This window comes from Nicotiana tabacum, chromosome 7 (assembly GCF_000715075.1).
Source record: "Nicotiana tabacum cultivar K326 chromosome 7, ASM71507v2, whole genome shotgun sequence".
Lineage (NCBI taxonomy): Eukaryota > Viridiplantae > Streptophyta > Magnoliopsida > Solanales > Solanaceae > Nicotiana > Nicotiana tabacum.
Window position 1 is genome coordinate 142,221,063 of NC_134086.1, and position 72,089 is coordinate 142,293,151.

Consider the following 72,089-nt stretch of genomic DNA (forward strand, 5'->3'; position numbering starts at 1 on the left):
CATAAGCATGATGCAAAATCGAGTTCCTCTGACTCAACTCTTCCGCATCAAAATTCAATCTCTTACCAACTGTTTATTTTGATGAGGTATCGTTGTATTACGAACACAATAGACTTTAGAAGTTTGAATTCTTATAATTGAGCTTTACAACACGATCTAGAGTAAGAAGAAAGATTGACAGTCCTAAATGCCATGTAGCCTCCTGCGTATAAGTGTGGTGCACAACACACCAATAAACAAGACTCTACTAAACACGACTTGTAGACTCCCTAGGATAGAACTGCTCTGATACCACTTCTGTCATGACCCAAACTGAAGAGCCGTGATGGGTACCCGATGCCTTACTCAATCGAGTACCAACATAATATATCTTTCTTATTATACTATCTTGAGTAAATGAGCCAGAAACCCGTCATGAGATAACAAGAATAAAACATAAGGGAATACTCAATATATGACGACCCAACATGATATATAAACTTATACATATGACATAAGGGTCTATAAGGCCGACATGACCATGTGTAAACTCAACACATAGGCTAACAAGGCCATTTAAGTATCCATAAACCTGACATTTGTCTACAAGCCTCTAAGAGTACATAAAATCATAAAGGTTGGGATAGGGCCCCGCCATATCAATCAATACATATCAAAAGCATATTGACCAAATAGGCAACTACGGAGCAAATAGAGTGCACCAACACCTCCACTGAGATGATAGCCTACTAGGAGGAATGCCAACCTATCAATTGGGACCTGCGGGCATGAAATGCAGCATCCTCAGGCAAAAGGGATGTCAGTAATAATAAAGTACCGAGTATGTAAGGCAGGAAAGCATAAACAAGAACAGTAATATAAAGAGAGATAGAGGAGATACAACTTGTAACATCTGAGTGCCTCTGGGGGATACTAACATGAAATGCATAATAGATATATATACATAAACTTTTAAAAACATACACCTTTGTGGGCATCATCATAGTGACTTAAGGTCGTTGCACCTTCGATTAACATTATGGACATCATACCATCAATATGAGCTTTTGTAGGATTCAAGGATCATACATACTTGCTTAGAATAACTTTATAAGCAAAGAACAACATGGGCAACCTTAGTTTCTAGGAGTAGATCCGTTATGAAATAGCGTATTCATTTCATTTTAGATCATGCCAAAAGAAAGAGGGAAGTGCCTTAACATACCTTAACCATGGTGAGTCCTTAATACCTCCCAAGCTACTCTTCAAATAACTCAACTCAATCTACCATTGCATTAGGAGATTCAAAATCAGTGTTGAATAAAGGCTAAGTCTGCAACTTAAACTTGTAGCTCGTTTATATAAATTCGGGCAGCATCTCCCCTAAAACAAGAGCCTCCTCCAATACCATATACCAACAACAATTACCAAAGAAATCCAGCAATACATAATTATCAATAACAAGATACTATAAAACAATAACAAGTCATAACTATTTTACGACTAGCGACAAGCTCCAATTGGAATTCGTATACCCCATATTATCCCTCATAGACTTTTTACTTAAACTTAATAGTATTATTAACATGATAATGAAGTCATTCATCAATAATTCCAGCCTTATACCATATATCCATAACAAAGAAAATGATCCACAACTTCAATTATTCTTAATTAGCAACTTTATACACTAGTTCATGTCTAGTTCATCCATTTAACTTAACCAATGCCAAGATAACCTTAAGCGCCTGTAGGAACACAATATAATTACATCCTATAGTGGATGCAAGTCAAAATCCATATTATATTTAGATTACAACAACCCAACACACCCCAATCAATTCATACCAAAAACGACGACTATAGTAGTGTCCAACGCCCCGAAAATATTACAAAGAATGACTAATCCATCATTTTGTCATTAGGTGGTGTTTATCCATATAATTTATCTTCCAAAAACTCCATTAAATAGCAGAAAAATATACAGCCCAAAAGTTACACGAAACATCCCACAAAACAGTCCATTACAAATCAAATAACTCGAACTCACGGCTTCCGATCACCGTCCCGTGAGTTCTAACTATTATGAAATAAATTAATCAATCTTCCTTGATGTTTAAGAGCTTGAAACCAGAAATTAGGCATTTTTATTAACTTCAAAATACCTTCCAAAACTCAAACTACAAAGAAAAAGAGAGACTATATAGCGATACTTACGTCGTAGGGATCATTCTAGTGTTATTGCTTCGTGATTTCGTGCCTCGGACGATAATCTTGTTGGATAACCTTGTGGACAGCTTAAGGGTAAGGTTAGGGGTCTTATTTGGTCGAGCTCTCTGGAATTATGAAGAAAGAGACGACATAGGAAGATAAATATTCATTTTGGTTGAAAAGTCAAAAGGTGCTACTTGGCACCATCTCATTGGCCCTTTTTCAAATACTTATATCTTTTTATCCGGATGTCGTATGAATGAACGGTTAAGAGCATTGGAAACTAAATTCCAAGACCTTCAATTTGGTATTTAATATGTCCCAAAAAGATATCATATGGCACACGAAATTTATTACTCAAAAAGCTCCACTACAAGGTAAATCCTTAGTCGGTTTTTCCGCAACTTAAATCCGATTTTTCTCAAACTTTATACTTCATATACAAACATCATATATAGTCATATCATGGCTTTAAACTCATTTAAATCATGATTAACAAGTCTCATATTGATCTTAACTTGCTTAACACTTCGGCAAACCTTTCTTATCCTTATAGAAGGATTTCATCCTTTTCGAGCTTACATCAATTGACTCACGACGTACTTTCAGGTACAAAAACATGGGTTATAACAATTAGGGTTTGTTCTTGAACAAAGACGACGAAGTTTGGGGCTGAGCAACTTGAATTTTCTGTTAATATATTTCAATGTATCTCGCTGTATTTCCATGTATTTCATTGTATTCATTGTCTTTTTTCCATTGTATTTCAATGAATCTCGTTGTATTCCATGTATTTCATTGTATTCACTGTCTCGTTGTATTCCATGAATGTATTCATATATTTTTTTAATTAATATAATTTATGTATTCAGATGTATTATATAATTTCTCAAAAGATTGTTATGTTTTGGGGTATTTTTCGGTTGAGAAATTTTTTTATAACTGGAAATACAAAATTTATGTGTTATAATTGAGTTTGTTGAGTTATATTAGGAGTCTATTATGTTAATTGATTCACTTTCCATTTAAAAACAGTGTAATCCCCTGTTTCACGCCGTGAATACAGTCGAATACAATAATCTGTCCAGCTGTAATTCCATGTTTCACGCCATGAATACAGTCGAATACACTCGAATACAACAACTGATTAGCTGGACTTCCCTGATTCACGCCTATTTTTTCTATTGTATTCATGAATACAGTAGCTTAAATACATCTAATACATCTTATAACAACAAAAAACGTATCTACAATCCGTAATATAGTAAATGGTATCTATAGATAGCTAATTACCACTAAAAAGATAGGGGTTTTTGACACAGTTACCCATAAAAACAAAATTATTTACTCTTGTCTACCCATTTGTTTTTCTACCCATAAACTAATTACATTTCCTATCCATAATAGTTTTTGTGGAGAATTTGTTCTTTATTCTCCAATTTTTTTTTATTTCTATGCTTCTTTTCTTCTTTTATTTCTTTTTTTTCTTTTCTCCTTTTCTTTTTTCTCATTTTCTTCTTATTTTTTTCTTTTTTCCTTTTCTAATTTCATTTAACTTTTTTTTTATATTCTTTATCTCTTCATAATCTAATTTTATTTAGCGTTTTCACTATATTTTTGTATACCATAAGAAAAAATAACTGATATAGTAAATATTTGTTCACCTTTTTAAATATAACTAGTACAATATACCTTTTGTTTTTTTTCTTTCTCATTTTTTAAATTCAATTATTAAACTGAAATAATATCAGTTGTCACTTGATCTAATTCATTGAATATCAGATTGATTGTTGCGGAGCACCATAAATTACATAATTAGATTCTAAGAATCAACACGTAATTGCCATGCAAACCTTGATCTCCTTCCCTATAAATATCAATACACACTCTACCATTAGCAGTAATACAACCAGTTATAGAGCAAGAAAATATAATCTCCGACAACCAAATCTCCATATATACTAGTTAGAATAAAAATGATAATAAAATATTAAAAAATGCAACAAAAGTATAAGTAGAAAAAAAGACTTCTAGTACCATGTGATACCAATATGGTATATATGTATATCAACACAACATATGATTTCTCTAGAATATTGCTACAACTATTTGCGACTATACTACTGTACCAAAACATTAAAGGAAGCAATAAAAGTATGAGAAAATTATATTCTCGTATTTCAAGCTAAATATTCGCAAAACAACTTGCTCATTTCGTATACTAAGAGGGTATATAGTTGTATGGGGTCGTTCCAACAATTGCCTATAACTATAAAAACTATTACATAATACACATAATTTATGTCCATCAGAACACAAAAATTCCAGCATTGCAACTCTTGTTCATATAAATAATTTCATAATAGAATTCACTTAAAATGCAGCTAAAACAACCAAAACAATGTTCAACTATCATATGATACCAATATGGCATATAACTATACCAATATGGTATACAGTTTTACTAGTTAATTCCGGCAACTATATGACTATACTACTATTACATAACACACATGCATAAAGAGAAAAATAAACAAATAGTGTACCACATATTAATATAATAAGGTATTTCAAGATATTGTACTATATTACTATTATTAAAAGAAAATCAAATATTATACCAATTAAATACAGCTAATACAACCAAAAAATGATTCAACTAGCATATGATACCAATATAGTATATAGCTATACTAATAGGATATATAGTTGGAATGAATTGAATACTAAAATGGTATATTTGTATACTATTTGGGTATACAATACAAATTCGTCTTCTTCTCTGGTTCAACTATATTTCAACCCAAATTTCTAAAATATACTACAAATTTTCCACAAAATTGACTAAAGTTTAGCTACAACCTCCAATCAACTTTCCAAACAAACCCACACAGGATCAGATCAAAACAATTAAAAACTCAAACAAATCAAGTTATGAGTTTTAAGTTTCAAGGTCCTTCAATGGTGGATTTAAATTGAGGAAAAAAAACAAGAAAGTGACAAAGAAAAACATGAGTTGGGGAAGGGGTTTCACAGCTGAATGGATGATCAGATTTCTAAGGGCTGATTCGTCTTTGTGATTAATACCCACTTCACCATTTTTTTATGTATAAACACTTATGCATCTGTTATAAGAAAAAAATTGAACTGGATAGGTACAATGAATTCAGCCTTTTATGGATGAAACGGAAATAATTTTGATATGAATTGGGGTAACATGTTTACCCTTTAATGGGTATAATGAATTCAGAAATAACATGTTTTAGGGAAAAAATGGGTAAATAGTTTGGACCCTATGGGTAGGAGTAGTAAATAGTTGGGCCCGAGCATTAAAGAGTAAATAGTTTAGGATTAATAGGTACAAAGTGAGATTTTCTCAAAAAATAGGATTTTATGAAAATTTCTCAAAAAAATATGACCGTATTCAAATCACTTGTAGGAATTGATAGAGCCCATCTCTACACTTTTTACTGGTCCAGGCCCACGGTATAGATGTCTAGGTTCTTACTAACCCAGCCCATAGACTTTTTCCGCAGACACAATTAGGTATAAATCTCAGCAATCCATCACATGCATCTTCCTTTTTCTCTTCAGCTGGTTGAGGCAGCTGAGCTCCGCAAACTAAACCCTAGCTCCTCCGCCCTCCTCCTTCTTCCACTTTCTCTTCTCTCTCCACTAACACACAACTTAACCTATTTTTAAGATCGGCATCAAAATTAGATTATCAGAAAAGGTAATATCCGTCCCTCTGTTTTTTTTTTTTTTTTTTGCTTTTGCTTTTGCTTTTTTATCATTTCTAAAGTTATGCGCTTATTTTGAACAGAGAAGAAACGATGTAATGCGATGTGCTCAATATAGCTTCTCTCGAATCTATACAACGTTATTTTTATTTTATATTTTTACCTTTTTAAAACTGCTGATTTTGGTTCCTGTTTAATAGATACTTGTAATTTCTTCTATTTGCGTCTGTGTTGGTGTTTTTCCTCCCTATTTGGTCGCCTTGTTATGAAAAGGGAATCAAATGTTTAAATGCTGATTTTTTTGGTTCTATTTTGTTAGCTTATTCCTGAAACTTATACCTGTGTCTATGTATGTTTATGTGTTATTCTCATTTTATTAATATGAAGAAAATTTTGACTAAGACTTTGGAGAAAAGGTTACTCATAGTACTGCTCGGGAAGTTTCTGAATTTCTAATTTTGTTTCCAAATGGATTGGTACATGTCCGCTTTTAGACCAAAATATCTGTTAAATTGATGTCTATGATTTTGGGGTCGAGAGTAATGTTGTATATTTTTTAAGAAAGTGGAATGGATTTATCGACACTGTTTGGACGAAGTAATTGTGTGTGTTTATATAAGGAAAGCTGATTTCATTGGTACCGAATGTACATAGTTACTTTGCATGTATCTGAGGATATGATCAAGGTCATGGATTAAGTATTATGATGAATTCTTTTGATTGTAGCTTGGCAAAATGATTTATTGATGCTCTATAGTTTCAATAGCTTTATCAGCTGCATTTTTCCATGGAGAAAGATTGACGTTTTCATATTTTCCTTGGAGTTAATTATAAGCTTCAGTTTCGATACATGCAATTATGTTCCAGACCAAATTTTTGGAACCTATTCAACTCAGGTTTTGAAACGTATTTTTTAAGGAAAGCTGTGTGATTTTGGCAGTCTTGAATCATTTGACATGTGATAAGTTTTTGATTGCCCAGATTGTTTTTTGATGGAAAGTGGTGGTCGTTATAATCATTTTATTTTCTTGCTGCTTTCAAACTGTGATAAAGTATATCAAGATATCAAAGCAACATGGTCCCCTCTACTTTCTTAAAAAAAGGCAGACCTCATGCACCCCGCAGGTTTGGGGAACGACCTTGTCCCAAAGGGTGTGATGCAGGCAGCCTACCCTGATGCAAGCATCTCCTCTATTTTCATATTCCAACTTTTTGCCTCTGAAGATGTTGTACTAATCTGACTCCACTTTGTTTTTGTGCCTTAACACTTTCATGAAATATATCAACCAACTACACCTGAATGCCATCCTGTGTCTTTTTGTTCTATTTATGGTCATTTCAATTCAATACTACTAGACAAATTAGGAGCTTTTTACAACTGGATGTTCTTTAAATATCAGACTTATGCCTACACGGACAGCCAACAACCTTTCAGTAGCTATCCACACAAGCATATAATGTTGTGTAAATAGAGGCCAGTAGTAAGTAAAAAATTGGAGGTTGACCCTTTGTAAATGTCACAACTGCGGACCCATACAAGTTTTAACCAGAAGAAAAAAAAGACTCATGCATCTAATGTATGTAACAACCCAACTAAGCCTGAATGCCAAATACCTGGTATAGCCATAAAGTATTCTTTTCTTAGTATTTTTTCAAGCTGCTGCATGCAGTAAGACATGCACTTATTTTGTGATGATCACTGACTATTATTCCCAGTCTCCACATTGTCGTTGACTTATTATTTGATGTGTCATAATTATTTTTCCTCATTATTGCAGGTTGGAGACTGTAAAAGGCTGCTCTCATCTCCTGCCCCAAGTGTAGTAGTTGGTAGATGTGTTCATATTCATCTTCTAAACTTGAGGGCTAAACTTTCTCTATGGCTTCCAGGAGTAGCATCCGTCTTATTTCATACTCAGAAGAGCTTATAAATGGTGAACCAATCTATATTTCCTCAAACTGCTTTCCTATTAAAGCTCTCAAATATGAGCCTGCTGGGCTTGCTTTTCACTCTGCTGCTCTTAGACTGAGTGGGCATGTTGAGAAAGAAGACTCCAAAGACAGTAAAGAAGATGTTCCTACTGAAAAGGAACAGTCATTTACATATTCATCAGAATCATACAGCTCTAAGGGTAAAAAGAAATCTTCAACTGGGGAAAAGGTACAAGATCATTATGCATTGTTAGGGTTGAGCCATTTAAGATATCTTGCTTCTGAGGATCAGATAAGGAAGAGCTATCGTGATGCTGCATTGAGGCATCATCCTGACAAGCTGGCTTCTCTTCTTCTAGCCGAGGAAACTGAAGCTGCTAAACAAGCTAAGAAGGAGGAAATAGAAAACCACTTCAAAGCTATTCAGGAAGCATATGAGGTTCTTATTGACCCTGTTAGAAGAAGGATTTATGATTCCACAGATGAATTTGATGATGAAATTCCAACTGAATGTGCTCCACAAGATTTTTTTAAGGTCTTTGGACCTGCATTTTTGAGGAATGGACGTTGGTCTGTCACCCAACCTGTCCCTTCATTGGGTGATGAGAATACTCCAATTAAAGAAGTGGATAGCTTTTATAATTTCTGGTACAGCTTCAAAAGCTGGAGAGAGTTCCCACATGCTGATGAGTTTGACCTTGAACAAGCTGAATCTCGTGATCATAAGAGGTGGATGGAGAGGCAGAATGCGAAACTGTCAGAGAAGGCTAGAAAAGAAGAAATAGCTAGGGTACGCACACTTGTTGACAATGCCTATAAGAGAGACCCTAGAATCCTGGGAAGAAAAGAAGCAGAGAAAGCAGAGAAGCAGAAAAAGAAGGAAGCTAAACTACTGGCAAAGAAATTACAGGAGGAAGAAGCAGCTAGGATTGCTGAAGAGGAAAAGCGTAAGAAGGAGGAGGAGGGAAAAAGAGCTGCCGAAGTTGCTTTGCAGCAGAAGAAGTTGAAGGAGAAAGAAAAGAAATTGTTGCGAAAAGAGCGGAGCCGTTTAAGAACCCTTGCAGCTCCTGTTTTGTCCCAGCATTTGCTTGGGCTAGCTGATGATGATGTAGAAGGTCTATGTATGTCACTTGACATTGAGCAACTGAGGAACTTGTGTGACAATGCTGATGGAAAGGATGAGCTTATGATAGCTGAACTTCTCAGGGAGGCACTTGGGCATGACCACAACTCAAAATATGAGAATAAGTGCGAAAAGATTAAGTCACATCAAAATGGTTCTCTGGAGGGTAAAAGACAAGTTCCTCTGATGAGCAGTGAGAAAAGGGAGAAACCTTGGAGCAAGGAAGAAATTGATCTTTTGAGAAAGGGAATGCTGAAATATCCTAAAGGAACATCTCGAAGATGGGAAGTTATTTCCGAGTATATTGGTACCGGAAGGACAGTTGAAGAGATCCTGAAGGCTACAAAAACAGTTCTGCTCCAGAAGCCTGACTCTGCTAAAGCCTTTGACTCCTTTCTCGAGAAGAGAAAGCCCGCACCGACTATTGCATCTCCTCTTTCCACAAGAGCAGAAGTAGAGGGGGTAGAAAACAGTAGCAAGCCTGAAAGTGAAAGTGCTAAGGCTGATTCTCAGGAGTCCCCCAGTCAAAACACATACAGCCAGAACACTGAGGATGAACCTGCCGCCAACGGGGTTTCCTCGAGCTCCGATTCAGACATATGGTCTGCTGTTCAAGAAAAAGCTTTAGTTCAAGCTCTGAAAACCTTCCCCAAGGAAACCAGCCAGCGGTGGGAACGAGTTGCAACTGCAGTCCCTGGGAAGACCATGAACCAGTGTAAAAAGAAGTTTGCATTACTCAAAGAGAACTTCAGGAACAAGAAAGGTGCAGTGTGAGGTTAGTGGTGGTTGAAACTTCTGAGTCTAGTTTTTCCGATTTCTATCTTTTTATTGTTCAGGAGCAGCCGCAACAAGCTCACATGTGAAATGTGACAACATACCCCAATCCACTTTCGCGGCCATTTTTGTCATTAAGCAGTAGCATTTACATATCTTACTATCAGTACGGCATTGTGAAGTTACTATACTGGAATACATTAATATTTGATGGGAAATACCGATGATACCTAAAGTTATGCATCTTTATATTTATTTTGAAAGTTGGCCTCTTAATTTAGATTCTCTTTCCTTGATAAAAAAAATTGCTTGTTTTCATCCCCCTCCCGTTTGGGTCGAGTTTCTTTGACCCTGTATTGGGGGCTTTTATGGGGGCTTTTATAAATCTGGGCGTGTTTGGTAACTGCTTTGGGGGCTTTTATAAATCTGGGCGTGTTTGGTAACTGCTTTGGGGGCTTTTATAAATCTGGGCGTGTTTGGTAACTGCTTTGGAATGACCCATTGTGGGCTCGAGCCACATCATTGTGATGAAAAATTGTGATGAAAAGGAGTAAAAATGAGTCCCATGGAACTTGTTGAGTAGATGCAGAAATGAAATATCTCTTTCTACAGAAGTGGACTCCACTTTATGATGGATTCAAGGGGGAAATGGCCTATTTTAAGGACAAAAACCTTGATGTTAAGCTTTGCGTTTTCTCTTTTTGATTGTATCAGGTTAATTTCTACTTCATTCGTGCCTGTGTCCTTAAATATTAATAGAGTTTTGGCCAAGTCATCCCGGTCCTGAACTTTAATTACCACCGTCCTAATATTTCACTTAACAGAGAAATCCCTCAAGTTTTCTGGTAAGTTTTCCATTTCTAACAGAGCCTGTTGCTCATCCTTATTCTTTTAATTTTCTCTCCAAAAGCTCTTCCTTCTTCAAAAGAAAAACACGAGACTTGGCCAATAGAGTCTTTCCTAGTCTCTGAAGCAGAGAATACTTGGCCAACTAATTTTGGATCATCACTTGATTTCAGGACAATAAGCCCCTTTTATGTGATCGATTTTCTCCATAGCTTCTATTTTCATTTTTGCTCCCAAATTATCCATTGGGATCGGTCACCCCTCTAGTCCTCTTCATTCCAAAGAACAGTGAACTTCTAGAGAAAACAAACTCGATGATCTATAAGCCCGTTTGGATTAGTTGATTTGAAATAGCTGTTAAGCATTAGGTGCTGAAAAGCACTTTTAAGTGTTGGAGCTGATTTAATAAATAAGTAGTTACGCGTTTGGGTACAAGCGCTGATTTAATATGGAATGAAGATAAAGTTAGAAAATTTATTTGAGAAATATATTTTGTGAACTAAAAAATATCATTAAGGATAAACTAGTTAAAGTCATGGTCAAACTAAAAGAGCTTATAAACTGAAAAGCCATAAGTTGGGGTTGACCAACTTTATGGCTGATTTTAGCTTATACGCACTTGACTTATAAACACTTTAGTTATTTATCAAACGCGTAGATAAGTCAAAATGTGCTTATAAACTTAGCCAAACACCTTTTATGTCTTTTCACTGCAATGAATTTTCATTACCATTGTATTTGTACTCGGCATGTATGCGATGCGTCCCAAAGGAGAGAATATGTGGGAAGTCAACTGATATGTAGGTCTAACTTGTCCAAACTCTAAAAATAAACGACAATAACAGGAATCTGCCTACGTTAGAGATTCTATATCTTCAAATGCAAGGTATGGAATTCATCGGCTCCTTATTTTATAGAAATCTGTCAATGTCCCTACTGGAATAGAGAGTAGTACTGCTGGAAATTATACATGACTCGGCTTCAACAACAACAACAAACCCAAACCCAGTGAATAGATCTGGGAGGATATGTGTACGCAAACTTTACCCCTACCCTGAAAGGCAGAGAGGTTGTTTCCGATAGACAAGATGAACTTGGCTTCATATATGAAAATTGCGTTTCTCAAGAAAAATATTTTTAGCATAATAAATAATAAATAATTTTGAATACAGTATTCTTTTTTAAAAAAATAATAAAAAATTACGCCATAATATACAAGCGAAAAGCTAATGAAAACTTTTGATTTTACAAAAGACGATATCAATACTTTTATATTACAAAACTAGAGATAATAAACCCCCTATAAGTAGCATAATAAATTATAACAGCCCAAGTCTTTATCACCGCATGGAAATGAATCTTTCCATAAAAATAAACAATTCACTTGCAACAAATTTGATACCTTGTAATGATCAGAACTACTACATCAGCTCTTGTGTTTTCTTTCGTACAGCTTAGCATTGGAATTACCAATCTACAACTTCCTTATACCAGCAATCTATTTTCCTTTTCCTTTATGGCTGACTATTTAACTAGTTGGTCTCACATTTAGACAACAAGTTTATACCGTTAAGCTCACGAGCAGAATTTTACCTTAGATCGTATTTTTTTTTTGGAGATATCAGCCCCGAATAAACCATCCACATTGCAACCATTCGCCTTATAATTTCCGTGAAAATATTTTTGAAAGAAAAGGAATTTTTTTCATGGGAAGCAAGAGAGTGGTGGTGGTCCATGATACATCAAAAGAGGTAAACTGGGCTGCCATTAGAGGGGTACTTCATAATTTATGTCTGAAGGCTGGAGATGAGCTCATATTACTTGGAGTTGTTCACCAATTTAACAACTCAACTACTTCGTCAGCTTTCTTGGTCACTGTAAAACTTCGTAAGTCTTCTATACTTTCTGTTAGAACTAATTATGTAGTACAAAATTATTATTTTTTTGGTTAAATACAAAAATATGTTATAGTATCTCATTAGTTTCAACTTGTTTATTTTGTAGTGGGTCAACGGAATAGAGTAGACCATAAACTGGTGGAAGAAGAACTAGTTAAAAGGATGGAGGAGTATAATAAGAGCTTGGAGATGCTAATGCTGTTGAAACAATGTGAAGTTCAAAAGGTTAGTCTCTTAAAACTTTCACTAGTCACTTCATATTTCTTTAATTAATCCATCCACCCAAGTACGGAATTTAGCATGGACCTCTACACGTTTATTAATATTCAAAAGAAAAAATACGAATAAGGACAACAAGATCTTACCTTACTGATGTAGGATAGGCAATTATGTACTCCATATTTTAGTCACTCTTGTAAGGGGGCATTTGCTCGAATGGCCCTTTTTAAGCCATTATCCATCCAAAGGTTGAATACATATAGAGACATTTAAAGTTGGCACAATTTGTTATTTAGATATTTAAACTTGAGGATATTCCTATTAAGCATTTATGCTATCCAGAACTTGTTCTAATTAGGCACTTCTTTGACAATTGACCATACTTATAAAGTGTTTGCAATGTACTTGCTGCTGATGGGGTACATGAAGAATAAAAGAAAGGACATATATCATTTTGCGTGTAAAATAAAAAACTATTTTAAAATCTATTTAGTAAACAAAATAAAAGTAACATTATCAAATAGAAAAAAAATCCTTAATTTACACCCAATCAGAAAAGGACAAATTATTAACAAAAAAAGAAAACATTATTCTGGAAATTAGTGTTCTTGGTGTTTTTCACTATCTTCATCTGTGTTCTTGTTCCAGCCACGATTCTAATCCAAAATTTCAAGAGAAACTCCTCCAAATTTGTTATAACTTCAGCTAAAGATTCCCCACGAAGATCCAAAGACAACCCCAATATTAATTTCTCAAATTTTCATCAAATCAAGTAACCTCTTTTGAAACCTTCAAGCTTTCTTAAAAACCCATTAATGGTGATTCGATTTCAAATGAAGAATACGGTCTCACTTCGGGTTCAATCAACTGGGATGATTGTTGGTTCAAACTTTCGAGCTAACTCGATAGTGGAGGCACAACATCATTGGAAGTGGGAGAGGCAACGGTGGAAGTTTATGGTGGAGAGAAAAAAGAAGAAGAAATTAGCCAATATTCAAGAAAAAATTTCAGATTCCTAGCAGGAATTAGTAATTAACAAACTAGCACCTAATTAATTAAAGTCCTGACCAAAACATATAATGCGGGACCAAAAATCAAGTTTCCTTGAACAGATTCTAATTAAACAAAGGACCCAAAATCAGCCCTATTAATTACCGAAAATTAGTCATATTAATACTCATCTCTACCAAAATGTTTGATAAGATTATACAACCCATTTAATTACCTTCAACACACATCTCTTTTCTAACATTAATGCCACAAACCAAAAGGCATATATGTACGAATCCTCCAAAGGAAAGTATCACTTATTTTAATTTTTTTAATTGTTATTTTCACATATAGTAATAAAAATATAATTATATGAGTGAAATATTATAAGTATTTTATGAATTTGTAAACTTTAAATTATTTCCATAGTAAATGTGTGTTTCAATATAGTATATTTATACACATATATGTTATTGTTTGTACATAATGTACATCAAATATAAATTTAAACTATATCACATATACGGAGTATATATTTCAAATGTCAAATATACTTAAACTATATATTGATCTCATCAAGTATATGTAATTATACACTAAATATACATAATACATATATTGAATATGTATATTTGTTTATACGTTGTGCATGCAAAATTATATGTTAAATAGACATAAACATGTTCGGTATAGGCAAATATACATAATATATTCATTACATATGTATATATTTAAAATTACATTGTAAAAAATTATATGTATATATACACCTTCAAACATGGAATAAAAATATGAATTTACTAAGACTGTGTTTGATACAATAATGAAAAAGGGGATTCTAAAAGTGGGAACTTTCATAAAGATAGTAAGTATAGAATAATGATGGGAGAGAAATATGGAGAGATTAATATGGTTCAAAATTAATTCCTTAAATTGTGGACTATGTTTAAAATTTTGAAGAGTACTAAACGTACATGATTTCGGGAAAATGCTGTAATTGTAAATGAATGTGCTCTTTTGGAATAAAACAAAAGTAATGATCTTTATTTAAATATTATAAAAGAAGTAACTGACAATGTAAAAAACTCATAAAATAAATATGTTTTTTGGGCTCCTCACGCGCTAATAGTGGGTTAAACTCACTCTATGTGCCAACTCAGCAAGAAGAGCCTTACTGGAACAACTTTCACGTAGTGCAAGTGCTTAATACGAACACCCTTAAATTTAGGTGTCTAAATGAAAAATTGTGTCAACTTTAAGTGTCTCTATATGTGCTCAGCCTTATCTAAATTCCGATCTCATTAGCCCAATGAGCTCAATTTGTTTGCAAAAAAAAAAAAATGGGACATGTGCATAGATAGTCATTTTAAGGGATGCTATTTAGAGATTAGACAGTATTTATTTTGTCCTAAAATTTTAAACTAAAAGTCTCAATCAGGACAATTCAAGACATTTTTGTCTTAAAAATTAAACTGAAAAATTAAAATTCAGGACGCACTGTCTAATTTTTAAATAGAAGTCCTTTAAAATGGCTATCTGGTGTCATTTCTACAAATGAAAAAAAAAAAGAATCCATCCAACTACTCTTAAGGGCGGAAGTTAGCCTATTATGGATGTATAACTTAAAGAGTCGCCTAAAAGGTCATACGGCAAATGATTACTATTGTAAGAATAGTCCATACTTTTCATTGTCCATTTTCCATTCGCTCTTTTATTACTTAGGATTTGTAAATGAAAATATGAGGTGAATGCAGACATAAAACTAACCATAATCATAGTTATGCTCTTTTATTATTGAAAATAAATAATTTTTGTCTTCTGTTAAGCTTTTGGTCCAAAATTTTTTTTGTCGTTAAGAAGAAAATTGTGACACCTTAATTAATTAAACCGTTTGTCATCTAAATATCCTTACGAAAAGTTATGATATTTTTACTTAAGGGTAACATAGTAGCCATTGAGCTACGTGATCAATAACTAACTAAATACCAATAAACTGTAAAAAAAAATTAATGGGTGAATTTGGATCAATTTGTTCGACAATATGAATGGACAAAAAAAATGTAAGAAAGAACTAAATTGAGCAATTGCGGGATAATACATTGACATATTTAAACATTTTTCCCTGTAGAGCTTCTTCACTCTTACCCAGTGAAAGAATTTCGTACACAGACTATCGAGTCGAATGGAAAGCTATACATCTTCTTGACAAAACCAATCTGTTTTAATGGTGGGAAAAGAAGAGAAAGCATTTTGTCTCTGATCAATGGAAGCCAAAATTTCTGCACAGGAAATTGTACCTACGAAGAAGTAAATTAAGAAAGTTTCACACATAGAATCTTAAGTCTTGGAATTGATAGTCTCAAAATAATTTCAAGTGTGGAAAATTGGGATCTTAATTCTTTGAATATTTTTGGTGTTGCAGGTGAAGTTTCACATAGAAGTTCAAGCTGGAAATTCACGAAAGGTGGTAGCTGTGATTGCAATCAAGAGGTTGGACGCAACTTGGATCATTCTAGATAGGTTAGTGATAACATCAGGAAGTTTACAAAATTCACCGAAACCCAAATTAGGTAGCTGAAATGCACGATTCTAATTAGTACTACCATTTAGAGTTTTACAAAATTTGATATTTATTACTCCTATATCCCGTTTTGTATAACTCTGTTTGACTACACCTGTAATTGAATTGAGCAGAACGGTGCACAAAGCATCTCGCGTTCACGCAAGGTCCGGAGTAGGGCCACATTCTTAGGTGTTATGTAGGCAGTTTACTCTAATGCAAGTGTTAGTGGGAGTAGAATGGAATATAAAGTAATAATTGAAAAGTTAGTTTGATGAGAAACAACAGCAAAGTAGAATTTGAATAGTTAAATCTTGAATGATTGAACTTACTGAAGAAGTTGTACAAACTAATAGTATCTATCAAAATGAGTCAAATATTTTAAAACGTCCGAAAATAGAAAAAAGGGTTGTGTAAATGGCGGAAGGAGTATTACTATCTGTATTGTTGGGTTACTGGTTAAGGTATCGTCAGTTTGAACCTAGTGGCGGAGCCACGCTTGCCAAAGTGGTTCAACTAAATCATCTTCATCGAAAAATTGTACTAGGCATATAGGTAGTTTTTCTAATGTTTGTATATGTATAAATTGTTGAATCCTATAGACACAAAATCCCATTTGTTTGAATCCCTTTGACGAAATTTTTGTTTCACCACTGCTTGAACCTACGTGAAGCTCATAGGATAAAACATTATTGCTTTGAGGATTTCTTTCTTTTTTAACTAACTTTAGATCTTATAACTTGGTATTTAATGTTTGTAGGGAAATGAAAAAGGAGAAGAGGTACTTTATGGAGAAGCTATCATGTGGAATATCAAAATTGAAAAGTGACAACTCCATAGAAGATGTAAGAGGGTCACTAATATTAATGGAGAACACTGATGTCTCCCTTACCATAAATAAATTTTCTTATGATGAAATGATTCCAGGCGACGATGACTCATCAGATGAACTTACTTCTCCTCAGCAAGGTAAGTAATATGTATAATTACCTCTATATAACTGAAATTTATATCAAAGTAATATATTCTCCTGTCAATACATTTTTACTTATGTTTAACGGTGCTCTAACACCATTTCTTTATTGATGAATTGTAGACTCGGAAGTTATTTCTCGTGTGACAACCTCAAGCAAAGAACAAGCAAGCAGTATTCTAGGAAAGCCCTCCTCAGAGTTTTGTGAAAACTTGGTAAAAAAATCTTCAGCAAGTGACCTAGTAAATTCAAGTTCAAGCTTGGAAAATCCTAGTAGTTCCTCAAGTTCTTCTCAACAGAAAGCAAAAATAACTGAAAAGTCACTTTCCCACATCTCCAACAACCAAACCGAAAAGCATCAAACTATTGACAAAGAAAAAATGGAGATGATTATTGATCAATATTTTTGTGGTGCAATATTCAAAACACCTGAATGTTCAATTTGTGGGAACAAAAGGCCAAAGATGGGATGGCATAAAGACTTCAGTTATATGGAGCTTGAAAAAGCAACAGAATGGTTTTCCAATGAGAACTTTCTATCGAAAGGTGGATTTGGTTCTGTTTATAGAGGAGTTTTAAAGAATGGGCAAAGAGTTGCTGTAAAGCAGCACAATGGTATGAGCCTTCAAGGAGATAAAGAATTCAAGTGTGAAGTTGAGGTTCTTAGCAAGGCTCGGCATCCAAATTTGGTAATGTTGTTAGGGTCTTGCTCTGAAGGAAACCAAAAGTTGCTTGTCTATGAGTATGTTTGCAATGGTTCACTAGACCAATTCTTGTCAGGTAAATTGATAATGCATTAGTATCAGAATAGTAAAACTCGGAGGATCGAATGACCCACTAATACACCTAATCCGTCCAAGTTGGAACATCTATATATGCTGACACATAATTGTTTTATACTTTGCAGGAGATATAAGAATGCCTCGCAATTGGGAGAGGAGGATGAAAATAGCTTTGGGTGCTGCCAGAGGATTAGAATATCTTCACAAACATAACATCATCCACAGAGATATCAGACCTAATAACATCCTCATCACACATGATCATGAATCACTGGTATGTTTTCCATGGATTAATTATATCCATAGTATATTAACAAATACTATGTTACCTCAGAATGTTAACATACGCTGCTATTCATGATTATGTAAGATGCACTAATTAGTAAGCTTAGTTATAACCTTAGTTTGGTTCAAGTAAATTAAGGTGAAACGCTCTGTGAAATGTGGAGCGATTAAAATGGACATGATCATAAAATGCATAGATAATTGACATTCATTTAGCTTAGGTGTTAACTAGACATATATTTTTATCTAACTATATAACATCGATCACGTAGCTAGGAGATTTTGGACTTGCAAAAGCTGGGTATGATGAATCACAAAATTCTTCTGGTAACGATGTGGTTGGCACTCTTGGATATATGGCACCAGAATATGCAGCAAATGGGAAGTTCTCAACTAAAACAGATGTTTATGCTTTTGGGGTTGTCCTACTGCAGCTGATCACTGGGCTGAAGACCACAAATAATCATCCTGAAGATAAAAGTCTTGTTGAATGGGTAAATTTAAAAGACCGTCTCTTACATTTTACCATATAACGCGTGCTTGTTTCGTTCTGAAAAATGATACTGTATAGCTCGTGAGAGAAGTATTTACTCTTTTCTCCTTCTGTTTCTATTAAGCAAAATTACAAGGAATATATAAAGTAGCTAGGTGTGAAATGAAAATCCCCAAAGTCATTTAGTTACGAAAATGTAAAATGTATTACATAATAGAACATCCCTTTTAAGTGCAGGCAATGCCTCTTTTGGAGCAAAGAAATTATCCTCGTCTAGTGGACAAGAGGATTGGGGATTCCCATGATTTCCATCAGCTATTTTGGATGGTTGAAATAGCAGAAAAATGTCTCAAAAAGGATCCTAATAAGAGGCATACTATGGAATGGGTAAGTTTTGCTTGTAGCGTCAGACTAAAATGAGACTTATTTTTCTCTTGAATTTTTCTGATTCTATAAGATATGATTAGTAGATCCATCATTCTTTTTTCTTAAACTATTATAATCTTCATTAATATGATCTTAAAATCCCGTCATTTAATTTGAGTATCCCGACACACTACCCTCCCCGGACCCCTTGTGGGATTACATGTGGTATGTTGTTGTTTGTAAGGTACTCCCTTCGTCTATCATATATGACACTCTTTACTTTATGGTTTTTCCCGCACTGTTGACTCATTTTTTTTGTTGGTATTGTAGTTTCTTAACTTACTGATCGATATATTTTGTTAATGCAGGTAGCTAAAACTTTGGGCCATATAATGGAAGGAAGTACTGATAATTCTATAGATTTCAACCCGATAGAATCGAGTTCATATGTTAATATAGGTGACAATAATAATAGTAACTACAGTAAACAAGAGGATGTCAAAGGTAAAGAAGATGATAAAATCCTTGGAACAGAAGCAACATCTTCATGTTCAACTTACAGAACATCTTCATCAAAAAGTTGGAGTCCTTCATCATCCAATACTCAAGAAGGATATGAAAGAAAGAAGATTCATCTCAAACATAAAGGACCATCTCCAAACAAAGGGAAACTACTTTATGAAGAGATGATTCATTAACTTTGTTTTGATGTGTTTTGTTACATGTGTAAAGTTATTTACTTACTATTATTTTCTGATTAAGTTATCTGCTTAAGTGACACCTGTTTGAGCAAAAAAGTGTTAATCTTTTTACTTAAACCAATTAATGATGAATTAAAGGGCGAGTTTTAGTTGAACTTAATAAATTCTAAATTAAATATAATATGATACTTGCGAGATAAATAGTGCGTAAGAGCATTAAATAATAGATTTAATACTCAATGATTGATAATGAATATGATAACATGAATATGTAGTAAATGTATATAATGGCAATAAGTGTAATAAGAAAGGATCTACCACCCAATTATTGTATGATTGGAATATTCCCTTCTTCTGCCAGCGATGCGGAAAGTGAGAAGTGAAGATGGATAAGGAATCTTTGGATCTTATGAATAAAGATTGAACAATGTGTGCGTGAATAATATAATCAGTGAACAAGACAACTTTTGTATATTCTCTTAAGTCAACTTTTACAATGTATTTTTTCTCAGAAAAATCTAGTTCCCCCTTGCTCTCTATCTCTTGCTACTTATAAGGGGTTGATCACGCCCAACTATGCCTTATAAAAAGACAATGCGGACGTTGCAAATATAACCTGAGTATTTATGCCCGGAGTCGAATCCACAGAGAATTAACCTATCAGTTCATTTCGTTGGACTTACTAAATTCTTTAGAATCAACTTCCCCAAACATTGTGAATAACAGTTGATGGTATATTTAATAACTAAGATTGAAAGTCAATAAACAGTTGTAAACTAAATAAGCTTAAGTTATGAACAATAATGAGAAGGTTCTAAGGTAGTGATTTCCCCTATTGATGGAATCCCTTCTGTTTATGTTTCATATAGATTTACCAACACATCTCTATCAACCATGAGTACTCTTTTTACTGTGAATCTCTCTCGAGTAATCACGATAATTTACTAGACGCGCTCTCCCGAGACAGGCTAGCTGGCTTTGTTTATTACAGTTCACTTTAGATTGCACCCAAGACTTCGTTATCCCTAATCACACCTTTAAACCCGCAGTTATAGATCCCTCTTATACTTTGGGAGTGATGTTGTTCAACAATTACCTAAATATGCACTCTCTCCCAAGTTATGCATACTAAATAGGCACAACTAATTGAGGATCCTGTCAATTAACTACAACAAACACGTAGTTGAACAAATAGAGATTAAACTGGCAAACTATATTAACATAATCAAGAAGTTCATCCTTCAATAGGTTCCATCAAAACCCTAGACAAAGGATTTAGCTACTCATGACAATGGGTAAATAAACTATGAAAATATTCATGATCAAAATTGCAAGAAAAATAAAGAGAAGAAGAAAATATGATGTTTTGGGTGATCTCTCACACTTGTTTCTCATCCAAAGTATTTTCTAAAACATTCCCTTGCCTCCCTTGGAAGAGTTCTATTGTTTAATATAGGGTTTTGGGCTAAAAATCTCGTGTTTTGCACTTCAGTCCCTCAATTTTTCGCTTCCTATCGCGGTCCTACCACAGTTACGCCAGGACCGCGGCCAACTAGCCTCTCAGAATCTGCAACAGCCTTCTGCCGTGGTCCGACCGCGGTTACGCCGGGACCGCGGCAGTCCATCTCCAGTTCTGGTTTTGCTGCCTTCGCGTGGTGCACTTAGCGGATATTGTACGATTGGCCTCTTTTTCTCCGTGATTGATCCCAAAAATACTCTATAGACTTCTTTTATTGTATATAGCCTGCAAAACATGAAAAGAACTAATTAGAGCATTTTGTTATCACTTTTTACCACAAAAACTATACAAGAAGGTGGTTCTTTAGGGCCTAATTATAGTCCAATTCACCTATTATCAATACCCCACACTTAAATCTTTGCTCGTCCTCGAGCAAGTTGAACTACACTTCTAGGCCTAATCGTTCGATGCATTACCCAGTTTATGTCACACCCGCCATTATGAAAGAATAACCTAAGCAGTGCAACAACCACACCTCAGATGAAGACTCTAATGCCATGCCATACTCGTGCTTACTCTAGTTACTCTAAACAGAGGTGAAAACTTGCTTTTTGTTCCTGAGTCACATGCCCTCACATAACATTTCTGAGAGAAGTTCCACACATAAAATCAAGCAACAAGGAACTATAGATAGAACGAATCCACTCACTCTCAGCAAAGAACATTCAAATGCCACACAGATACACCATAAGCTTGCCCTTAGTGTAATACTCTACTAATCGAGTTGTTCAGTCCAAGATCAAGAGGTCTTTATTTGGTTATAATGTAGGCTAAGGGACGGGTAGGATATATTTGGATATAGTGACTAACCTCCCTAAGCACTTTTAATACAATCGTTCCCTTTATTCCAATTTCCCTGTTCAACCCAATCATTCTTCCACACTTGTTTCATAGGCTACCCCCACTTTTCTTTAGGTGCAACTGGCCTCTTTTATTTTTTTTTAATTTTTTTTTGCACCATTCAAGTATTTTCCTGATTTTCCTTTTCCCACTCCATTACTACCCCACACTTTGACTTTTATATGCTCTTTAACGATTCAAGTGCTTCTAGGAGGTACATGTTCAAATAGTCAAACTATTCAAACACAAGGATGTAGGTTGTTGTAAGGTTATCAAAGAACAGGCTTCAGGCTCGAAGGGGTTAACTATGGCAATACGTACATGTGGATTCATAATTATACATGCTACACAAGGAAATGCCTCAATCATCTCTAAGACCAAACAACTTCTATTTCGTTTTGCAAACACACAGGGCAAGTTCTAGGTATCGCATGCAAGCACAGAATACAAGTATTATCTCACACACACTTGGCATGTAACTCATTCCGAATTAGTTTGTCAACACACTCACGTGAGCGTTCAAGAAAGACAAGGTGTGCAGAATTAAGGCATAAAATTACGAGTCTACAAACGAGCCTAGACGTCGCACCCTCAAGTTCGTTTTAGTTATTTGCAGGTGTGTACATTACGGGTTGCATTCTTGCCTTCACCCATCTTGGTCCAATAGAGTCCTAAGGGTCCTAAAATTATTAAAGAAAAATCTACCTAACCCGGTTCAAGAAAAGCCCTTGGAAAAGAACCGTGGTCAAAAGAAAAACCAAGGAGGAATTACTACACTACCTAAAAAGAAAAAAATCTGAATGGACTACTTCCCTCAAGAGTATTGTCCAAGTGGTCCGTCCTCAAGAAGAGTCTCCTACATTTATTTATTTTACAATCAATGTATATGTACACTAACAATACACCACTAAAGCAAGTCTCCCACCCCACACAAAAAGAATATGGCATGTCCCCATGTCATAACACAAATAAAGTGCAGAAGGGTAAGAAGACTTCCCTGAGCGTCACTCGGAGTCGGAGACGGTGCTGGGATCCACATGAAAAGCCCTCCCCAAAGCACGGAACCAAGCTATCATCTGGCTCTCAGACTTGGCATGCCGTTGGGACATGGCATCTATACGCACATGCAGGCCATCCACCGAGGAGCGAAGATCTGCCACCTCTTCCTCCAAAGAATGCAACATGGGTCGGCTGGACTGTGATCTAGAGAACCCTGCCCCAGTATGGGGTCGTCGAGAGGATCCGGCTCCATCATAGGATCTCCTGGATAGTGCCATGGGTGCTGGGGCATCATCCTCATCATCAAGCTCAATGGTTGTGGGTGCATCTCTGCCCACTGTGATCTTTGAAGCTCTGAATGCCGCTTTTGTGGGCAAAGCTCCATCTGTAGGATTGGTGGGGACACCATCCAGCAGACACAACCTCATCACAAGTGAGGGGAAGTAAAACTCCTTAGATAGCAGAGGTGACCGAAGGATCATTTCATCTCCAATAATTCTCTCCACATCAAAGTCTTTCATAGTGACGAAGCACCATACCAATAAAGCCCGTAAGTGGTTCACATCTGTCGTGTTGCCCGTGAGCAATAACCGGCTGCAAATAATGGTGAACCAGCACTTAGCCTCATGTGTGAATGACTTGGAGTGAAGGGTAATGTTTTCCTGTAGCCAGATTGGTCGACCCCCTACGCAGATTGTCGCAATCATGGTGTCCCAAGTGACCCCTTGGACGTCGTGGTAATGATCAATGTCACCAGTGAACTGGGGCAGCTGCAAGACCTGGCGAATCTTCAGAATTGAGGCATCCACCACCCTGCCCCGCACAATCACAGACCGGCACAAATTTTCCCGGCAGTTCGCATAGAACTCCCGGACTATCATCGGGTTTGTCGTCTCAGGTTCATCAAACAAGAACTCCATCTCCCTCCGTCTGATTTCCTCATACATGTCTGCTTTTTCCATACGGAGGGCATCCCTGTCAATAAGAATCTCAGGGATAAAGCTTTTGGTGGCCTTAGCATGAAACGCGTCCTCGGCCTCCTGCGACTGGAACCTGGTGGCATCATATGTTGGCCTTTGGGAAGTGCTTGCCGAGCTCTTTCGCCTTTTTCGGGCCATATTACCTGCAGACAATTCAGGGTAACAATCAGATGCATCCTAACATGTGCCAGTCGGATGGGTACTCAAACTTCGCCACCCGATGGTACCAAACAGTTTCCTTTTGTCAAACAATGCCAATATACCCAATTAGTAAGGTGCCCAAAGTTGACAACCTCCACTATTGCCCTCATACCACTATTAATTCTACAATTCTGCCATATAATACCCCACATAATCTCCCACAAGTGAATCATGTCAAATGCTACCACCACCACAAACTAAGAAGGGCACAAAGTGGTCCAAAATTTTACAACACCCCCCAATTTTCGGCCATTTAGACCCCTCTACCAAGCTTCACCCTAACAAATTTGCTTAGGCCTCAAAACCTTCTAAAAATCGCCCCCAAGTTCAGCACAATGAAAATCCAACCATTTAAACATCAATCATGGCCAAAAGAAGCAAATAATGGATAAAAGGAAAGGAAAGAAAGAAAGAAAAAAAAATTACACTAAAACACTACACTAAGTTATGTAAAAGAAAGAGAAAAGAATAGAGAAGCTTACCTTGAGAAGGAATGGAAGGGATAGGTTGTGGAAAGAGAGAGATGGAGAAGAAAGAAGGGGCAACAATGGGGGTTTGAAGGATGGGAGATGGTGTGAAAGAGAGAAGAGAAGAGAGAATGGGATGGGGGATGTGGGTGGTTTGAAGAAAAGAAGGGTTCGGGGGAATAGTGGGGGGTTAGGTTTATTAAAAGGGGGGAAAAAGGAAAATATATATATATATATGTAAATCTGCACTTACCTGGCCCGCGCTGGGCTGCCGCGGTCCTACCGCGGTTACGCTGGGACCGCGGTAGACCTCTTTCAGAGGGGGTATTTGAACGCGGTCCGACCGCGGTTACGCTGGGACCGTGGTAGACTTCTTTTAGAACAGGGCCTTGACCGCGGTCCGACCGCGATTACACTGGGACCGCGGTCTGGGCGTGTTCCTGCTACTTTTTTTTACTTTTTTATTTATTTATGAAGTTATGCATTACACTTACAACACATTCGTGGGTTGCCTCCCATGCAGCGCCTAATTTAACGTCGCGACACGACGCAGATGAGTGCATTTAAGTCTCGCTCGACCTCTTTGGTTCAGTCATGTGTAGCTCAGACACTTCCTTTTGTTCGTTCATGCCCACATATAGTTTCAATCTCTGCCCATTGACTCTAAATGTATGAGAGTCTTTCTCTGTGGCAATCTCGACAGCACCTGAAGGGAAAATCACAACCACTCTAAATGGTCCAGACCATCGTGACCTGAGTTTACCCGGAAATAGCCTTAATTGTGAGTTATAAAGCAACACCATATCTCCAGGATTGAAATTTTGCTCCACAATGTTCTTGTCGTGCAACCTCTTCATTCTTTCCTTGTACAACCTTGTGCTCTCAAAAGCAAGATGTCTAAACTCGTCGAGCTCATGCAATTCTGTGATCCTCGTTATGCCCGCAGCCTCGATGTCTAGATTCAGCTATTTCAATGCCCACCACGCTCTATGTTCAAGTTCCACTAGCAAATGGCAGGCCTTCCCGAACACCAACTTATATGGTGACATACCAATCGGTGTTTTAAAAGCAGTTCTATAGGCCCAAAGTGCATCATCTAACTTTTTCGCCCAATCAGTTCTTGTAGCGTTCACAGTCTTGGTTAGTACACTCTTTATCTCTCTGTTGGACACTTCAACCTGCCCACTAGTTTGCGGGTGATAAGGGGTAGCCACCTTGTGGCGTACATCATTCTTTGCAAGCAACTTCTCGAAAGCTGTATTACAGAAGTGAGTGTCTTCGTCACTTATAATTTCTCTTGGTGTCCCAAATCTGGTGAATATGTCCTTCTTCAAAAATCCCACCACCACTCTTGCATCATTAGTGGGCAATGCTGCAGCTTCTACCCATTTGGACACGTAATCCACAACAACAAGTATGTACTTGCCATAGGAGCTGACGAAGGGACCCATGAAGTTAATCCCCCAGACATCAAACGCTTCCACCTCTTGAATTGGGTTCATGGGCATCTCATGGCGACGGGAAATGTTCCCGGTCCGCTGACATTCATTGCAGCCCTTCACCCATTGGTGTGTATCTTTAAACACTGTTGGCCAAAAGAATCCGGCCTCAAGCACTTTCGCAGCTGTCCTGACCCTTCCAAAATGTCCTCCATAAGCCGATGCGTGACAAGCCTGCAAAACAAAAGATTGTTCTATCTCGGGGACACACCTCCGGATCATATTGTCAACACAAATTCTAAACAAGTAAGGCTCATCCTAATAATACATGCGACAGTCACGATAAAACTTTTTCTTTTGTACAGATGAAAGGTCATAGGGAACTATACCGCAGGCCAAGTAATTTGCAAAATCTGCATACCATGGCACTTTCTCAAGATTAGTAGCGAGCAACTGCTCGTCTGGAAAGGTTTCTAGAATATCTTCAACCTCAACTGCATTTTCAGCTCCCTCTAGTCGTGATAGATGATCAGCGACTTGGTTCTCTATGCCCTTATGGTCGTGAATTTCAAGGTCGAATTCTTGCAGCAGCAACACCCAATGAATCAGGTGCTGCTTAGACTCCTTCTTCTCAATCAAGTACCTGAGAGCTGCATGATCAGCGTATACAATTACCTTAGAACCAATCAGATATGATCTGAACTTGTCGAAAGCAAACACCACAACCAACATCTCCTTCTCAGTCACAGTATAGTTCAGCTGGGCTCCACTTAGCGTTCTACTAGCATAGTAGATTGAATGCATTAGCTTGTCCTTCCGCTGTCCTAGTACTGCCCCCACTGCGTAGTCACTGGCATCACACATGAGTTCGAATGGCTGCTCCCAATTGGGGGCAACAATGATAGGTGCTATGACCAGTCTCTTTTTCAGCTCCTCGAATGCTACCCTGCAATTATCAGAAAATAAGAAAGGGTGATCTTTTTCTAACAACTTACAGAGAGGGTTGGCAATTTTTGAGAAGTCTTTTATGAATCTCCGGTAGAAACCGGCATGCCCAAGGAAGATTCTGATTGCTTTGATTGAAGTTGGAGGAGGTAGCTTTGCTATTACATCCACTTTAGCACGATCTACCTCAATTCCTTTGCTTGACACCCGGTGCCCCAAGACTATGCCTTTTTGTATCATGAAGTGGCACTTCTCCCAGTTCAGAAACAGGTTAGTCTCGATACACCGTTTCAGCACACGCGTCAGATTTATCAGGCACTCATCAAATGAATTCCCACCACTGAGAAGTCATCCATGAACACCTCCATTATGTCCTCTACCATGTCAGTGAATATGGCTATCATGCATCGTTGGAATGTGGCGGGTGCGTTGCATAGGCCAAAGGGCATCCTCCGAAAGGCATAAGTGCCATAAGGACAAGTGAAAGAGGTCTTCTCTCTGTCCTCTGGTGCAATGGAAATCTGGTTGTATCCTGAGTACCCGTCCAGAAAATAGAAGTGTGACCTCCCTGCCAGTATGTCTAACATTTAATCAATGAAGGGAAGTGGGAAGTGGTCTTTCTGGGTGGCTAGATTTAGCTTTCTATAATCCATGCAAATTCTCCAGCTCGTGACTGTTCTTGTAGAGATCAATTAATTGTTATCATTCTTAACTACCGTCATGCCACCCTTTTTAGGTACACATTGAACTGGGCTAACCCAGCTGCTGTCAGAGATTGGGAAGATAATTCCCACGTCTAACCATTTTATTACTTCCTTCTTCACCACTTCCTTCATGTTAGGGTTCAGCCTTCTTTGGTGTTCCCTGGAAGGTTTGTGTCCCTTTTCTAGTAGAATTTTGTGCATACAGTAGGCGAGGCTGATCCCCTTTATGTCTGCCATGGTCCACCCAATGGCAGTCTTGCACTCCTTAAGTACCTACAAGAGTTGTTGCGCATGAGCATCTAACAAACTAGATGAGATAATAACAGGTAATGTGGAGTTAGGTCCAAGGAATTCATACCTGAGATGGTTGAGCAATGGCTTTAACTCCAGCTTTGGTGGTTCTTCGATAGATGGCTTGGCTGGAGGAGTCTCTCGATTTTCCAAGTGTAAGGGCTCAAATTCTAGAGTTCTATCCCAAAACCCTCTACCCTCTAATGCCAACACCCATTCCGCCAGTTCCTCTCCATTCACCTCATCCAAATTCATTAAACATGTAGCAAGGGGGTCCTCAATGGTTAGCACCTCATCATCAGTCTCTACGATTACATCCACAACATCAATAAGAGAACAATTGGCGAATTCACTTGGTCACCTCATAGATTTCTGCACATTGAATGTTATCTCCTCATCGTTCAACCTCATCTTGAGCTCCCCGGTTTCACAATCAATGAGAGCTCTCCCTGTGGCCAATAATGGTCTTCCCAAAATTATGGGAATCTCTTCATCCACTCTGCAGTCTAAGATCACAAAATCTGCAGGTAACACAAATTTCCCTACCTGAACTAGCACATCATCCAGTATACTAGAGGATCGTTTCACTGTCCTGTCAGCCAGCTGCAACAACATAGAGGTGGGTCTAGCTCTTCCAATGCCCAGCCTCTTATAAATCGCCAGGGGCATAAGATTGATGCTGGCCCCTAGATCACACAGTGCTTTAGCAAAAGCAAAATTACCAATAGTGCATGGAATTGTAAAGCTCCCTGGGTCAGACAGCTTTTCTGCAATTGGTCTAGTCACCACTGCACTACATGTCTGAGTAAGAGTAACTGTGGCCAAGTCTTGGAAATCAAACTTTCGGGACATCAAGTCCTTCATCATTTTTGCATACCCAGGCATCTCCTTCAAAGCTTCAATCAATGGTATGTTTACCTGGATTTGTTTCAGCATTTCGAAGAACTTCTTGTATTGTTCCTCCTTTTGATACTTAGCCAGACTCTAAGGGAAAGGTGCAGGAGTTCTCTTCTTCCCAATCAACTAGGATTGATCCTTATCATCTGCTACATCAACTACTGGTTCCTGGACTGTCTCAGCTTCTTTTTCGGTCGCATTCTGGATGTTATTTTCTTCCTGGGCACGCTAGACTGGTGCCTCCATCAGTTTCGTTGACTCATCCAACTCAATGGGCACTGGTATAAGTGCCTCAGCTTGTCTAGATTCTCGAGCCCTCTCTTGCTCTACATCCAGATCTCTGCCATTACGTAGACTTACCGCCATCAGCTGCTTTGGGCCTTGATCTTTTGGATTTATCTGGGTGTCTGCAGGTAGTATCCCATGAGGACGATTGTTCAGAGACATAGAAATTTGGCCCACCTGCACTTCAATATTCTTGATTGCTGCATCATGTGCATCCACTCTCTCATTAATCTTTGCATTAGACCCAATAACCTGCTACATCATTGCCTCAAGTCTAGCAAATCCATCTTCCTGCCTTCCACCATGCTGCTGCTGAGGAGGGTGATACCCCTGCTGCTGATTCTGATTATTATATCCATGTGGCCTTGGGTAAGGTGCCATATTGTTAGGGGGTCTCATACCTCCCATGTTTCCATTGTTGAACTGTGGATGGACTGGCCTGTATTGCTGATTTTGCTGGCCCCAATTCTGACCACCCTGTCTCTGGCCTCCATAATTAGATACATAATTCATGTCTTTAGGGTAGTGGTGATGATCATGTTCTACATTCCATTGGTTACCGATTAGCTGACTAATACAAGATGCGCACAAGCCCCCATTGGTAGTATCTACGATGTGTACCTGCTGCTTCTGCCCTGACTCTTCCACCTTTTGGTGAGTATACTCATTTGTGCCAATAAGGTGGCCATATTTTCAGCCATAGAGTTAGATGGATCTAAGGGCACTGAGTGAACCACTGGAGTAATAGGTGCATTCCTGGTTGTCCATCCCGAATTTTGTGCCATCTTGTCAAGCAGACTCTGGCCTTCTCTCCATGTTTTGCTCAAAAATGCTCCACCAGCTGAAGCATCAACAATGTTCTTCACGCTATCTGACAATCCTATGTAAAACCGTTGCCCCAACATCAGATTTGGAATACCATGGTGCGGGCATATAACCAGCATCCCTTTAAAGCTCTCCCATGTTTCATGCAGTGTCTCCATTGGTCTCTGCTTAAAACTCAAAATTTCATCAATTTGTTGAACAGTCTTATTGGGTGGGTGGAACTTGTTATGGAATTGTCTGACTAACTCATCCCATATTGTTATAGAATTTATGGGAAGTGAGTTGAGCTAAGTCTGGGCAGCTCCTGTCACTGAGAATGAAAAAAATAACAGCTTGATTGCTTCAGGAGTTACGTTGGTCTGCCTTTGGGTTTTGCATATAGAGAGGAAGTTCTTCAAGTGCTGCTGAGGTTCTTCGACTTGCGACCCCAAAAATAGTCCCTTATTCTGCAACAAGTGCAACATGTTATTCGTAATTTGGAATGACTCAGCCTGTATCTGCGGAACTACAATGGTTGTGGACAGATTTTCAGCTGTGGGTTATGCCCAGTCATAGAGAGCAGCCTCTGGCACTATTGGTACCGCTGGGTTTTCCTCGTGATCCCCCATGACTATTTCGAATTGTGCAGTTATTGGTTGTTGTTTTTTATTCGATTAGCCTGATTCAAGGCCTTGAAAACTTTCTCGGGATCTGATAATGCTTCAAATACTTCACCAGATCTCGATGAGTTTCTAGGCATGCACCTGTGCAACCAAGTCAACAAACGTTAAAATTTCAATGTAAAAATTGGGTATAGAGAAAATATGACTACAATGAGAATTTTTGTACTTCTTTCAATTGTAATTGATAACACCGTTAATTCCCCGGCAACGACGCCAAAATTTGATCACGCCCAACTATGCCTTATAAAAGGACAATGCGGACGTTGCAAATATAACCTGAGTATTTATGCCCGGAGTCGAATCCATAGAGAATTAACCTATCAGTTACTTTCGTTGGACTTACTAAATTCTTTAGAATCAACATCCCCAAACGTTATGAATAACAGTTGATGGTATATTTAATAACTAAGATTGAAAGTCAATAAACAGTTGTAAACTAAATAAGCTTGAGTTGTGAACAATAATGAGAAGGTTCTAAGGTAGTGATTTCCCCTATTGATGTCCCTTCTGTTTATGTTTCATATAGATTTACCAACACATCTCTATCAACCATGAGTACTCTTTTTACCGTGAATCTCTCCAGAGTAATCACGATAATTTACTAGACGCACTCTCCCGAGATACGCTAGCTGGCTTTGTTTATTACAGTTCACTTTAGATTGCACCCAAGACTTTGTTATCCCTAATCTCGCCTTTAAACCCGCAGTTATAGATCCCACTTATACTTTGGGAGTGATGTTGTTCAACAATTACCTAAATATGCACTCTCTCCCGAGTTATGCATACTAAATAGGCACAGCTAATTGAGGATCATGTCAATTAACTACAACAAACACGTAGTTGAACAAATAGAGATTAAACTGGCAAACTATATTAACATAATCAAGAAGTTCATCCTTCAATAGGTTCCATCAAAACCCTAGACAAAGGATTTAGCTACTCATGACAATGGGTAAATAAACTATGAAAATATTCATGATCAAAATTGCAAGAAACAATAAAGAGAAGAAGAAAATATGATGTTTTGGGTGATCTCTCACACTTGTTTCTCTTGCCAAAGTACTTTATAAAACATTCCCTTGCCTCCTTTGGAAGAGTTCTATTGTTTAATATAGGGTTTTGGGCTAAAAATCCCGTGTTTTGCACTTCAGTCCCTCAATTTTTCGCTTCTTATCATAGTCCTACCGCGGTTATGCCAGGACCGCGGCCAACTAGCCTCTCAGAATCCACAATAGCCTTCTGTCGCGGTCCGACCACGGTTACGCCGGGATCGCGGTAGTCCATCTCCAGTTCTGGTTTTGCTGTCTTTGCGTGGTGCACTTAGCGGATATTGTACGATTGGCCTCTTTTTCTCCATAATTGATCCCAAAAGTACTACATAGACTTCTTTTATTGTATATAGCCTGCAAAGCATGAAAAGCACTAATCAGAGCATTTTGTTATCACTTTTTACCACAAAACTATACAAGAAGGTGGTTCTTTAGGGCCTAATTATAGTCCAATTCACCTATTATCAACACCCCACACTTAAATCCCCTAAAAAGTACAATATAAGGAATATTCAAGGGAATATTCCTGGTATCCTTTTCTAAGCCAATCTTACCGTTACAATTACAACTCCGATTACTCATCCTTGGCAATGACCCTTACGAGAGTGAACGCTTCACTATAATGTCGTGGTCGACCCCGTTCTTGGCAAGACTTATCTTCAGTTACCAAGTTGCCAAATTTTGACCAATACAGTTAGTTCCTCTGCTTGTTGGGGTCGTGATCTTGCACACCCTCGAGAAGCGGACTTGATTGTTGTTTGTTTAAGAAGAAATTTGGTCGTCAAGATAAGGTTGAAGCAACCGAGGTCTAGGAGAGGAGGCGTAACCGGCAAGGCTGCAATTGGTGTGACTCGTGCGGGATGACATCACAGCCACGCGCGTCATCATTACATGTCTTCCCGAGGCAATGCCTGTGCTTCTGTCGTTTCGATTTTGGTGCCAGCGTCAGTTTGTTTCTTCAATTTTGGTGCCAGCGAGCCTTATAAATAGATGGAGGCTTAATTTTTCGGAAGTTTCCACTATTCTCTACTTTGCATGAACATTGTTCTTCGATCTTCTTCCCCGATCCCTGTACTAAAATTCTGCTACTCCGATTTCATCTTTTCCTCCTTACCCAACCATTATATTCTTCTCTGGGTTTGGTAGCGTACATCTTACTATAAAAATATGTCACAGTCCTCTCACATTTATGATGACGTTTTTGATACCACTTCGTTATCGGTGGCCGCTCCTCTCGGTGGTGAGGAATTCGTGGCTGAAGAAGATGATAGCTTTCCTACTGCGGAGGAGGTAGTTCCTAGAAATCCTTTGGCTAGGAACGATTTAATAAAGGAGCCTGCTCCTTTCCCCACTCATATGCTCTCAGAAACTGGACCATCTTATAAAGCCGAGCTTCGGTCCAAATACCGCATTCCCCACATGTTGAGATAATTCCAGCCGATGGCGACATCGTGGAGTTTCATCGACTCGGGTATTTTGCCTTTATGTCTACTCGCTCTTGATCGGTTATACTTTTCCTCTCCTTCCTATAGCGGAGGAATTTTGCTGATTTTACAGCGTCTGCCCGGCGCAACTCTCTCCTTTCTTGTATAAAGCTTTCTAGATGTTGACGAAGTATGCGGAATTAGCTGGTTGTGAGGTTAATATTCGTCACTTGCTGCAATTATTTACGCCTAGTTTTTATAGAGGCACCATGATACACCTGTGGCATCGTGGGACCAGAGGGTTGGTGGTTGGAATGGATGATAGAATGAATCAAAAGTTCTGGCACAAATACTTCTTTATCAAGATCGAGCATTTGGTGACGGACCCGACTTGGTTTCCTAAGCAGTGGAATCACAATCGTAAATATTTCTGTTATGCGCTTGTTGTCTTCTATTGTCCTTTCATTTTTAGCTCAATTGTGGTTTTTTATTTCTTCAGCTGAAAGGCGCGCGCCCTCTCCTGTCCTAGATATTGAAGATTGGGTGTCTCGTGTGCTGGCTCACATGGTAGGGATTCGTGACTGGGTGGCTTTCTAAAAGCATTTCGGGCCTAAGGTCCTATCTATTAAGTATTATTTTGCTTCATCCTTCCGTCGTTTACCATTATTCGTTGACGCGATCTCCTTTTGATGCTAGGTCGATGAGTCTCCAAGAAGAAGGCTTCAGTGCCGGCATTTCGCCAAGCTGTCGCATCGGCTGTGATGCAGTTTACTTTGGCCGAATCCATTTGTGGAGGTCGTGCTCAAACTCCATCGATAGGGGATTCCGCCCCTCAGGCTGTTATGCGGAATGAGATCTCTTCCTGGCCGGTCTACCATCTTGTATATGAGTCGTCCAATGGAGAGGAGTCACCATCGAGTAAAATGGGAAGGTTGGAACTCAGAAAGGCCATCGTCACTGATATTGAACCGGAGAAACTCACTATTCCGGAAGTGGCGTCTGCACGTACGCCAGACGTAGGGGCCATGTTCACGATGGATACTATTGTGAAGGGGAGGTCCTCTGGGGCCGAGGGGGTGCATGATGGCGAGGAGCTTGTACGGACAACAGAAGGTGGCGCATCATCAGCGGCGAAGACGGATAGGGCGGTACCTGCAGGGGATGATGGCTTTGGCTCGAACATCGACCCTGAAGAGGTAATTGTATTCTTAGAGAGGAATACTCGCGTGGAGGTGAGGAAGGAGGGTCCTAACCGGAACGTGATCATTCTCGTGGGTTATGACCTTTTGGCTAACTCTGAACGAGCGGTGCCATCTTTCGCTCCCTTGTGCACAACTTCTGAGAACACGGTGCTATAAGCGATGATCAATGCGAAGTTATCGCTTAGTATTTCTGGCATGGCTTTGCGAGTAAGTGTTTTTAATGTTAGGATTTGTTTTGCATGCGTAATATGCTTATTCTGAATTTTTTTGGCTGTCAGACTCTCATCATAGGGATCGAGCGTGACCGGCGTAAGGAGCGAAGGATGGCCATTTTAACGAAGGTGTCCTCTAAGTAAAGAGAGTACCGTACCAAGCACTGAACGGTTGCCGACATCTTTAACCAAGATAGCGAATTTTAACTTTTTCGTGACGGGCTCAAACAGAAGGAGGAGGAGTTGATGAGAAAGGTTGATGAGCTAAAGGAGTGGGACGATGAGCTAGTGAAAACCATTAGTCGGTGCAGCGAGCTTGAGGTAACTTTTAAGGACAAGGAAGATGAGCTCGAGGTAAGCAAGGGGAAGATGGTTGAGAATGCCGACCTTTAAGCATTGTGGCCTCTTTAACTACCGAGCTTGGGAGGAGAGAAGCGGATGCTATCAATCTAAGGGGCGAGTTGAGCATTAAGGTCGAGGAATTGACTCGTGCTGAGAAAAGTAGAATGGTTGCCCTGTCTAAAGTAGCGGCCTTAGATGATGTCTTCCGTGTTTGTAGGTTCGAGCGGGATAATGAGGTGGAGACGTCGGCGCTCAAGGTGGCGAGGTTAAAAGAGTGGATCTAAGATCTGGAGGCGGAGTTGTCCAGATTGAACGAGCAGGTTGTGGCTTTAAGGCTGAGGAAGTGCGACGATACTCGCACCCATCTACATCTCATAATGTTGCCAACCCCGTGGTGCCACGGGAATTGTATGAGATCTGGGTTTATGCTGAGGCTCAGCTTGATGTGTATAAGTCCCTGAAGGTCGATGGGAAAGTTTCTGAAGCGAGACTCGAGGGTGTCCGTATTAAAGCACATGCGACCCGTGAATCTTGTGGTTACCCCCTAGTACGCCTGGCGGGGATGAGGTTGATGATGATGCGAACATGTTCACCTGCGATTCTTGGTATGATGACGAGTACGTTGATGGTGATGACGCAGCATAAAGACATCATACTTAGTTGTTTATGTTTTGTTTTACTATTTTTGTGAGGGAGTTCTCGAACCCCTTTGTAAAATGTAGTTTGAACAGTTGAAATGGAATGATTGCCTTTTTGTTGTATATTTTTAAGTTGTCGTTATCTTTTTGTTTGCTATACGGTTAAGTTCCTGACTTTTTTGGCTGCTTGCGAGTAATGTTTTGGCGTAGTCGGTCGTAGATCATAAAGTAGTTTGAGCTAAGTTGAATGTAAAGTGAATCGAACGGGTCGAATGTAAAGTAATTCGAGCAAGGTCGAATGTAAAGTAATTCGAACGAGGTCAAATGTAAAGTAATTTGAACGAGTTTGAATATAAAGTAGTTCGAGCGAGGTCTAATGTAAAGTAATTCGAGCGAGGTCGAATGTAAAGTAATTCGAGCGAGGTCAGATGTAAAGTAATTTGAGCGAGGTCGATGTAAAGTAATTCGAGCGAGGTCGAATGCAAAGTAATTCGAGTGAGGTCGAGTGTACAGTAATTGGAGCGAGGTCGAATGTAGAGTAATTCGAGCGAGGTCGAATGTAGAGTAATTCGAGCGAGGTCGAATGTAAAGTAATTCGAGCGAGTTCGAATGTACAGTAATTCGAGCGAGGTCGAATGTAGAGTAATTCGAGCGAGGTCAAATGTAAAGTAATTTGGATGAGGTCGAATCTAAAGTAATTCGGAAGAGGTCGAATATAAATTAATTCGAACGAGGTCGAATGTCGAGTAATTCAAGCGAGGTCGAATGTAAAGTAATTCGAGCAAGGTCGAATGTAAAATGTAGAACGACTTTGGTGGAGATGTGCGAAGATGTTGCTTTATTTCATTCATTGGAGAGTGTTACATGTTTTTGTTTGTTCCATACACATACTAGAGAAGTTCTAGTGTACCTAGTCCCTTTATCGTTCGGCCCAGAGAAGAAATCAGTAGGCGGAGCGTTAAACCATACTTGAACTTCGATACGACCCCTTCGTTGCCTCGTTAAAAACCTCCCCGAGAAAACCCAGTTGGGACAAAACCCATGTGAGGGAAAAAGAATACGACTTGAGGGGCGTCCTTTTTCAGAAGTTGAAGTATTTGAGGTGAGCGACATTACAATTGTTTTGTAGTAGTTTTCCTTCCAATGTTTCTAGTTGGAATGATCATTTGCTTGCTGCTGTTGTGATTTTGTATGGCCCGTCCCAATTGTTTCCTAGTTTACCTTCTTTCGGGTCTTTGCTCGCTTGTGTTTTGGCCTTGAGAACATATTCTCCAACTTTGAGTGGTCGTATTTTGGCTTTTTTGTTGTAGTACCATTCTGCTTGTTGTTTTTGGGCTACCATTCTTACGTAAGTCATATCTCTTCATTCTTCTGCCTCGTCGAGGTCTTGTTTTCTGTTCTCGGCATTGTTTTGTCTGCTTTCATTGGAGTATCTTAGGCTAGGTTCCCCGACATCGACAGGTATCATGGCGTTAGTCCTGTAGACTAGTGAATATGACGTTTCACCTGTGCTCGTTTTTGGCGTAGTGCGATAGGCCCATAGTACCTCTGGTAGAAATTATGGCCATAATCCTTTGGTGTCCTCGAGCTTTTTCTTCAATATATTCAATATTATTTTGTTAGAGGATTCGGCTTGACCGTTAGAGGATTCAAAAATTAAAATTCAGGAAGCACTGTCTAATTTTTAAATAGAAGTCCTTTAGAATGGCTATCTGGTGTCATTTCTACAAATGAAAAAAAAAAGAATCCATCCAACTACTCTTAAGGGCGGAAGTTAACCTATTATGGATGTATAACTTAAAGAGTCGCCTAAAAGGTCATACGGCAAATGATTACTATTGTAAGAATAGTCCATACTTTTCATTGTCCATTTTCCATTCGCTCTTTTATTACTTAGGATTTGTAAATGGAAATATGAGGTGAATGCGGACATCAAACTAACCATAATCATAGTTATGCTCTTTTTATTATTGAAATTAAATAATTTTTGTCTTCTGTTAAGCTTTTGGTCCAAAAATTTTTTTATCATTAAGAAGAAAATTATGACACCTTAAGTAATTAAACCGTTTGTCATCTAAATATCCTTACGAAAAGTTAGGATATTTTTACTTAAGGGTAACATAGCAGCCATTGAGCTACGTGATCAATAACTAACTAAATACCAATAAACTGTAAAACAAAATTGATGGGTGAATTTGGTCAATTTGTTCAAAAATATGAATGGACAAAAAAAATGTAAGAAAGAACAAAATTGAGCAATTGCGGGATAATACATTGACATATTTAAACATTTTTCCCTGTAGAGCTTCTTCACTCTTACCCAGTGAAAGAATTTCGTACACAGACTATCGAGTCGAATGGAAAGCTATACATCTTCTTGACAAAACCAATTTGTTTTAATGGTGGGAAAAGAAGAGAAAGCATTTTGTTTCTGATCAATGGAAGCCAGAATTTCTGCACAGGAAACTGTACCTAAGAAGAAGTAAATTAAGAAAGTTTCACACATAGAATCTTAAGTCTTGGAATTGATAGTCTCAAAATAATTTCAAGTGTGGAAAATTGGGATCTTAATTCTTTGAATATTTTTGGTGTTGCAGGTGAAGTTTCACATAGAAGTTCAAGCTGGAAATTCACGAAAGGTGGTAGATGTGATTGCAATCAAGAAGTTGGACGCAACTTGGATCATTCTAGATAGGTTAGTGATAACATCAGGAAGTTTACAAAATTCACCGAAACCCAAATTAGGTAGTTGAAATGCACGATTCCAATTAGTACTACCATTTAGAGTTTTACAGAATTTGATATTTATTACTCCTATATCCCGTTTTGTATAACTCTGTTTGACTACACCTGTAATTGAATGAGCAGAACGGTGCACAAAGCATCTCGCGTTCACGCAAGGTCCGGAGTAGTGCCATATTCTTAGGTGTTATGTAGGTAGTTTACTCTAATGCAAGTGTTAGAGGGAGTAGAATGGAATATAAAGTAATAATTGAAAAGTTAGTTTGATGAGAAACAACAGCAAAGTCGAATTTGAATAGTTAAATCTTGAATTATTGAACTTACTGAAAGTTGTACAAACTAATAGTATCGATCAAAATGAGTCAAATATTTTAAAACATCCGAAAATAGAAAAAAGGGTTGTGTAAATGGCGGAAGGAGCATTACTATCTGTATTGTTGGGTTAATGGCTAAGGTATCGTCAGCTTGAACCTAGTGGCAGAGCCACGCTTGCAAAAGTGGTTCAACTAAATCATCTTCATCGAAAAATTGTACTATGCATATAGGTAGTTTTTCTAATGTTTGTATATGTATAAATTGTTGAATCCTGTAGACACAAAAGCCCATTTGTTTGAATCCCTTGACGAAATTCTTGTTTTCACCACTGCTTGAACCTACGTGAAGCTCATAGGATAAAACATTATTGCTTTGAGGATTTCTTTCTTTTTTAACTGACTTTAGATCTTATAACTTGGTATTTAATGTTTGTAGGGAAATGAAAAAGGAGAATAGGTACTTTATGGATAAGCTATCATGTGGAATATCAAAATTGAAAAGTGACAACTCCATAGAAGATGTAAGAGGGTCACTAACATTAATGGAGAACACCAATGTCTCCCTTACCAGAAATAAATTTTCTTATGATAAAATGATTCCAGGCGACGATGACTCATCATATGAACTTACTTCTCCTCAGCAAGGTAAGTAATACGTATAATTACCTCTATATAACTGAAATTTCTATCAAAGTAATATATTCTTCTGTCAATACATTTTTACTTATGTTTGACGGTGCTCTAACCACCATTTTTTTGTTGATGAATTGTAGACTCGGAAGTAATTTCTCGTGTAACAACCTCAAGCAAAGAACAATCAAGCAGTATTCTAGGAAAGCCCTCCTCAGAGTTTTGTGAAAACTTGGTAAAAAAATCTTCAGCAAGTGACCTAGTAAATTCAAGTTCAAGCTTGGAAAATCCTAGTAGTTCCTCAAGTTCTTCTCAACAAAAAGCAAAAATAACTGAAAAGTCACCTTCCCACGTCTCCAATGACCAAACCGAAAAGCATCAAACCGTTGACAAAGAAAGTGGAGATGATTACTGATCAATATTTTTGTGGTGCAATATTCAAAACACTTGAATGTTCAATTTATGGGAACAAAAGGCCAAAGATGGGATGACATAAAGACTTCAGCTATATGGAGCTTGAAAAAGCAACATAATGGTTTTCCAATGAGAACTTTCTATCGGAAGGTGGATTTAGTTCTGTTTATAGAGGAGTTTTAAAGAATGGGCAAAGAGTTGCTGTAAAGCAGCACAATGGTATGAGCCTTCAAGGAGATAAAGAATTCAAGTGTGAAGTAGGGAGTTTTCTCCAATTTAAGGACAGTCGAAACGGGATTTATTTATTTTTTGTTTCAGAGTCGCCACCTGGGAATTTTAAGGCGTCCCAAGTCACCAATTTTAATCCCTGAATCGAGGAGAATATGACTCTATTTGTTATTCTGCGAACCAAAAATCCTGAGTAAGGAATTCTGTTAATCCGGAAGAAGGTGTTAGGCATTTCCGAATTCCGTGGTTCTAGCACGGTCACTTAACCGTCATATATTTGACTTTGATCTAAATGCATATTTATTGCCCAATTTTATTACCGCTTTTATTTATACTGCTTGTGATTAAGGGCCCTTCTTTGAATCGAATCACGCGTACGTATATTCGTGTTATAAATTAAAAAATGCGGAATTGTGTCACGCGCACGTGTACACGATAATCTTGATAATATATTTATTAAAACAATTATTTCGAAATTGTGCCGAATCAAGAATATTCGTATTTCTTAAATAGTGAACCGCACATCTCGGGTTTTATGAAATTAATTTAATATTTTTCGAAGAAATTCATTTTTATCAAGTGTTGTTCGAAGTTGCGCGGACGCATAATCCGAATATTCTTTTAGAGATATAATCAGGTTACGCGAACGTATCCCTAATTACGTGGAATATTTTTAATGGTATTATGGATTTTCCCCCAATTGTTTATTATATCATGAGAAATCTCCATTTAAGATACCCTTGAATTCTTGAAAAGAATTCACAATTTATTAAATGTTTACAGCTGATTATATTTCCACATATGAATTATATTCTTTCGAGCCATTCAAATTTTAGGAGTAAAATAAACAAAGTGTGATTAAGAATACCATTTTCTCGTAAATACAATATATATATGTGTATACCCAAAAATGAATTGCATGTGAAACTAAAAAAATGATTTATAAAGGGAAGAGATATTTTTGAAGAATTTTCATTATTTTATTTAATGCAAATTCTATTTCTACTTACCCTTGATATAAAATGTTGCGATTCGTGCTTATACATCTCATCTCATTCTCATATACTTGTTTTTAATCTAATAGGCGGAATTAAATTAATTTATTTACGATGGTAAATAGGCATCAAATTGATAAGAAAGGGAATTATTATACAAATCGATTAATAATATTGCCTTACATGCAACATAGTTGTACGTCTGAAACATTCATAGCACTTTAACATCGTAATGAGATATATCAACTCACCATCCATTAATGGTTCTATATATACCTGTTATCATGCCATATATGAACGTACAACTTACATCATTCAATCCACAACTAAATCAGGTATTAGAATAAACTAGCAATATGGTTTTTGACATTTTCATACTACTCTTTATTCAACTAACAACGCCACAAGACTTAGTTAATGGCCAATCTTTATGCCATATTTTCCTATCTTGGCAATTCAAATATAACTATACTAATGAGATTTCAAAATGGATAACAGTATTACAAAACTTTTATACGAATTTCAAAAATAAGACAATTAACTTATAGCCATCGTATTGAACTTACTACTAGTTAATCAACATAAAACAAAGCTGAAATTTAGACTGAACTTTGAATGAGTAAAAAAGAAAACATAATTATCATCCCAAACTTCATTTTTCCTTCCAATGTTCTTTTCACAAAATGAATCTTAAAAATATGTACCTGGAAATGAAGGTAGAAGAAGTAGATTTTAGCAGTAGCAGCAATAACCAAATCAGCAGAATAGCAGTATTTCCCCAGATTTGAGCAATAATAAAACCCGTGAAACCAGACGAGCAGTAACAGAAATTTAAGAAGAATTCCAAATTTAAACCAAACAATGTTGACAAACAAACCAGGACAGATTCCAGAAACACTGTTTCAGCTTTTCCTTCTTTCTTTTCTATTATCTGTTTCAGATTCTGTGTGTATACGAGTGTTCTATTTTCTGTTTCTTTTGCTATTTTTCTTCCTTCCTCTCAGATTTCTGTTTCTGATTCTATTTCTATTTCATTCTTTCTGTTTTTCTCAAATGTATATGTATTTCTGTGTGTATTCCCTAATGCTTTAAAAATCAGCCTCTCTTAAAAACTATCTGAAAAACTGCCTCCCCTTCAAAATTCCAGTCCCTGTATTTATACAGGTCTGCCCTATTTCCTTTTTGTGCTTCTTGGACCCCCTTCTTCTTTTTAAAAATCAGAAAGTTCCATTAAAAACTGCTTTTGAATACTTTAAATGATCTTATCCTGATTTTAAGCAGCCCCATTACCCTTTGTTTCCCATTATCATATTAAATTATAGCCATTAACATTCCACTTTCAAACCACTATACTATCACATTACCCTTACTGTTCTGTCCCAGAAATGCCCCCAGAAATCCTACTGTAATTACTGTTATTACTGCTTTCAAACTTAAAATCAGAAACTAACAATACAGATTTTAAAATCTGTTCAAACCTGATTATTAATCTGATTTAAGACAGCTACAACTAATTCTCTTAAGTTCTGAATTGAATCTTAACTGAGAATATACTCTTTCTAATACAATGGTATCTAATCAACACTTGTGAAACGGAGTTTAAACCTAGCATCACAATAACATTACACTGAACTCAGTACAATAATTCAAACTGAACTTCAGCTTTTGAACTAAGATCAAACAAACAGGAGCATTGTCAATATGCTGACAATGCCCTGAAACTTAATGTTCAGGAAACAATATACATACAACAATTATTCTGACAGACTTATTGATTTACAAACAAGGGTGATTTCACTGACGAGTATTAACTTAAGCTGATTATTTACAACAATTGTCAACAAACAGTCTATAGAAACAGATTATTTCAATCAGTATTTTCACAAATGGGAATTCATAATGTAACTAATCGACGAATTTAATCGAGTCGATTACACACATTGTGAACAAACATAACCAACAGAAACAATTCATTTATTTGATTAAGTAGACTGGTAAGAGACAGAAATGACAGAATTAATCAAACAAAAATATGAAAAATTAACAGGTTATTAAAACAAACAAAAATACACGTAGAATACACAAAAAAATAGAAAAATACCTCTGGATCCTTCAAATTTATTCAGACTAGAATTCCACTTGACTTTTTGAAATCAAACAGACCTTAGTCGAAATATTTTCAACTGAAAATACTTTGACTAAGGTCGATTAAACCTCAATCCTTCATTTGTATTGAAAAAGATTCCAAGATTGGAAATTTAGGGTTTCAGATCTTGGATTTTAAATCCGAACATTTCTGGGTAGATTCGAAGGGAACCAAAGACGACACAAGGGTGAGGGAAGCCTAGGGGTGATTTGGTGTTAGTTTAGAATAGATCTGGGTGAGTTCATGTTTGGCTCGAATCTTCAAATGAAGATTCGAGAAGCTCTGAAGTGATTCGAGCCAAACAAACACCGGATCCATAACGAGGCATGCTAGGGGGTGCTATGGTGTTAACTAGGGGCTGTTTGGTTTAGATCTGAGTTTGGCTCGAATCTTCAAATGAAGATTCGAGAACCCTCAGGAAGATTCGAGACAAGCGGCTAACATATTCGGATAGAGGGTGTTCAGGGGGTTCTGGGGTGTTAAGGTGGTGACCGGCGGCGTTGATGCCGCCGGGTTTCAGGCAGTGGGGAATAAGGGCGGCTAGGGTTAGGGGTTTGGTTTCGGAAGGGATGATGAACAGTAGAGAGGAGGGGGTGTTCAGTTAGGGGTCGGGGTAGGGGTTTGGGCCTTATATAGGGGTGGGGTGGATTGATCTCATCCGTTGGATCAATTAAGATGCACGGTTGAGATCAATCCACTTAACCAAACGTTGTCGTTTGGTTGAAATTCGGGGTCAGGCTGGATCGGGTCAAAGGGTCGGGTAAAGGGTTACGGGTAAGGGGGTGAGATCTCCGCCGTTGGATTGATTCAATCCAACGGTCCTTGATGAAGCGTGACCAAACGCTGTCGTTTTGGCTCGTGTAAATTGGACCGGACAGGCTTGTTTGGACTGGGCTTATGGGGCTCATTTTGTTTGGGCCTGGATTTAGGTCCAGGTCCGATTTTCTTTTTACAACTTATATTTTTTATTTTCTAATTTTATTATTAATCATTAAAATCTTAATTAAAATTATAAAAACAAAAATTACCCTTCCAAAGATATTAATTACCTTTTAACAATTATTTAACACACAGACCAAACATTATCACACAGTGAAATAGAACAAATGCATATTTTGTGATTTTATTTTGAATCAATTATTAAATGCATAATTAAATCCTAGATATGCATGAAACATATATTTTTATTTTTATTTTCATTTTGTTATGACAAAGTAAACATTTACGGATATAAGACAAATATTTAACAAACACCACGCAAATTCAAAAATTGCACAGTAAAAGAAATTTATTTTATTTTTGATTTATTTTGGAGTAGTTTTCGTAAGGCAAAAATCACGTGCTCACAGCTGCCCTCTTTGTGCGGAAACTCGAAGAGTTTTCGTGCAAAGATAAAGTGAGCGGATACGAGCGATTTTTGCCCGTTCAAATACTCCGTGGGAAGCATTTTTTGAAAGATTTGACCGAACCTCTGCTTCAAAGGTTTCCTACATATCCTTGGCTATAAAGGAATCAGGTCAATGTAGTTCGAGAAGTTTTGGGTAGCTGGGACTACCATGGGACTGTGATGTTACTGCTGCTTCGTGCTGTTTTTACTGCTTGCTGACCTCCTTATTACACCTTACTTCAAAGGTAATACAAAAAGCTAAACTAGACTATGGTACATGAATTATAAAATCTTATCTAGATCATGCCCTTGCGTTTCTTGTTGTCTTGATATCTTGGTGACTCTTGGGCATTTGGCTTATTCCGTATTCCTTTTCATTGTGTCCCGTATTTTCTTTATCTGTTTGGGATTCTTGTTGTTTCCTGCTGGGGACTTTGTTGGACTCCTCTGCTTTATTGACTCTAAATGTGCTCCTTTCTCATATGAGCGGGTTTTTGATTTCAACACTTCAATTGTATTCCCTTGTTCTCCAGGTGGGCGCCTGACTGCTTCTTTTCTTTGTCCTCATTCTCCAGGTGGACGCCTGACTTCTTCAATTCTTTGTCCTCATTCTCCAGGTGGACGCCTGATTTCTTCAATTCTTTGTCCTCATTCTCCAGGTGGACGCCTGATTTCTTCTTTAATTTTTTTCATCCTCATTCTCCAGGTGGACGCCTGATTTCTTCTTAACTTCTTCATCCTTATTCTCCAGGTGGACGCCTGATTTCTTCAATTCTTATCCTCATTCTCCAGGTGGACGTCTGATTCCTTCAATTCTTTGTCCTCATTCTCCAGGTGGATGCCTGATTTCTTTAATTCTTTGTCCTCATTCTCCAGGTAGACGCCTGACTTCTTTAATTCTCATCCTCATTTTTCAGGTGGACGCCTGACTTCTTTAATTCTCATCCTCATTCTCCAGGTGGACGCCCGATTCCTTCTTTAATTCTTCATCCTCGTTCTCCAGGTGGACGCCTGATTCCTTCAATTCTTTGTCCTCATTCTCCAGGTGGACGCCTGACTTCTTTAATTCTCATCCTCATTCTCCAGGTGGATGCCTGACTTCTTTAATTCTCATCCTCATTCTCCAGGTGGACGCCTGACTTCTTCAATTCTCATCCTCATTCTCCAGGTGGACGCCTGACTTCTTTAATTCTCATCCTCATTCTCCAGGTGGACGCCTGACTTCTTCAATTCTCATCCTCATTCTCCAGGTGGACGCCTGACTTCTTTAATTCTCATCCTCATTCTCCAGGTGGACGCCTGATTTCTTCAACTCTCATCCTCATTCTCCAGGTGGACGCCTGATTTCTTTTTAACTTCTTCATCCTCATTCTCCAGGTGGACGCCTGACTTCTTCAATTCTTTGTCCTCATTCTCCAGGTGGACGCCTGATTTCTTCTTTATAACCTCATTCTCCAGGTGGACGCCTGATTTCTTCAACTCTTTGTCCTTATTCTCCAGGTGGACGCCTGACTTCTTCAACTCTTTGTCTTCATTCTCCAGGTGGACGCCTGACTTCTTCTTTTCTTTGTCCTCATTCTCCAGGTGGACGCCTGACTTCTTCAATTCTCATCCTCATTCTCCAGGTGGACGCCTGACTTCTTTAATTCTCATCCTCATTCTCCAGGTGGACGCCTGACTTCTTCAATTCTCATCCTCATTCTCCAGGTGGACGCCTGACTTCTTTAATTCTCATCCTCATTCTCCAGGTGGACGCCTGACTTCTTCAACTCTCATCCTCATTCTCCAGGTGGACGCCTGATTTCTTTTTAACTTCTTCATCCTCATTCTCCAGGTGGACGCCTGACTTCTTCAATTCTTTGTCCTCATTCTCCAGGTGGACGCCTGATTTCTTCTTTATATCCTCATTCTCCAGGTGGACACCTGATTTCTTCAATTCTTTGTCCTCATTCTCCAGGTGGACGCCTGATTTCTTCAATTCTTATCCTCATTCTCCAGGTGGACACCTGACTTCTTCAACTCTTTGTCCTCATTCTCCAGGTGGACGCCTGACTTCTTTAATTCTTCTCATAGGGTTTTTCCTGACACAAATGTTGTTTTTGCCCCTGTTTTAAAATCAAAGAAAACTTTGTTAGTTTTAAAACAGGAGGGTTAACTGGGCATTCTCGCCGACGGTGGGGCTTCTCTGTCTTGTTTTGTTGCCTTGAAATGGTTGAAAGACTGTTTGTCCTTGTAATTGATTCTTAACTATAGGATTCCCCTCTGTATGTTTTCCTTCAAACCCTTTTAACCGTAATCATATGTTCTCCTGACATTGCTGATCCGCTTTTGATTCCATTTTTCTTACACCCATATCTTATTATTTTTATCTCCCGCCTTTCATGGCCGTATTTTGCATCATGTAACCTTGAATCTTGGTAGTATACCTTGACTTTCCTTCTTATTTGTTTGGAATAAAACTTATCTCAAAGCTTTAGAAAAGTAAGATTATTAGTGACGAAACACGCTGATTTCGACAATTATAGAATGAAAAAGAAAAATCCAAATTTGGATGATCGTTGACGAAGGAATAAAGGACTTATCTGATTGGCGTCACTGACGCCAATGATCATGGTATTCAATTTGGATTAATCAACCCAGTCTTTTAATCAATCTCCTTTCAATTGTCTCATTTTTGTTTTCCCCAAAATTTCTGTAATCCAACTTCATTTTTCATTTTACAGACCTGTTGGACTTGCAATATCTCAAAGAGTTTTCACTGATAAACCTTCCTCATTTGTTCATTTCTTACTTCTTTTTCGCCTTATGGTGCCTACGAAGGTTTTCACCAATAAGACTCTCTCATTTTACTTTCTCTCAACTTCCATCGCCTTATGGTGCCCGTGTGGGTTTTCACCTATAAGACTCTCTCATTTTTACTTTCTCTCAACTTCCATCGCCTTATGGTGCCCGTGTGGGTTTTCACCTATAAGAATCTCTCATTTTTACTTTCTTTTCTTGTTTGTACCAGAGTGTTATGAACCATCTTCATTTGTTTGACTCAGCTTTTTTCTAAGATTGGTCGAAAGGTCTTTTTGGTATGTGGTGGGAAATGGAAAGGTATCAAAAACTAAACAGTTTTGGTATGGGTTTAAAATTACAACTCTTGGAATCTTTTTCTTATTTCCAATACAACTCCTGCCCCAGTTTTCTTGATTGGGGTCTCTTGATGTTTCTTTTGTACACATTAATCATATTGTGCACCCTATGACCGAGTCGTGAGGCGCCTACGTATCCTTCTTTGAGGAATCAGGTCAAACGCAGTTCACTAAATAATAGTGACTTTTTTTTTTAAATTTCATATTTGATTTTCATTGATTCCAAGAGAGGGTAAGAAAGAAACAAATGTGGCTCAAATGGGAAGCAAAGGGTATAGTGTTTGGATAGCAGAATAAATTGCCTTTGTCATTCCAATCTTCGAAATAATGCTAAATACAAACATTCAAAAGGTTATGCATAATATCTCTTTACCGCGTCAGAATTGATCGCCATGTCTATGCATTTGCCTTCAATATTTGTTAAGCATAGTGCATCATTCGATAATACGCTAGTCACAATGAATGGTCCTTGCCAATTCGGGGCAAATTTGCCTTTTGCCTCAACCTGATGCGGAAGAATACGTTTCAGCACATGTTGACCCACTTCGAACTTCCGTGGACGCACTTTTTTATTGTATGCTCTTGCTATTCTTCTTTGATATGATTGACCATGACATACTGCGGCCAATCGTTTTTCATCAATCAAGTTTAACTGTTCTAGACGGGTTTTGACCCATTCATCATCATCAATCTTTGCTTCGGCGATGATCCGAAGGGAAGGAATCTCAACTTCTGCAGGAATTACTGCTTCAGTGCCATATACCAACAAATAAGGAGTTGCTCCTACTGAAGTGCGAACAGTAGTGCGATATCCCAATAACGCAAATGGTAGTTTTTCGTGCCATTGTCTTGAACCTTCTACCATTTTCCGAAGTATCTTCTTTATGTTTTTGTTGGCTGCCTCGACTGCTCCATTCGCCTTGGGCCGTTATGGGGTAGAGTTGCGATGTGTAATCTTAAACTATTGACATACTTCCTTCATTAAGTTGCTGTTAAGATTAGCACCGTTATCTGTGATGATCACCTTTGGGATTCCGAATCGACATATGATATTTGAGTGGACAAAATCGACCACAGCTTTCTTAGTCACCGATTTGAATGTCTTGGCATCAACCCATTTGGTAAAATAATCAATGGCTACCAGAATGAACCTGTGCCCATTGGATGTTGTCGGCTCAATTGGTCCAATCACATCCATACCCCAGGCAACGAAGGGACATGGTGCCGACATTATGTGAAACTCGGATGGTGGAGAATGAATCAAATCTCCGTGTATCTGGCATTGATGACGCTTGCGCACAAAACTGATACAATCTCGCTCCATGGTAAGCCAATAGTAACCAGCTCGGAGGATTTTCTTTGCCAACACATATCCACTCATGTGGGGTCCGTAAACTCCCGAATGTACTTCAGACATGACATTTGTAGCTTGTCTGGCGTCTATGCATCTTAATAATCCAAGATCTGGTGTTCTTTTATACAAAACTCCTCCGCTTAAGAAGAATCCATTTGCCAATCGCCTAATGGTCCTCTTTTGATCTCCTGTGGCTTGTGCGGGATATATCCCCATCCTGATATACTCCTTGATGTCGTGGAACCATGGTTCACCATCAAATTCTTCTTCAACCATATTGCAATAAGTGTGCTGATCGTGGACTCGAATATGTAGGGGATCCACATAAGCTTTGTCTGGATGGTGCAACATTGATGCCAAAGTAGCCAATGCATCGGCAACCTCATTACGAATCCTTGGAATATGCCGGAATTCCACTGATTGAAACCGCTGACAAAGATCATGTAGACATTGTCGGTATGGTATGAGCTTTAAGTCTCGGGTTTCCCATTCTCCTTGAATTTGATGTACCAGAAGATCCGAATCTCCCATGACTAAGATTTCTTGGATACTCATGAGCCTTAAACCCATAATACAAGCTTCATATTCAGCCATATTATTAGTGCAATAAAATCGCAGTTGAGCCGTAACAGGATAGTGATGCCCTGTTTCAGAGATGATTACAGCTCCTATCCCGACTCCTTTCATGTTAGCGGCTCCATCAAAGAAAAGTTTCCAACCAGGTTTTTCAATTCGCTCTACCTCGTCGATATGCATTATTTCTTCATCAGGAAAATAGGTTTTCAACGGCTCGTATTCCTCATCGACCGGGTTTTCGGCTAAATGATCGGCCAGTGCTTGGGCTTTCATTGCAGTCCGAGTCACATAGATGATGTCAAACTCTGTGAGCAAAATTTGCCACTTTGCAAGTCTTCCCGTTGGCATAGGCTTTTGAAAAATATATTTCAATGGATCCAAACGCGAAATGAGGTAAGTAGTGTAGGACGACAAATAGTGTTTCAACTTCTGAGCCACCCATGTTAGGGCGCAACATGTCTTTTCCAGATGAGTATACTTAACCTCATAAGCTGTGAACTTTTTGCTAAGGTAGTAGATGGCCTGTTCTTTTCTGCCGGTGAGGTCATGTTGCCCCAATACACAACCAAATGAATTTTCCAAGACCGTCAAGTAAAGAATCAAAGGTCTTTATGGCTCTGGCGGGACCAACATGGGTGGGTTCGACAAGTACCCTTTTATCTTATCGAACGCTTCTTGACACTCATCGGTCCATTTGACCGCAGCATCCTTTTTCAACAATTTGAAAATTGGCTCACAGGTTGTTGTGAGCTGAGCAATAAACCTGCTGATGTATTTTAACCTTCCCAACAAACTCATTACTTCAGTTTTGTTCCTTGGAGGTGGCAATTCTTTGATGGCTTTGATTTTTGATGGGTCTAGCTCGATGCCTCACCGACTGACTATGAATCCCAGTAACTTTCCAGATGGAACTCCAAATGCGCATTTGGCAGGGTTAAGCTTGAGGTTGTACCTGCGAAGTCTTAAGAAGAATTTCCTTAAGTCCCCAATGTGGTCGGATTGATGCTTTGATTTTATGATCACATCGTCCCGTATACCTCAATCTCTTTGTGTATCGTATCATGAAACACTGTGGTCATCGCTCTCATATAGGTTGCTCCGGCGTTCTTCAAACCGAATGGCATTACCCGGTAGCAATAAGTTCCCCATGGTGTGATGAATGCCGTCTTTTCTGCGTCTTCTTCATCCATTAGAATTTGATGATACCCGGCATAACAATCCACGAAAGATCCTATATCATGCTTGGCACAATTATCGATCAAAATATGGATATTGGGTAATGGGAAATTATCCTTCGGACTTGCTTTGTTGAGATTGCGGTAGTCGACGCATACTCTAATTTTGCCGTCTTTCTTTGGTACAGGAACGATATTAGCTAACCAAACAGGATATCGAGTGACTCGAATGACCTTTGCTTCCAACTGTTTGGTGATTTCTTCCTTAATTCTCACACTCATATCAGGCTTGAATTTTCTCAGCCTCTGCTTGACAGGAGGCACCGTTGGATCGGTGGGCAATTTGTGAACCACTAAATCAGTGCTCAGGCCCGGCATGTCATCATATGACCATGCAAAAACATCTTTGAATTCTATGAGTGCTTTAATTAACTCTTCTCGGATCTTTGGTTCGAGATGGACACTTATTTTAGTTTTCCGGATATTACTCGTGTCCCCTATATTGATGTCCTCGGTATCACTCAAGTTAGGTTTGATTTTTTCCTCAAAGTGAATTAACTCTTTACTAATCTCTTCAAAAACCTCATCTTCATCATATTCTGATTCATAATCACAATATATTTCTTGAATTATTACTTCGGAACCAGATTGATTTTTAAGACTGGGCTGAGGATTCCTCATGCATGCCATATCACTAGAGCCAGCGTAAAAAGAACTGTACAGAAAAAAGAAGAAATGGAAAAAGAAAACTATCAGGAATGATAATGAAAAAGGAAACTGTATTTTATTGGATGATGAAAGATAACAAGGTTTGCACACTTCAAACAAACTGTAAGATAAGCATTGGGATTACAACCCTGAGGTAACCCAAACAAACTGAAAGAAAATCAAAATAAACTACCAAGACTCCTTTCGAATGGGGAGAGGAGTGGCTTTCCAATTATTAAGCTTTGTTTCTGGCCCAACGAATTAAACTTCTGCGTTGCTACAACCTTCTCCGCTTTCCAACATATTCACATCATTAAATAATTTCTCGAATCTTTCAATTAATTCCTCCTCAGGATTGACCCGGGATTTAGGAATTGTTGTTATCGGGCGGTTTTTAGCACCGGTCTTGACAAAAAACTTTGACAGATGTGGGACCGGTTTTGGAAGAAACCATGCCTTGTGTTTCAACTTTCTGGCCTCTATCACGTCATTGACAGTGGGTATGAACCCCAAACGAATGTTCCCCAGTTCTCGGGGAGAGATACTGGTTGTATAATTCCTTGCAAAGATGAGCCCAGACCTTTGCCGGGTATAAAACCGTTTTTAACATTTCATAGGCTACCATGACTGAATCAGAGGTTATCTTTGGATTCGGAAGGTACTTCCCTTCTGGAATTTTCTCTACCGACACTGTATCGGACACTTGGTATACCCATGGTCCCTGGTCATTTTCTATTCCCTCGACCGGTACAATGGCACTACTGCGAGCATTTAAACTTTCTTCCTCATGCACAACTATTTCTTGATGATCCCATTCAAACTTGACAGCCTGATGTAGTGTTGACGGGACTGCTTTAGCAGCATGGATCCATGGTCCACCCAACAACAAGTTGTAAGAAACAGTTATGTCCAACACTTGAAATTCCATTGTGAATTCAACTGGCCCTATTGTTAGTTCCAACACTATGTCGCCAAATGAATCTCTGCTTCCACCGTCAAACCCCCATACGCAGATACTATTCTTTTGGATCCTCTCCTCTTTAATTTTTAATTTGCTTAAAGTGGAGAGAGGGCAGATGTTTGCACTTGACCCATTGTCAACCAATACCCGGGTTACTACGGAGTTCTCACATTTCACGGTGAGGTAAAGAGCTCTGTTGTGCTCGGTACCTTCCACAGGCAATTCATCATCAGCAAATGTAATTCTGTTTGTCTCAAAGATTCTGTTGGCTATTCTTCCCAAATGATTTACAGAGATTTTTTCAGGAACATGAGCCTCATTCAGGATTTTCATCAAAGCCAGACGATGCTCCTCTGAATAGATCAGTAATGACAACAAAGAAATTTGAGCGGGCGTCTTCTTCAATTGATCCACAACAGAATAATCATGGAGTTTCATTTTTCTTAAAAACTCTTCCGCCTCTTCTTCTGTCACAGCTCTCTTTATTGGTGTTGGATTATTTTTAGTTTTTCTTAACTCTTCGGGCGTAAAACATCTTCCCGAACGAGTCAAGCCTTGCACCTCACACACTTCTTCCTTGACTTCTTTTCCCTTGTACATTACAGTCACCCGTTCATAGTTCCATGGGATGGCTTTGTTGTTGATGACTGGCAGCTGGGTACAGGTGTGATAATAATCCGATCTGTACGGGCTCCTTCCACGAATACAATGGGTTTGTTAGCAACCCCTGGTACTATCACTTTCGGCCTTTCTTGTTTTGTGGCAACTTTGCTCGATGATCCCTCCTCGACTATCATAGATGGTTCATCACCATTTCTGTTCTGCTTAGGTACCGGCTTCTCCTCTGTTAACTGCTTATCTGGCTTGGCTTCATGAGACTTGATCATCATGACCGTTTGTGACGGCTTCTTTGTCTCCCCATCAACTTGTATGATTTCTATCATATTGGCCTCTTGATGGGCTGGCATTGGATTTCTATTGATATTGGGAGCTTCGGGGGTTTGAACCTCGATTTTATTAGTATCAATCAGCTCTTGTATTGCATTTTTCAAATGCCAGCATTTCTCTGTATCATGGCCTGGTGCACCGGAGCAATACTCACAGCTAATGGTGTAATCCAGATTCTTTGGAGGAGGATTGGGTAGCTTGGATTGTATTGGTCTTAGCATGTCTAGCTGTCTCAGCCTGTGGAACAGACTAGTGTAAGACTCTCCCAATGGAGTGTATGTTTTCTTTTTCTGTTCCCTTTCTCCCCTGAATGCTGGCCTAGGCCTGAAACCTGGTCCGGGATAGGCTCGTGGGTAAGTACTTGGTATGGAAGGAGCACGCCAATTGGCGTGAACAGGTGGCTGATTGTATGCTTGAGCATGGTTAATGGAAAAATGAGGCTCCGAAGGGTGATAGTAGTGTTGGGATGAATCGTGGTGGTAAGTTGATTGGGTAAACCTCTGGGTCCTGACCAAATTCCTGAATCAACTACCGCTGCTTCCTCCCTCTTCTTTCTTCCGATTCCTCCTACCCCGCCTTGAATAGCTTGATTAGTCGCCTTAATCGCTGAATAGCTCATGATTTTATTTGTCTTGAGGCCTTCTTCCACCATACCTCCCATCTTCACCACTTCGTTGAATGATTTCCCAACCGCTGAAACCAAATGGGCATAGTAAGTTGGTTCCAAGGCTTGGAGGAAGTAGTCTACCATTTCACTCTCCTTCATAGGAGGATCCACTCTTGATGCATGTTCTCTCCACCGAAAGCCATACTCTCTGAAACTTTCATTGTGTTTCTTCTCAAACTTTGTCAAAGATAATCGATTTGGGATGATTTCCAGATTGTATTGGAAATGGTATGCGAATGCATGTGCCAGGTCATCCCAGGTGTACCATCTCCCATGGTCCTGGCGTGTATACCACTCCAAAGCTGATCCGCTTAAACTTTGACTGAAGTAAGCCATCAATAATTCATCCTTTCCCCCAGCTCCTCGCATCTTGCTACAGAAACCCCTTAAGTGGGCTACTGGGTCGCCGTGCCCATTGTATAGGTCAAATTTAGGCATCTTGAAGCCAACTGGTAATTGTACATTTGGGAACAAGCACAAATCCTTGTAAGCTACACTGACTTGCCCACCTAATCCCCGCATGTCTCGGAACGATTGTTCTAGACTTTTGACCTTCCTGAACATCTCTTCTTGTTCAGCATTTTTGGCTGGCTTGTCAATTTCGGCTGGGAGGTCAAAACGAGGAGTAGTTGAATGGATTTCAGAGGCTTTGAGGGTGGGCTCCGGGGGGTAATATTGGTTGTCCTGGGCCTGGAATGTAGGCTCACTAGGAGATTTGAGGAGTGTAGCCGGGGAAGGTGCTACGAAAACAGGAGTCATAGGTGGAGGAAAGTATGGAACTGGTTTCGGGGGTGGAGACTGCGGTGTCTGAGAGGTGGTGCCTCGGTAGTGCTGGTAAATGGGGAAATTTGGGGATAATTCAGTGGTAATATTATCCTGAGTTTGGGTCATTGATGGAGCAGGGTTAGTTGGGTAAGACGGGGGTAACTGTCCTGTAGACCAGGCTTGGTACATCTCAGCCATTTGCTGCTTGAGTTTAAACATCTCTTCTTTCATTTTCCCGACATCCATCTCCTCTAGCTCCATACCTGTGTCAACATCTGGGATAGACATACTTTCGGGTATTGGTCCTTTTGATATCGTGTGATAATGATAATATGCCAGTATACTCTTTAGAGAAACTAACTGCTTGAATTCTGAAAATGAACAAACTTGTTAGTTTTGAGAGTTTAACACATATATAATTACATGTTGAGATGCAATGCTCCTAGACAAATAATCCCTTTCTATTATGCATTTGCTCGGCTGCTTGTGTCGTCCCAGCTTTCTTGAAATTTTTATTGTTATTCACTTTTAATTTTATTTATTATATATATCTTTTATTGTGGTGGTCGAATCTTATAGAGATTGCCTACGTATCATGCCCCCGCATGAATCAGACCTTGCGTAGTTCGGGCATAAGGCAAATAATTTTTTTCATTATACAAAGATGAAATTACATTTGAAAACTTTAAGAAAATGATTTGAAACACACATACTTAAATAAAAAATAAAGATACAATTCTTAACATCTCACAACATGCCCCACTTTCCACTTTTGTTGTCAATTATTGGATTATCTGCTCAATGCGGGGCTTGACCTGGATGACCTCCCAGCGTACGATACATCCTTTCCAACTCTATTGCTAGATGACGGGCAAAAATGGGTTCATGCTCTGTAAACCTTTCATAATCCATTCCTTGGCAGTTTACGTAACTTTGAGAGGTGTAGACCGCCGGGTCGTGGATTTGTGCCCTGAAATCTTGGAGACGTTGGTCTTGGTTCTGCAATTGTTGCTGGCGAGTGGTGGCTATATCTCTGACACGGTTTTCACGATCTAGAGCTGACTCTAATAGAGCTCGGAGTCTGGCCTGCTCTAATCTTGCATGCGCTCTTTCCCTGTCGATGTCTGCTTGTTGATGTTCTCTGTTGCATCTTCTTGTCTCTTCTAGTTGTGCACGAAGCTGGTCTTCTGATCGTATCCAATGGTCTTTTTCCTTCTTGAATTGTGCCCTGTCTTTTTCGGATTGCCTATCTTGGCGTTCCTTATTAGATCTGGCTTCTTCGTTTAATTGTTGGATCCTTTCTTTTGCTTTGCTCAATGCCTTTTCGTTTTCCGCAAGAATGGAATCATAATCTTGCATTCTTTCAAAAAGATTGGCGATGGTTTTTTGATCCTTCCAGCTCCTCTTTGGTGTCTCGGAAACTCTTTTCATTTTTTGGAATCGAGCATGAAGATTTTCATTCTCACAAGCTAGACTCTTCTTCTCGCCTTCGGCTTCTTGTGCTTGCAAATCTTTCTCCAAACTGAGGCTTCTCAGATTTTATTTTAGGGCATGGATAGTTGCTTTGTACCCTTTTTCCTTTTCTCCCCAGATCAACCGCTCTTGGATTTTATCATTGATGTTTTGAACATGGGGTCTTTTTGTTGGCCTTCTTAGCTCAGGCTCTGGTACATCATCCACGTGAGACCGTTTTTCAAACCACCTTGCATATCCAGGATTTATCTCACCCTTTGTAGTGTCTGAGACTTGAGTATCACTTTTCAAGTATCGACATCCATTCCACATCTGCTGAAGTAGAGCCTCGGGAATAGTGGCTTCTGGGTGTAATTCGATTACTTGCATACTCAAATCTTCATCATCAGCAACTACTTGATATCTCCCTAGTTGTCTTAGGACTCTTAGTGGCGCATACGGCTGGATGCTTCTCAATCCCAATAGTAGCAGATAACTATTTGAGGTTGACATGTGTATCACTTCCCTCATCGGGAGCCATCCCAAAGTCCATTCAATCTGATTTGCCGTTAAAGCCTTTAGATGAGATACCCATGCTTCTATCCCTTCTGGAGCCTGATAATTTTTTATTCTTTCCTCATAACTCTCGATGCAATTATCATTGTTTGACCCATACTGTATGATCTTGGGCTGTTGTTGGAGATGTTCAATCACCCACATTTGCAACAAAATTTTGCATCCTTCAAAGACTTTTGCTCCTGATTTACATAAAGTCAAAGCCCGATAAATGTCTGAGAGAATGATGGGGACAAGGGTGTGATTTTCTTTGGTGGTGAGGATTTGCACAACTTTCGCGGTGCGAATATCAATTGTTCGCTCTTTGTTTGGGAAGATCATGGTTCCTAGAAAAGCCACCATGAAGGCAAAGCGACGGTGAATCTGCCAAGTGTCTTTGTTTTGCTTGTTAGTAAGGCCTTTCTCATGAATTTCGAACCCATCTGACTTTCCGAACCTTGAATACAAAAAGTTGAAGGAACAACATCCATTGATGACATTGCTTTTCCTGATTTGACTGTTGATGTTCAGAAGACCGAAGAATCGATGTACCGAAGGAGCCTTTGTGAATATCAGGCTTTGATTTCTTAGACTTCCGTCAAAACCAGCATATCCAGCTATCTCCTCTAATGTAGGAGTAAGCTCGAAGTCAGAGAAACGAAAGACATTGTGAACAGGGTCCCAAAAAGTTACTAACGCCGCAATCAGATCATCACGGGGTTTAACTTTCATAATATCCGTGAGATTTCCCAAATGCTTGACGACCCATTTTTGACCATCTTCGCCTAAATCATACCACCACATTTGAAGCTGAAATAGGAACTCTTCTGTATTCGTGGATGGGGGGTTTTGCGTGGTGCTCATTTTGTATCTGAAATTTAACTTAATAAAGTCAAGATTCATTTTGAAAATATACACTAAAAATCATTTTCAAATTTTTTTATTTATTAAATACCTTTATTTCAAGATTTAAAACTATTTTTTGGAAATTTTTAAAACAACCCATTTTATTCCTCGGTTCTCACCATGATTTCATTTAAGCTGGTCAACAAGCATGTTCGAGGCAAATGAATGCACAAGTAGCAAGTAGGATGCATCAGGATGGTCTTTTTGTTTCGGGTTCACCTGTCCTAGACAGACTCAACCCCTGTGTTGAGTCTCCAAGGCCAAATGTACATGATGCAAATAGACGCTCCTACTAGGGATCCGGTACATGGCTGAGTTATTCTAGGTGAAAAACCTGAGGTTGATTGTTCTAAACCTGGCTTACCCAAACGGACAGTTTGAGCCGAAGCGGGGGCAACATACCGGGAGCACGAAAGTCTACCCGGCCTAGTTACTTGTCCCAACTTTGTCTTATTTGGTATAACTTTAACAGAAAGGTGGGCCACGTGCATGTGTGCACCATATATTCAGAAGACTCAGAAAGAAGGGGGTTTCATAGCAATTGTATATGCACAATTCAAATAATATTAAAGCAGTAAAAATTTCATTTAGCATATTGGGCATATATCAGGTAAAAATCAGATAATAAATAAAGCCAGTTATAACAATTATTTTAAGCTCGAATTCTTTAAACCCTGAACCAGTGGTTTTGGGTTACATAAGATAACACAGCTTATATCCCCAGCAGAGTCGCCAGAGCTGTCGCACCTCCTTTTTACCGCGCCCGCGAGGGTGCGTAGGGAGTTTTCTCCAATCTAAGGACAGTCGAAATGGGATTTATTTATTTTTTGTTTCAGAGTCGCCACCTGGGAATTTTAAGGCGTCCCAAGTCACCAATTTTTAATCCCTGAATCGAGGAGAATATGACTATGTTTGTTATTCTGCGAACCAGAAATCCTGAGTAAGGAATTCTGTTAATCCGGAAGAAGGTGTTAGGCATTTCCGAATTCCGTGGTTCTAGCACGGTCACTTAACCGTCATATATTTGACTTTGATCTAAATGCATATTTATTGCCCAATTTTATTACCGCTTTTATTTATACTGCTTGTGATTAAGGGGCCTTCTTTGAATCGAATCACGCGTACGTATATTCGTGTTATAAATTAAAAAAATACGGAATTGTGTCACGCGCACGTGTACACGATAATCTTGATAATATATTTATTAAAACAATTATTTTCGAAATTGTGCCGAATCAAGAATATTCGTATTTCTTAAATAGTGAACCGCACATCTCGGGTTTTATGAAATTAATTTAATATTTTCCGAAGAAATTCATTTTTATCAAGTGTTGTTCGAAGTTGCGCGGACGCATAATCCGAATATTCTTTTAGAGATATAATCAGGTTACGCGAACGTATCCCTAATTACGTGGAATATTTTTAATGGTATTATGGATTTTCCCCCAATTGTTTATTATATCATGAGAAATCTCCATTTAAGATACCCTTGAATTCTTGAAAAGAATTCACAATTTATTAAATGTTTACAGCTGATTATATTTCCACATATGAATTATATTCTTTCGAGCCATTCAAATTTTAGGAGTAAAATAAACAAAGTGTGATTAAGAATACCATTTTCTCGTAAATACAATATATATATGTGTATACCCCAAAAATGAATGTGTGTATACCCAAAAATGAATTGCATGTGAAACTAAAAAAAATGATTTATAAAGGGAAGAGATATTTTTGAAGAATTTTCATTATTTTATTTAATGCAAATTCTATTTCTACTTACTCTTGATATAAAATATTGTGATTCGTGCTTATACATCTCATCTCATTCTCATATACTTGTTTTTAATCTAATAGGCGAAATTAAATTAATTTATTTACGATGGTAAATAGGCATCAAATTGATAAGAAAGGGAATTATTATACAAATCGATTAATAATATTGCCTTACATGCAACATAGTTGTACGTCTGAAACATTCATAGCACTTTAACATCGTAATGAGATATATCAACTCACCATCCATTAATGGTTCTATATATACCTGTTATCATGCCATATATGAACGTACAACTTACATCATTCAATCCACAACTAAATCAGGTATTAGAATAAACTAGCAATATGGTTTTTGACATTTTCATACTACTCTTTATTCAACTAACAACGCCACAAGGCTTAGTTAATGGCCAATCTTTATGCCATATTTTTCTATCTTGGCAATTCAAATATAACTATACTAATGAGATTTCAAAATGGATAACAGTATTACAAAACTTTTATACGAATTTCAAAAATAAGACAATTAACTTATAGCCATCGTATTGAACTTACTACTAGTTAATCAACATAAAACAAAGCTGAAATTTAGACTGAACTTTGAATGAGTAAAAAAGAAAACATAATTATCATCCCAAACTTCATTTTTCCTTCCAATGTTCTTTTCACAAAATGAATCTTAAAAATATGTACCTGGAAATGAAGGTAGAAGAAGTAGATTTTAGCAGTAGCAGCAATAACCAAATCAGCAGAATAGCAGTATTTCCCCAGATTTGAGCAATAATAAAACCCATGAAACCAGACGAGCAGTAACAGAAATTTAAGAAGAATTCCAAATTTAAACCAAACAATGTTGACAAACAAACCAGGACAGATTCCAGAAACACTGTTTCAGCTTTTCCTTCTTTCTTTTCTATTATCTGTTTCAGATTCTGTGTATACGAGTGTTCTATTTTCTGTTTCTTTTGCTATTTTTCTTCCTTCCTCTCAGATTTCTGTTTCTGATTCTATTTCTATTTCTTTCTTTCTGTTTTTCTCAAATGTATATGTATTTCTGTGTGTATTCCCTAATGCTTTAAAAACCAGCCTCTCTTAAAAACTCTCTGAAAAACTGCCTCCCCTTCAAAATTCCAGTCCTTGTATTTTTACAGGTCTGCCCTATTTCCTTTTTGTGCTTCTTTGACCCCCTTCTTCTTTTTAAAAATCAGAAAGTTCCATTAAAAACTGCTTTTGAATACTTTAAATGATCTTATCCTGATTTTAAGCAGCCCCATTACCATTTGTTTCCCATTATCATATTAAACTATAGCTATTAACATTCCACTTTCAAACCACTATACTATCACATTACCCTTACTGTTCTGTCCCAGAAATGCCCCCAGAAATCCTACTGTAATTACTGTTATTACTGCTTTCAAACTTAAAATCAGAAACTAACAATACAGATTTTAAAATCTGTTCAAACCTGATTATTAATCTGATTTAAGACAGCTACAACTAATTCTCTTAAGTTCTGAATTGAATCTTAACTGAGAATATACTCTTTCTAATACAATGGTATCTAATCAATACTTGTGAAACGGAGTTTAAACCTAGCATCACAATAACATTACACTGAACTCAGTACAATAATTCAAACTGAACTTCAGCTTTTGAACTAAGATCAAACAAACAGGAGCATTGTCAATATGCTGACAATGCCCTGAAACTTAATGTTCAGGAAACAATATACATACAACAATTATTTTGACAGACTTATTGATTTACAAACAAGGGTGATTTCACTGACGAGTATTAACTTAAGCTGATTATTTACAACAATTGTCAACAAACAGTCTATAGAAACAGATTATTTCAATCAGTATTATCACAAATGAGAATCCATAATGTAACTAATTGACGAATTTAATCGAGTCGATTACACACATTGTGAACAAACATAACCAACAGAAACAATTCATTTATTTGATTAAGTAGACTGGTAAGAGACAGAAATGACAGAATTAATCAAACAAAAATATGAAAAATTAACAGGTTATTAAAACAAACAAAAATACACGTAGAATACACAAAAAAATAGAAAAATACCTCTGGATCCTTCAAATTTATTCAGACTAGAATTCCACTTGACTTTTTGAAATCAAACAGACCTTAGTCGAAATATTTTCAACTGAAAATACTTTGACTAAGGTCGATTAAACCTCAATCCTTCATTTGTATTGAAAAAGATTCCAAGATTGGAAATTTAGGGTTTCAGATCTTGGATTTTAAATCCGAACATTTCCGGGTAGATTCGAAGGGAACCAAAGACGACACAAGGGTGAGGGAAGCCTAGGGGTGATTTGGTGTTAGTTTAGAACAGATCTGGGTGAGTTCATGTTTGGCTCGAATCTTCAAATGAAGATTCGAGAAGCTCTGAAGTGATTCGAGCCAAACAAACACCGGATCCATAACGAGGCATGCTAGGGGGTGCTATGGTGTTAACTAGGGGCTGTTTGGTTTAGATCTGAGTTTGGCTCGAATCTTCAAATGAAGATTCGAGAACCCTCAGGAAGATTCGAGCCAAGCGGCTAACATATTCGGATAGAAGGTGTTCAGGGGGTTCTGGGGTGTTAAGGTGGTGACCGGCGGCGTTGATGCCGCCGGGTTTCAGGCGGTGGGGAATAAGGGCGGCTAGGGTTAGGGGTTTGGTTTCGGAAGGGATGATGAACAGTAGAGAGGAGGGGGGTGTTCAGTTAGGGGCCGGGGTAGGGGTTTGGGCCTTATATAGGGGTGGGGTGGATTGATCTCATCCGTTGGATCAATTAATATGCACGGTTGAGATCAATCCACTTAACCAAACGTTGTCGTTTGGTTGAAATTCGGGGTCAGGCTGGATCGGGTCAAAGGGTCGGGTAAAGGGTTACGGGTAAGGGGGTGAGATCTCCGCCGTTGGATTGATTCAATCCAACGGTCCTTGATGAAGCGTGACCAAACGCTGTCGTTTTGGCTCGTGTAAATTGGACAGGACAGGCTTGTTTGGACTGGGCTTATGGGGCTCATTTTGTTTGGGCCTGGATTTAGGTCCAGGTCCGATTTTTTTTTTACAACTTATATTTTTTATTTTCTAATTTTATTATTAATCATTAAAATCTTAATTAAAATTATAAAAAACAAAAATTACCCTTCCAACGATATTAATTACCTTTTAACAATTATTTAACACACAGACCAAACATTATCACACAGTGAAATAGAACAAATGCATATTTTGTTATTTTATTTTGAATCAATTATTAAATGCATAATTAAATCCTAGATATGCATGAAACATATATTTTTATTTTTATTTTCATTTTGTTATGACAAAGTAAGCATTTACAGTAGGATTGTTAGATTCTTATTTTAAGTTTGAAAGCAGTAATAACAGTAATTACAGTAGGATTTCTGGGGGCATTTCTGGGACAGAACAGTAAGGGTAATGTGATAGTATAGTGGTTTGAAAGTGGAATGTTAATGGCTATAATTTAATATGATAATGGGAAACAAAGGGTAATGGGGCTGCTTAAAATCAGGATAAGATCATTTAAAGTATTCAAAAGCAGTTTTTAATGGAACTTTCTGATTTTTAAAAAGAAGAAGGGGGTCCAAGAAGCACAAAAAGGAAATAGGGCAGACCTGTATAAATACAGGGACTGGAATTTTGAAGGGGAGGCAGTTTTTCAGATAGTTTTTAAGAGAGGCTGATTTTTAAAGCATTAGGGAATACACACAGAAATACATATACATTTGAGAAAAAACAGAAAGAAAGAAATAGAAATAGAATCAGAAACAGAAATCTGAGAGGAAGGAAGAAAAATAGCAAAAGAAACAGAAAATAGAACACTCGTATACACACAGAATCTGAAACAGATAATAGAAAAGAAAGAAGGAAAAGCTGAAACAGTGTTTCTGGAATCTGTCCTGGTTTGTTTGTCAACATTGTTTGGTTTAAATTTGGAATTCTTCTTAAATTTCTGTTACTGCTCGTCTGGTTTCACGGGTTTTATTATTGCTCAAATCGGGGGAAATACTGCTATTCTGCTGATTTGGTTATTTCTGCTACTGCTAAAATCTACTTCTTCTACCTTCATTTCCAGGTACATATTTTTAAGATTCATGTTGTGAAAAGAACATTGGAAGGAAAAATGAAGTTTGGGATGATAATTATGTTTTCTTTTTTACTCATTCAAAGTTTAGTCTAAATTTCAGCTTTGTTTTATGTTGATTAACTAGTAGTAAGTTCAATACGATGGCTATAAGTTAATTGTCTTATTTTTGAAATTCGTATAAAAGTTTTGTAATACTGTTATCCATTTTGAAATCTCATTAGTATAGTTATATTTGAATTGCCAAGATAGGAAAATATGGCATAAAGATTGGCCATTAACTAAGCCTTGTGGCGTTGTTAGTTGAATAAAGAGTAGTATGAAAATGTCAAAAACCATATTGCTAGTTTATTCTAATACCTGATTTAGTTGTGGATTGAATGATGTAAGTTGTACGTTCATATATGGCATGATAACAGGTATATATAGAACCATTAATGGATGGTGAGTTGATATATCTCATTACGATGTTAAAGTGCTATGAATGTTTCAGACGTACAACTATGTTGCATGTAAGGCAATATTATTAATCGATTTGTATAAACATTTACGGATATAAGACAAATATTTAACAAACACCACGCAAATTCAAAAATTGCACAGTAAAAGAAATTTATTTTATTTTTGATTTATTTTGGAGTAGTTTTCGTAAGGCAAAAATCACGTGCTCACAATATTACACCATATATCGCGTGCTTGTTTCGTTCTGAAAAATGATAGTGTATAGCTCGTAAGAGAAGTATTTACTCTTTTCTCCTTCTGTTTCTAGTAAGCAAAATTTCAAGGAATATATAAAGTAGCTAGGTGTGAAAAGAAAATCCCCAAAGTCATATTAATTACGAAAATGTAAAATGTATTACATAATAGGACATCCCTTTTAAGTGCAAACAATGCCTCTTTTGGAGCAAAGAAATTATCCTTGTCTAGTGGACAAGAGGATTGTGGATTCCCATGATTTCCATCAGCTATTTTGGATGGTTGAAATAGCTGAAAAATGTCTCAAAAAGGATCCTAATAAGAGGCATACTATGGAATGGGTAAGTTTTGCTTGTAGTGTCAGACTAAAATGAGACTTATTTTTCTCTTGAATTTTCTGATTCTATAAGATATGATTAGTAGATCCATCATTCTTTTTTCTTAAACTATTATAATCTTCATTAATATGATCTTAAAATCCCGTCATTTGATTTGAGTATCCCGACACACTACCCTCCTCGGACCCCTTGTGGGATTACATGTGGTATGTTGTTGTTTGTAAGGTACTCCCTTCGTCTATCATATATGACACTCTTTACTTTATGGTTTTTTCCGCACTGTTGACTCATCTTTTTTTGTTGGTATTGTAGTTTCTTAACTTACTGATCGATATATTTTGTTAATGCAGGTGGCTAAAACTTTGAGCCATATAATGGAAGGAAGTAATGATAATTCTATAGATTTCAACCCGATAGAATCGAGTTCATATGTTAATATAGGTGACAATAATAATAGTAACTACAGTAAACAAGAGGATGTCAAAGGTAAAGAAGATGATAAAATCCTTGGAACATAAGCAACATCTTCATGTTCAACTTACAGAACATCTTCATCAAAAAGTTGGAGTCCTTCATCATCCAATACTCAAGAAGGATATGAAAGAAAGAAGATTCATCTCAAACATAAAGGACCATCTCCAAACAAAGGGAAACTACTTTATGAAGAGATGATTCATTAACTTTGTTTTGATGTGTTTTGTTACATGTGTAAAGTTATTTACTTACTATTATTTTTTGATTAAGTTATCTGCTTAAGTGACACCTGTTTGAGCAAAAAAGTGTTAATCTTTTTACTTAAACCAATTAATGATGAATTAAAGGGCGAGTTTTAGTTGAACTTAATAAATTCTAAATTAAATATAATATGATACTTGCCAAATAAATAGTGCGCAAGAGCATTAAATAACAGATTTAATATTCAATGATTGATAATGAATATGATAGAATGAATATATAGTAAATGTATATAATGGCAATAAGTGTAATAAGAAAGGATTTACCACCCAGTTATTGTATGATTGGAATTTTCCCTTCTTCTGCCAGCGATGAGGAAAAGTGAGAAGTGAAGATGGATAAGGAATCTTTGGATCTTATAAATAAAGATTGAACAATGTGTGTGTGAATAATATAATCAGTGAACAAGACAACTTTTGTATATTCTCTTAAGTAAACTTTTACAATGTATTTTTTCTTAGAAAAATCTAGTTCCCCCTTGCTCTCTATCTCTTGCTACTTATAAGTGGTGTTCCCAAGAAACCCTAAAAAGTACAATATATCCTTTTCTAAGCCAATCTTACCGTTGCAATTGCAACTCCGATTACTCGTCCTCGACAATGACCCTTACGAGAGTGAACTCTTCGCTATAATGTCGTGGTCGACCCCGTTCTTGGCACAACTTATCTTCAGTTACCGAGTTGCCAAATTTTGACCAATACAGTTAGTTCCTCTACTTGTTGGGGTCATGATCTTGCATGCCCTCGAGAAGCGGACTTGATCATTGTTTGTTTAAGAGAAATTTGGTCGTAATGATCAGGTTGAAGCAACCGAGGTCAAGGAGAGGAGGCGTAACCGGCAAGGCTGCAATTGGTATGACTCACGCGGGATGATGTCAAAGCCACGCGCATCATCATTACATGTCTTCCCGAGGTAACGCCTGTGCTTCTATCGTTTCGATTTTGGTGCCAGCGTCGGTTTGCTACTTCGATTTTGGTGCCAACGAGCCTTATAAATAGATGGAGGCTTAATTTTTCGGAAGTTTACACCATTCTCTACTTTGCATGAACATTGTTCTTCGATCTTCTTCCCCAATCCCTATACTGAAATTCTGCTACTCCGATTTCATCTTTTCCTCCTTACCCAACCATTATCTTCTTCTCTAGGCTTGGTAGCGTACATCTTACTATAAAAATATGTCACAGTCCTCTCATATTTATGATGACATTTCTGATACCACTCCGTTATCGGTGGCCCCTCCTCTCGGTGGTGAGGAATTCATGGCTGAAGAAGATGATAGCTTTCCTACCGCGGAGGAGGTAGTTCCTAGAAATCCTTTGGCTAGGAACGATTTCACAAAGGAGACTGCTCCTTTCCCCACTAATATGCTCTCAAAAACTAGACCATCTCATATAGCCGAGCTTCGGTCCAAATACCGCATTCCCCACATGTTGAGATAATTCTAGCTGATGGCGACATCGTGGAGTTTCATCGACCCGGGTATAGTGCCTTTATGTCTACTCGCTCTTGATCGATTATATTTTTCCTCTCCTTCCTCTAGCTGAGGAATTTTGCTAGTTTTACAGCGCCTGTCCGGCGCAACTCTCTCCTTTCTTGTATAAAGCTTTCTTGACACTGACGAAGTATGCGGAATTGGCTGGTTGTGAGGTTAATATTCATCACTTGCTGCACTTATTTACGCCTAGTTTTTATAGAGGCACCATGATACACCTGAGGCATCATGGGACCAGAGGGTTGGTGGTCAGAATGGATGATAGAATGAATCAGAAGTTCTGGAACAAATACTTCTTTATCAAGATTGAGCATTTGGTGATGGACCCGACTTGGTTTCCTAAGCAGTGGAATCACAATCGTAAATGTTTCTATTATGCTCTTGTTGTCTTCTATCGTCCTTTCATTTTTAGCTCAATTGTGGCTTTTTATGTTCTTCAGCTGAAAGGCGTGCACCCTCTCCTGTCCTCGATATTGAAGATTGGGTGTCTCGTGTGCTGGCTCACATGGTGGGGATTCGTGACTGGGTGGCTTTCTAAAAGCATTTCGGGCCTAAGGTCCTATCTAGTAAGTATTGTTTTTCTTCATCCTTCCGTCGTTTACCATTATTCGTTGACGCGATCTCCTTTTGATGCTAGGTCGATGAGTCTCCAAGAAGAAGGCTCCAGTGCCGGCGTTTCGCCAAGCTGTCGCATCGGTTGGGATGCAGTTTACTTTGGCCGAATCCATTCGTGGAGGTCGTGCTCAAACTCCATCGATGGGGGATTCCGCCTCTCAAGTTGTTATGTGGAATGAGATCTCTTCCCGGCCGGTCTACCATCTTGTAGACGAGTCGTCCAATGTAGAGGAGTCACCATCGAGGAAAAGGGGAAAGGTGGAACTCGGGAAGGCCATCGTCACTGATATTGAACCGGAGAAACTCACTATTTCGGAAGTGGCATCTGCACGTACGTCAGACGTAGGGGCCATGTTCACAACAGATACTATTGCGAAGGGGAGGTCCTCTGGGGCTGAGGGGGTGCGTGATGGCGAGGAGCTTGTACGGACAACAGAAGGTGGCGTGTCATCGGCGACGGAGACGAATAGGGCGGCACCTGCAGGGGATGATGGCTTTGGCTCGAACATCGACCCTGAAGAGGTAATTGTATTCTTGGAGAGGAATACTCGCGTGGAGGTAAGGAAGGAGGATCCTAACCGGCACGTGATCATTCCTGTGGGTTATGACCTTTTGGCTAACTCTAAATGAGCGGTGCCATCTTTCGCTCCCTTGTGCATGGCTTCTGAGAAAATGGTGCTACAAGCGATGAGCGATGCGGAGTTATCGCTTAGTATTTCTGGCATGTCTTTGCGAGCAAGTGCTTTTTAATGTTAGGATTTGTTTAGCATACGTAATCTGCTTATTTTGACTTTTTTTTGGTTGTCAGACTCTCATCATAGGGATCGAGCGTGACCGGCGTAAGGAGCGAAGGATGGCTGTTTTAACGAAGGTTTCCTCTAAGTAAAGAGAGTACCGTACCAAGCACCGAACGGTTGCCGGCGTCTTTAACCAAGATAGCGAGTTTCAACTTTTTCGTGACGGGCTCAAACAGAAGGAGGAAGAGTTGATGAGAAAAGTTGATGAGCTAAAGGAGTGGGACGATGAGCTAATGAAAGCCATCGGTCGGTGCAGCGAGCTTGAGGCAACTTTTAAGGCCAAGGAAGATGAGATCGAGGTGAGAAAGGGGATGATGGCTGAGAATGCCGACCTTCAAGCGTGGTGGCCTATTTAACTACCGAGCTTGGGAGGAGAGAAGAGGATACTATCAATCTAAGGGGTGAGTTGAGCATTAAGGTCGAGGGGAATTGACTCGTGCTGAGAAAAGCAGAATGGTCGCCCTGTCTAAAGTAGCGGCCTTAGATGAAGCCCTCCGTATTTGTAGGTTCGAGCGGGATAATGAGGTGGAGACGTCGGCGCTCAAGGTGGCGAGGTTAGAAGAGTGGATCTAAAATCTAGAGGCAGAGTTGTCCAGATTGAATGAGCAGGTTGTGGCTTTAAGGCTGAGGAAGTGCAACAACACTCACACCCATCTACATCTCATAATGTTGCCAACCCCGTGGTGCCACGGGAATTGTATGAGATCTGGGTTTATGCTGAGGCTCAGCTTGATGTGTACAAGTCCCTGAAGGCCGATGGGAAAGTTTCCGAAGTGAAACTCGAGGGTATCCGTATTAAAGCACATGCGACCCGTGAAGCTTGTGGTTATGCCCCTAGTACGCCTGGCGGGGATGAGGTTGATGATGATGCGGACATGCTCACCTACGATTCTTGGTATGATGACGAGTGCGTTGATGGTGATGACACAACATAAAGACATCATACTTAGTTGTTTTTGTTTTGTTTTGCTATTTTTGTGAGGCAGTTCTCGAACCCCTTTGTAAATGTAGTTTGAATAGTTGAAATGGAATGATTGCCTTTTTGTTGTATATTTCCGGGTTGTTGTTATCTTTTTGTTTGCTATACGATTAAGTTCCTGACTTTTTTGGCTGCTTGCGAGTAATGTTTTGGCGTAGTCGGTCGTAGATCGTAAAGTAGTTTGAGCAAAGTTGAATGTAAAGTGAATCGAACGAGGTCGAATGTAAAGTAATTCGAGCAAGGTCGAATGTAAATTAAGTCGAACGAGGTCGAATGTAAAGTAATTCGAATGAGTTCGAATATAAAGTAATTCGAACGAGTTCGAATATAAAGTAATTCGAACGAGGTGTAATGTAAAGTAATTCGAGCGAGGTCGAATGTAAAGTAATTCGAGCGAGGTCAGATGTAAAGTAATTCGAGCGAGGTCGAATGTAGAGTAATTCGAGCGAGGTCGAATGTAGAGTAATTCGAGCGAGGTCGAATGTAGAGTAATTCGAGCGAGGTCGAATGTAGAGTAATTCGAGCGAGGTCGAATGTAGAGTAATTCGAGCGAGGTCGAATGTAGAGTAATTCGAGCGAGGTCGAATGTAGAGTAATTCGAGCGAGGTCGAATGTAGAGTAATTCGAGCGAGATCAAATGTAAAGTAATTCGGACGAGGTCGAATATAAAGTAATTCGAGCGAGGTCGAATGTAAAGTAATTCGAACGAGGTCGAATGTAAAGTAATTCGAGCGAGGTCGAATGTAAAGTAATTCGAGCAAGGTCGAATGTAAAGTAATTCGAGCAAGGTCGAATGTAAAATGTAGAACGACTTTGGTGGAGGTGTGCGAAGATGTTGCTTTATTTCATTCAATGGAGAGTGTTACATGTTTTTGTTTGTTCCATACACATACTAGAGAAGTTCTAGTGTACCTAGTCCCTTTATCGTTCAGCCCGGAGAAAAAATTAGCAGGCGGAGCATTAAACCATACTTGAACTTCGATATGTCCCCTTCGTTGTCTCGTTAAAAACCTCCCCGAGAAAACCCAGTTGGGACAAAACCCGTGTGAGGGAAAAAGAATACAACTTGAAGGGCGTCCTTTTTCAGAAGTTGAAGTATTTGAGGTGGGCGACATTCCAATTGTTTTGTAGTAGTTTTCCTTCTAATGTTTCTAGTTGGAATGCTCATTTGCTTGCTGCTGTTGTGATTTTGTATGGCCTGTCCCAATTGTTTCCTAGTTTGCCTTCTTTCGTGTCTTTGCTCGCTTGTGTTTTGGCCTTGAGAACATAGTCTCCAACTTTGAGTGGTCGTATTTTGGCTTTTTTGTTGTAGTACCTTTTTGCTTATTGTTTTTGGGCTACCATTCTTACGTAAGTCATGTCTCTTCATTCTTCTACCTCGTCGAGGTCTTGTTTTCTATTCTCGTCATTGTTTTGTCTGCTTTCATTGGAGTATCTCAGGCTAGGTTCCCCGACATCGACAGGTAGCATGGCGTTAGTCCTGTAGACTAGTGAATATGGCGTTTTGCCTGTGCTCTTTTTTGGCGTAGTGCGATAGGCCCATAGTACCTCTGGTAGCAATTCTGGCCATAATCCTTTGGCAACCTCGAGCTTTTTCTTCAAGATGTTCAATATTATTTTGTTAGAGGATTCGGCTTAACCGTTACCGGCTGAATGATATGGCATGGAGAGTATTCACTTGATGCGCCATTTTTCGAAGAACTCGACGGCCTTTTTCCTGGTGAATTGGGGCCCATTGTCATAGTTGATTTCTTTAGGGATGCCGAAACGGCATATGATGTTTCTTCATATGAATGTGATGACTCTCTGTTCGCGTATTTGGGTGAATGCACATGATTCCACCCATTTGGAAAAGTAGTCAATTAAAACCAAAAGAAAACGTACATTTCCTCGCCTTGCTGGGAGGGGTCCGACGATCTCCATTCCTTATTTGATGAACGACCATGGTGAAGTGACATAGTGGAGGTGTTCGCTCATTTGATATATCATAGGTGCGTACTTTTGGCATTGTTCGCACCTCTTGACGTAATCAGCGACTTCCTTCTTCATGGTGGGCCAATAATAACCTGCCCGACTGAGGCATCTGACGAGGGCTTAGTTGCCTGTATAGTCACCATAGTGGCCCTCGTGTACTTCCTCGAGCACGCGCCTTATTTGATTCGGCACTAAGCATTTCGCCAAGGCCCCCCCAAACGTTCTCTTGTGCAGGTCGTGATTTATGATATTGTACCTGGCCGCCTGCATTCAAAGGTTTTTGTCTTTTTTTGTCTGGTGGGAGTACTACCTCCTACAAGTATGTTATGATGTGGTTGCGCCAATCTCAAGTCAAATTTATATAGTGTACCTCAAGTTGGTCTATTGACGAGTAGAAGAGGGTGACCACGTTTTCTTTAGTGATGTTTTGGTGGCTACTACTAATTTGGCGAGGCCATCTTCCTCGATGTTTTGTGCTCGAGGTATCTGGATGAGTCGACATTCATCAAATTCTGGCAGTAATTTATGAATTTTTGCCTGGTACTTTTGTAGCCTCTACTTTTTGATTTGGAGAGTCCCTGTGACTTGGTTGACGAAGAGTTGTGAGTCGCATCTGAGTACGACTCGCCGTGCTCCATATTTGAGAGCCAGCTTTAGTCCTACAAGTACGTCCTCATACTCAACCTTATTATTATCATATCGGG

At 38.5% G+C, this 72,089-nt stretch overlaps 2 protein-coding genes, 1 long non-coding RNA gene and 1 other non-coding gene across 5 annotated transcripts; 3 read left to right on the plus strand and 1 right to left on the minus strand.

Annotated features, from left to right (window-relative positions):
- Positions 1-432: 432 nt before the first annotated feature.
- On the minus strand, positions 433-2,322 carry LOC142161867 (uncharacterized). The gene is made up of 3 exons (XR_012693580.1): positions 2,197-2,322; positions 1,205-1,263; positions 433-759 (listed from the first exon to the last, which is right to left on the minus strand). It is a non-coding gene; the product is annotated as an uncharacterized LOC142161867 (long non-coding RNA).
- Positions 2,323-5,724: 3,402 nt separating this feature from the next.
- Positions 5,725-10,014, plus strand: LOC107817162 (uncharacterized). The gene is made up of 2 exons (XM_016642938.2): positions 5,725-5,923; positions 7,709-10,014. Exon 2 carries the CDS (start codon positions 7,810-7,812, stop codon positions 9,757-9,759), a length of 1,950 nt encoding a protein of 649 aa, XP_016498424.1. The 5' UTR covers positions 5,725-5,923; positions 7,709-7,809; the 3' UTR covers positions 9,760-10,014.
- A 1,985-nt stretch (positions 10,015-11,999) lies between these two features.
- LOC107817161 (putative serine/threonine-protein kinase PBL5) lies at positions 12,000-19,949 on the plus strand. Of its 2 annotated transcripts, XM_016642937.2 has the most exons (9): positions 12,000-12,492; positions 12,610-12,728; positions 16,135-16,232; positions 17,033-17,241; positions 17,369-18,025; positions 18,153-18,301; positions 18,585-18,806; positions 19,043-19,192; positions 19,540-19,949. In XM_016642937.2, exons 1-9 carry the CDS (start codon positions 12,312-12,314, stop codon positions 19,867-19,869), a joined length of 2,115 nt encoding a protein of 704 aa, XP_016498423.2. In that variant the 5' UTR covers positions 12,000-12,311; the 3' UTR covers positions 19,870-19,949. The 2 variants fall into 2 exon arrangements, with proteins under 2 accessions (XP_016498423.2, XP_075073880.1); XM_075217779.1 differs by lacking the exons at positions 12,000-12,492; positions 12,610-12,728 and adding an exon at positions 15,812-16,019.
- Positions 19,950-30,354: 10,405 nt separating this feature from the next.
- Positions 30,355-30,461, plus strand: LOC142162484 (small nucleolar RNA R71). Its single transcript, XR_012693746.1, has one exon. It is a non-coding gene; the product is annotated as a small nucleolar RNA R71 (small nucleolar RNA).
- The last annotated feature ends 41,628 nt before the right edge of the window (positions 30,462-72,089 follow it).

Excerpts from the sequence above, each read along its gene's own strand:
- LOC107817161 (XM_016642937.2), top strand. The coding sequence starts at position 12,312 with ATGGGAAGCAAGAGAGTGGTGGTGGTCCATGATACATCAAAAGAGGTA. Across the intron at positions 17,242-17,368 it reads ACTTACTTCTCCTCAGCAAG|ACTCGGAAGTTATTTCTCGT; the intron begins GTAAGTAATATG and ends GATGAATTGTAG. Across the intron at positions 18,302-18,584 it reads CACATGATCATGAATCACTG|CTAGGAGATTTTGGACTTGC; the intron begins GTATGTTTTCCA and ends TCGATCACGTAG.
- LOC107817162 (XM_016642938.2), top strand. The coding sequence starts at position 7,810 with ATGGCTTCCAGGAGTAGCATCCGTCTTATTTCATACTCAGAAGAGCTT.